The 72089-nt window shown below is 34.9% G+C and overlaps 2 protein-coding genes and 2 non-coding genes across 4 annotated transcripts; all 4 read right to left on the reverse strand.

The window, feature by feature from the left end:
* Positions 1-19457: 19457 nt before the first annotated feature.
* LOC139860761 (small nucleolar RNA R71) lies at positions 19458-19564 on the reverse strand. The gene has a single exon (XR_011763383.1). It is a non-coding gene; the product is annotated as a small nucleolar RNA R71 (small nucleolar RNA).
* An 8345-nt stretch (positions 19565-27909) lies between these two features.
* LOC139860762 (small nucleolar RNA R71) lies at positions 27910-28016 on the reverse strand. Its single transcript, XR_011763384.1, has one exon. It is a non-coding gene; the product is annotated as a small nucleolar RNA R71 (small nucleolar RNA).
* Positions 28017-56525: 28509 nt separating this feature from the next.
* On the reverse strand, positions 56526-57959 carry LOC139859589 (uncharacterized). The gene has a single exon (XM_071848370.1). It carries the CDS (start codon positions 57957-57959, stop codon positions 56526-56528), a length of 1434 nt encoding a protein of 477 aa, XP_071704471.1.
* A 4551-nt stretch (positions 57960-62510) lies between these two features.
* LOC139857616 (uncharacterized) lies at positions 62511-69304 on the reverse strand. Its single transcript, XM_071846432.1, has 22 exons — positions 69162-69304; positions 68593-68724; positions 67842-67921; positions 67643-67729; positions 67502-67552; positions 67066-67183; positions 66843-66899; positions 66692-66756; positions 66526-66609; positions 66387-66437; positions 66233-66295; positions 66093-66145; positions 65678-65747; positions 65530-65592; positions 65051-65140; positions 64908-64946; positions 64581-64808; positions 64410-64495; positions 64265-64313; positions 64102-64182; positions 63913-64006; positions 62511-63117 (listed from the first exon to the last, which is right to left on the reverse strand). Exons 2-22 carry the CDS (start codon positions 68708-68710, stop codon positions 62942-62944), a joined length of 1803 nt encoding a protein of 600 aa, XP_071702533.1. The 5' UTR covers positions 68711-68724; positions 69162-69304; the 3' UTR covers positions 62511-62941.
* Positions 69305-72089: the final 2785 nt, after the last annotated feature.

A 72089-nucleotide genomic window follows, 5' to 3' on the forward strand; every position in this document is an offset into this window, starting at 1 on the left:
ATCGTTTTAGGGTGTTTCTCAATTTATGTCCTTTCCGAGGTAACGATAATTTCGGTATTAACACCTAGTTTTCACCGTTCATAAATATATATAAACATGATTTTAAATTCATTTAGTTGAAAAATTTTCAAAATTTCATAAAATTTGGCAAATAAACCAAGTATAAACCCGAGAGAATTTATAACCCTTCCCCACACTTGAGATCATGCAATGTCCTCATTTGCATGAAATCAGACTCTAATTATAAATTCATGAGGGTGATTAGTGTAGAAAAGTGATTGAAAATACCCAGTTTGTAATTACAAAGCTCGTCGAATGATAGATGGCGCGCCTCATCGTTCATTCCTTCTTGTTTTATCACACATGCTTTTTTTCAAAAACGGCTGCTTTTCTGAACTGTTTACTAATATTTGAAAAAGCGTCTTTTATCCTAATCATGCATTTTTATTAACGAGTTATGCACTAACCCGAACCCCTAATTTAACGTTAAGTGGGGTTAGACTTCCCCATACTTAGCTGACGACATGTGAAGTCGGTAGAATAGGTTCCACGAATTAAAATAGTGAGCCAGTTATTTAAATCTCGGGTGGTATATATTATATCAATGGGTTTAAAGTTTAGACCCACCCGATCGTCACTACCTAATTCTTTTTTAAGTGTAGCTTTTAGTAAATGGATATGTCTCTTTTCTGGTTCTTGGTCAAATGGATCGATATACACCGACATACTTATTTATATAGGGTGGACAATTCCTAATATTTCCTTCCTTTTATTCTCGTGATCAAAGTTTTCACCTCTATTACCCGATTGGGTGAAATCCGAGGTGTCATTATCTATTACAGCTCGTAGTTCATCTTCGGTAGATGACTCGTCTATTGAGAATATTGGGTTGGAAGGTTGTGTAATGATGAAGTTCGGTTTGGCCTCGGGGGTAAAATTTTCAACGTTATCGTTTTCCCAAGAGTACCAATTTGTCACCCTTACTTCTTCTTCATCATCCATTGATGGATTGATGATTTCGTCGGTAGAGGCTAATGTGTCATTATGTTGTGAAATTGGTAAGACTGAATAAAAAATATCATCGGGATAGTTGGTGATTTCGGAGCTCTCGAATTCATCAAAATTCGATGATCTGAGATTTTCTTGCACACTACTCCTCAGATCAACAGCTGTATAATCTGATAGAGTTTCAACTTGCCTATTTACAAACTCTCTCATTTGTTCATTTTGAGCATGAAGTTCTTCGAGTTTGATTTTCATATAATCTAAAGAATTTTCAGACACATACTTTTCCTCGTCCTGTGGTTGTTGAGTTTGGATATATTCTTGGGAATAATCCAAATTAGAATTGTATTCCTCATAATCATTCCATTCAGGTTCTATGGGTTCATAATTTTCCATAGGAACGTAATAATAACATTCCCATGTTGAGTGATAATCTCCACAGATTTCACAACCAGTTATTGTTTCGTCATTCGTGATCTAAGATTGACTGAACGAATTACCATCAAAACCCGTTTGAGAGTATTGATTTAATTGATTTTGGAGTTCAAAAAGAGTTTCCAAGGCCTTGTTTTCAAAATTTTCCATTTTATTGCGATGGCCAAATTTTAGCTACAATGTGGTGCATTTACTAATTATCCTATTAGTTATAAAATAAAATAAAAAAATTATATAATTTATCAAATTAATAGACTTTTCTGCTTTTGTCCACGTTTCGAATAGCCAATAGATGCAGCAGGGAGCCAGAACCCTTTAAATCGGAAGCTCACAACTCAGCCACTAACAAATCCAACTATTACTACGAAGCAGAAAATTTGGATGTCTATCAATTTAACCACTTAAAAAAAAAATTCGTTTGGAATTATTAGAGAAGAAGTAGAGAAAATTTCTAAGTCCTAAAAACTAGCATGTCGAGAAATAAGAAAGAAAAAGAGTGCGCGTCGAAAAATAAAAATAAGAAAGAAAAACGTCGAAACTTAAAAGTCTAAAAATTAAATCTAAAAAGTTGCGCCTAAAGGTATTAAAGCTTAAAGGAATTCTATATCCAAAACGGCAATAACTTAATTAGGCACTAAAATCTAAAAACTGCGTCGCAAAATTCTAAAGCGCCTAAATTTTAATCTAAAGAAAAAGCACTTAAGGGCTTTTACGGCAAAGCCTAAAAATCTAGAAATAAAAATAAACTACGGCAAAAACTAAAACTTAAAACTAGCTACGAACAATAAAAATACAAATATTATGCTAAAAACAAATAAAAATAAACTTAAAGTTGTAAAAAGTACAATTTTTATAAAAATATTATTTTTATCTTTATTATTTTATAAAAGTATTAATTTTTATTTATAATAAAACTAATTAAAATACAAAATACAAATTAATTTAAAAACTAAAACTAAATATTAATAATAATAAATTAAATAGGGTTTATAAATAATAATAATTAATAATATTCCGTAATTAATGTGAAATAGGGTTTTTGGTCAGGCTGGTCAGGGCGGCTCCGCGAGTTGCGGTTCCACGTACCAGCAATTCTCCGCTAGTCGCGGAGTTTGCAAAACGTTTTTTTTATATTATTTTTCTAAAAATATATACAAATATATTTATACAAAAATAAATTAAAAATATAGCGTTTCACCAAGTCCCCGGCAGCAGCGCCAAAAACACTTGATGTTATGCGAGGTGTATATGAAATAGTATTAATTTAAATACGAAATACGACGAAATATTACACAAGTTTTAATTATTTATTTACAAAATGGATATACCTAAATCTTGCTACAACACTATAGGCAGTGTACCTAATCGTAGAGTAGTATAGTTTTTAGTAAGTCCGGTTCGTTCCACAGGGAGACGGTTACACTATATTTTTATATAATTACATTCGTACAAAAATATATAAATATATATATATATAATAATATATAAAAGGGGGGTTTACCGTTTAATGACCGGTTTGTCAATTTTATATTTTAAGCGAAGCGTAAAGTAAATTTAATTAACAAAATAAAATAAATAACAAAAAATATAAATGACGAATAATTAAAGGTGCGATGAAATATAAAATAAAATAATTATGCTTATTTAAACTTCCGTAATCATGATGTTTGATGTGTTGATTTTTAGTTTATTCCCATGGGTTAATTGTTCTTTGTCCTGAATTATTTAATATGCCCGTCTGGTTTTTTTTCCATAACAGTCCATCAGTCATAAATATAAAGTGCGAGTGTCCTCGTCAAATTATCCTTATATCCGAAGTCAAATATTCCAACTAATTGGGGACTTAAACTGTAACAAGGTTTTAATACTTTGTTTAACAATCACACCAGGATATCAACTGCGTGTAATCCAAGGTTTAATACTTTGTTAACGATTACGCCAAGTGTCCTTGTACATAATTTCACCCCTGTTTTAATAATTCTAGTGACTATTAATCCATTCTCGTGTCCGGTTAAATGAACAATTATTCGTACATATAAATTCCCCGCCCATCGTGTCCGATCGAGTGTATATGGTTATTTATAGGGACGTCCAATTGTAAATCTTTATATTAAAATTAACAAACTATCATTTAGTTAAACAAATATAATGCCCATTAATAGCCCATAGTCTAATTTCCACAAGTGTCGTTCTTTTGTCCAAACCCCAATTATGGTACAAAGCCCAATTTTAATATTTTTAGCCCAACATCATGATTACTTCATCTTAAATAAGCATAATAATAACTTAAGTACGAGACATTAATTTAAAAAGGAGAACATAGCTTACATTGATTATTTATCGCGTAGTGTTACACGGACAGAGCTCCAACTTTAAAACCCGTAAAATAACATTTACATTAACCCAAACTAATCTAATATAAAACTAACCTATACTATATATATATTATATATATATTATTATTACATAGGGAGTATTATTATTTTTATTATTTTTTTGTGTATTAAAACTCGGCAGAAAACGTTGATATTTATAGGACATTTCTGAAATTTCAAACTCTGCGAGTTGCGGCACTTTTACCCTTCAAACTCCGCGAGTCGCGGAGTTCGTAAATCCAGCTCACACAAGTTTGGATCCTAGTCTGCCGACGGTTTTAATATATAAATATAATATATATATATATATAATTTATATAATTAATTATATATTATATTATATTTATATACATTGTTAACTTGTAATTTTTAGTCCGTTGCGTCAAGCGTTGAGAGTTGACTCTGGTCCCGGTTCCGGATTTTCGAACATCCTTTCGTATAATTTAATATCTTGTACTTAGTGTTCCGCAACTTGTACTTTTGTCATTTTTAGACGTTTCTTATCAATAAATTGAACCACTTGGATTGTATCTTGTACATTTGAGCTTTTTGGACGTTTGCGTCTTCAAATCGTCGTTTTTACCTTTTGTCTTCGCACTTATTTATTTAAACGAATATTACTTGAAAATAGAACAATTGCAACTGAAAACTTTACATATCGGAAGGATATTGCTACTAAATATATGTTCATTTGGAGCACTATCAATAATATGTATACTTAATATTCATACATGTTAACAGTATACATATAGTAATAGTTATATATACTCAACTACTATGTACAATTATATTTTAAATATCAAGTTTTATGTGTTTGATTTATAATATATAATTATTTACACATAATTGTTCGTGAATCGTCGGAATCGGTCAAAGGTTAAATGCATTCATGGAAATAGTTCAAACATTATGAGACTCAGTTTAATAGACTTTGCTTATCGTGTCAAAATCATATAAGATTAAGTTTAAATTTGGTCGGAAATTCCCGGGTCATCACAGTACCTACCCGTTAAAGAAATTTCGTCCCGAAATTTGAGTGAGGTGGTCATGGCTAACAATAATAATGTTTTCATGACGAATATGAGTTGATAAATTGAGTTTTATCATCATTGAGTAATATGGATATAAATAATTCGATTATTCGAAGAGTACGAATGAAGCTATCACCAAAGAGTGAAATAGAAAAGTAAAGATTCATCTTAACTTTTGACAGAGTCAGGGTTGAATTCCGGAATTCAAGGGATTTAAAGAAAATCTTCGAAATCTATAAGATCGGATTCTTCGATATTTAAGGCAATTAAGATCTCTTTAATTAAATGCGGTCATCTGTCTCGATTGTTACGTCTGATTTTTCCTTTATAATTTAAACTCTTCCGTTCCATTATTCTCGCCATCCATATACTTTCTTTCTTAGTTCATACATCCGAAAAATTATGAAAATGCTTAATCCAATACTGATCCTTGTCCTTATTCTTACTATCGCAATGATCGTTCTTCTTTTCCAACTCCCACCAGAAGAATCGGTTTATTTCTACTATGCTCTAGTGATTATTGTATTTATAATCCTCCCGTGTCTTTATATTGCTATACGCACTGATATTCACGGTTTGTAATTTGTGTTGTTATTGGGCTTTATATCTTCCCTGATATTTCGAAGTCCCTGCTTCTATCTTCTATAATCATTGTCATCCCCAGTTAATATTTCCCCCCTATTTACTGCAATTTATACTCCAATTTCTATTTCGGAGCTTTGTCCCTTCGTTTCTTCTTCTTCTTGCGATTGGGCATTTCTTGTAATGGTCCAGAATTCGCAGATATAAGTTTCAGAATAACATTGTTAATGTCCTAAGAAGAAAACGGTAATAGCACAATTTGACTTGTCAAATTACCAGAATTCAATGGAAAAGATAACTATCAAGAAAATATGTTCTTGATATGTTTATAGATTAGATAGAATGTAAGAGTCGTGTAACATGACACATGATGACGTTATGGTCTGTGAATCATCACGTTTCATTAGAAACTCAGCATGACTTACTGTAATATAATCACGCTGATCAAGTGTCATTATATTATACTAACTCATGCATCAGTTCCCAACATTACTTCAATAACATTCATATTTAAGCTCGAAAGTTTGCAGAATATAGAAACTAACAGTTTCTATATGATGTAACACTGATAGCACGAAGAGATTAATGATTTCAGATAAGAAAAGTTATAAAAATATTTTCAGAAATATGGAGGATATTTATAATGAAAGATACGATAATATCTTTGAATATCTAAGATCAGAGAATGATGGAAACTATTGTCCGCAAGGATTTAGAGTAAGGAGCAAGATATTCACTAAAGACTTCAGCAGGTATTGAATCATTTGGATTCTTTGAAGTCAAACTTATTCTTTGTGATTTGTCCACGGCTTCCTTCATAGTTTCGCATAATTCGCTTTTCGGTACTAAATTTTCTATTGAATGTTTCCAATACTCCATTCTTTATTATCAAACTGTTGGCCGTTTAGACCATCTACGATTTTGCTGTTTCCTCTGCATTTAATGCTACCATATCTGAATCATCGGTTATCAATTCGAGGTGGTTTCAAGGGAATTGTGTTTTTAGATGATTAAACGCTGATGGTACTACGGTGGAACATAAAAGGTTTCCCGGTAACAATAAAAGAACATACATATATATCAAGGTGATAATAAGATTTTTTCGAATGAAAAGTCGAAGTTGACTTGCTGGAGCTGTGACCAAATTTGCTACTTTGAAAGGAATCATCAAGTTATTTTTGGGTAATAATAACACTAAAGGAATTAGCATAGATACGTGTTAAATGTTTACTCAGGTTCCGAGTGTTTTTCAGAGGCATAACTATATGTATCAATCTTTTCTTCCGTAGATGAAGTGCGGTTGGTTCATCCTATCGATTGAGGTGTTTTCAAGAATCATGAAAGGTTTGAATGCAGATTGCAATCGTCAAGATACAAACTAGGTTTAAGATGAACTTAAGTGGCAAATTCGAAGAATTGTTTAGTTTCATATGTTATAATCAATATTTTAATTCATTTTTAATTGTTCAAACTTGGTAGTTGATAAGGCTAAAAAGGAACATATATTTCATAGCAAAATCCCCCAAGAAAGACAAGATTTTAGTTGCAATTGTTCCATTTTCGAGTAATATTCGTTTATTTTAAATAAGTGCGAAGACAAAAGGCGAAAACGAAGATTTGAAAACGCAAAGGTCCAAAAAGCTCAAAAGTACAAGATACAATCAAAAAGGTTCAAATTATTGATGAAGAACGTCTAAAAATGACAAGAGTACGAGTTACAAAATGCAAAGTACACGATATAAAATAGTACGAAAGGACGTTCGAAAATCCGGAACAGGGACATGAGTCAACTCTCAACGCTCGACGCAACGGTGTAAAAATTACGAGTCAACTATGCACAAGAATAAAATATAATATTTAAATAATTTATAATAAGAATAATATTAAATAATAAAAAGTTGTTAATTGAGCATAGTTCAGGGGTCGTAAATGAAAATTCAAATTTTCATTTCGCCTATAAAAGGCTTTGCAATTCATCGATTTAAAGACACTCCTTTTTCAATCCCATTTTCCAATCTTTCTCTTTCGTATATGTAATAAAAATATATATAATTTTAATTTTAATTTTAATTTTAATAATAATTTTAATTATGATTTAATTTAGTTATGGTACAAATGATTTACGGGTTTTAAGTCAAAACTCTGCCCGTGTAATACTACGATATTAATACCCACTGTAAGTTATGTCTTTCCTTTTAAATTTAATGTCTAGTAGCTAAGCCGTTATTATGCTTATTTAATACCGAAGTAATCGTGATGTTGGACTAAATTAAGACGGGACAATTGGACTTTGGACCATAATTAGGATATGGACAAAAGACCGACTCCTGTGGACTTTGGACCATAGACAATTAATAGATGGGGGGTATTGTCTAAATTGAGCGACAACTCATGGGAGCCTGTCGAACCTATCTTCAAATTAATTGATCTAATAATTAATTAAATGGTTATGGATGTCCTATTTAGTGACGTTTATTCGACATCCTTTACAATCGTTTAATTAATTATTTGGGTTGGGTAATTTATTATTCACTATGGCCAAATGGGTAAATTAATATTCATGGACCAATAAAACAGGGGTGGATTACATTCAAGGACACTTGGGGTAATTGTTAACAAAGTATTAAAACCTTGGATTACACGCAGTCGATAACCTGGTGTAATTATCAAACAAAGTATTAAGACCTTGTTACAGTTCGGATCCCTAATTAGTTGGAATATTTGACTTCGGGAATAAGGCTAATTTGCCAAGCAATTTATAATTATGACCGATGAACTATTTTGGACAAAAACCATATAGGTTTCAAATACTTCAGGGCAAAGGACAATTAACCCATTGGACTAAACTAAAATCAAAAAGTCAAACATCATGATTACGGAAGTTTAAATAAGCATAATTATTTTATTGTATTTCTTGCCATACCTTTATTTACTGTCATTTTATTTTCTCGCATTTTTATTTTCTGTCATTTTATTTTCTGTCATTTACTTTATCGCACTTTATTTATTGTTATTTACTTTACTCTCTAAATTAAGTTATTTTTATATTTTATATTAGGTTTTAATTGTGACTTAAGTCTTAAAAATCGACAAACCGGTCATTAAACGGTAAAACCCCCTTTAATAACAATAATAATACTACTTGTATATATATATATATATATATATATATATATATATATATATATATATATATATATATATATATATATATATATATATATATATTTATTTTTGTACAAATATATTTAAAAAAAAAAATATAGCGTTGAACTTCACTAGCTCCCTGTGGAACGAACCGGACTTACTAAAAACTACACTACTCTACGATTAGGTACACTGCCTATAAGTGTTGTAGCAAGGTTTTGGTATATCCCATCCGTAAAATAAATAAAACTTGTAGCATATTTCATCGCTTTTCGTACTAAAAATATATAATATTTCGTACACCCCCGCTACCACATCAAGTTTTTGGCGCCGCTGCCGGGGAGCGCTAAAACGCTATATTTTTAATTTATATTTGTGAAAATATAATTATAAAAAAATTAATTTCGGGGACCGTGTGTCAAATATAGATTTTGTTAAGATTTTAGTAATTTTAGTTCTCTTTAGTTTTTGTAAAATAGATTTTCTTTATGTGATTATATTAAAAACAAAAAACAAAAAAAGGACATGTAGCAATTAGCATCGATTTCTCAATTTCAATTAGTTATCCCTAATGTTGGCCATGGATTGTGGAGTTTGTCCCACATGACATTATCATAAAGCAACTAGCAACTTAAAAAAAAAAAAAAAAAAAGACACGTAGCAATTTCAACATGATTTAAATTGATCCACTAATAAGCCACTATCTTAAAGTAAAAGATTTTTTTTTTTTTTTTTGTCTAATAATTGGGACAGGAACGTATTAAATTATAGAAAGTTGATGTGTGATAGGTATCTAACGCCAAGTTTTTTTTTACGTATAGAAACAGATAAAAAAAGAGTTGATGTGATTGAATTGTGATAGGTACATAAAAGATAAATATGTGATGATAGATTTAATCTAATACCTAACACCGATTGTTTGCTCATTGTTATCCTATGTGGCAATATCATTCACTTTCTATATGTATCTGTAAGTAAACATTGCTCAATTATTATCTAAAAGTGATTTGTCGTTGATAATAATAACCAGTTAGTAGATAGTATTAAAGTTTTATTTATTTAAAAAAAAAAAAAAAAACCTTGTTCTAAGGCAATATATTTCATACGCATGCCAAAAGTACCATGCACATCAAATAGGCTATCACAATTTAGGTGATTTCGAAAAAATAGGCTCATCATTTACTATAAGAAACACTAATATATTGATGTTCATAAATTTATGTGGCCATCAACCTATAAGCATAAATATTTACAATTGCACATCATTTACTTGCAAAAGCACCTAGAACTAATGGCCATCTATAAGAATTAAAATATATTTATACAATAAATAATAATTTTAGTACCTTTTAAGTTACGACGCGCTACTTTCTTATTTTTATTTTTCGACCTTTTATTTATTTATTTATTTTTCGACATTTTTCGGCGCAATCTTTTCCTTTCTTATTTCTCGACGCTCTAGTTTTTAGGACTTAGAATTTTCTCTACTTCTTATCTAATTTCTCAAACGGAAAGAAAAATTATTTAAGCGGTTAAGTTAATAGACGTTGACATTTTTCTGGTTCGTAGTAATAGTTGGATTTGTTAGTGGCAAGTTGTGGGCTTCCGATTTAAAGGGTCCTGGCTTTCTGCTGCATCTTTTGGCTATTCGAAACGTGGGCAAAATCAGAAAAGTCTATTAATTGGACAACTTATATAAGTTTTTCTATTTTTATAACTAATAGGATATTCAGTGAATGCACCGAGCAAAACGTTCACCACCTTTCATACGTTCACCACCTGTAACTCGATCAAGACATCTAGCAAATATTGTCGCCGTTGATTTTTCTTTAGAATCATCATCTAGTCAAACAAGAACTCCAATACAAATTTCCGATAATCCATCTTTTGAACCCGACTTCACAACTAAGAACCCGGAGGATATTCAAGGACAATTCCAAGATCCAGAACCACTAATTATTCCTCCTGAACCACAAACCGTTAAATCAGAATCTTCTAGTGATTCGTATTCAACAAATTTAAATATGGAAAATCTAGAACCTCTAAGTATGGAAGATCGAATGAGAGCTAAACGCACTGGCCAAGGCCATGCAATTATTAAACCAGAAGTTAATGCGCCAGATTATGAAATCAAAGGACAAATTCTACATATGGTGACTAACCAATGCCAATTCAGTGGTGCGCCGAATGAAGATCCTAACGAACATCTTCGAACCTTTAATAGGATCTGTACACTATTCAAGATCCGAGAAGTGGAAGACGAGCAAATCTATCTCATGTTATTTCCCTGGACTTTAAAGGGAGAAGCTAAAGATTGGTTAGAATCGTTACCTGAAGGGGCGATTGACACATGGGATGTTTTAGTTGAAAAATTTCTTAAACAATTCTTTCCGGCATCCAAAGCCGTGAGACTTCAAGGAGAAATTGTTACGTTCACACATAAGCCAAGCGAAACATTATATGAGGCGTGGACAAGATTCGGAAGGATGTTGAGAGGATGTCCTCAACACGGTTTAGATACTTATCAAATAGTACAAATCTTCTACCAAGGTGTCAACGTTGCTACACAAAAAGACATCGACATAACAGCTGGTGGTTCCATTATGAAGAAAACCGCAACTGAAGCTTACAAAATCATTGATAACACAGCATCCCACTCACATGAGTGGCATCAAGAAAAAGATATATATCGTTCATCTAAAGTGGCTAGAGCCGATTCTAGCCATGACTTTGATTCTGTTTCCGCAAAAATAGATGCTTTCGAGAGACGAATGGAAAAGATGAATAAAGATATTCACGCAATACGAATCAGTTGTGCGCAATGTGGTGGACCACACTTATTGAAAGATTGTCACATTGAACCAACCATGGAACAACGAGAGAATGTTTCCTATATGAACCAAAGGCCGGGAAATAATTATCAAAATAATTATCAACCGCCAAAGCTAAACTTCAATCGAAATCAAAACATTCTTTACAATCCAAATGGACCAAACAATAACTCGTACAACCAACAAGGTCCAAATAACCAACCGACTCAAACCAACACTTTCAATCAACAAAGATATGGCTTGTATAAACCACCACAACAAACCGAAGAGAAAAAGCCAAATCTAGAAGAAATAATGGTAAAGCTAGTTGAATCTCAAACCCAATTTATTACATCTCAAACCCAAACAAATGAGAGGTTTGATCAGTCATTAAGAACTCAACAAGCTTCCATTTTGAATCTAGAAAAACACGTAGGTACTCTTGCTAGCATAATGAGTGAGAGGGAACAAGGAAAGCTACCGAGTAATACTGAAGTAAATCCTCGGAATGAGAATGTTAACATGGTGTCAACAAATTCTGAAAAACCAGCTCCAGAAGTTGGGAAGGTTTTAGAAGTGAGTAACAATGAAGAAGTTACACCACCACCACCCGAGTATGTAAAGCCAGTGGTGGCACCATACAAACCACCCATCCCGTTTCCAAGAAAAGGAGTTGAGTATGAGCAAGTGATAGTTAATAAAAATTGTGATACTTCTGAAAAGAAGAAGAAGAAAAAGAATAAGAAAGCACAAGAAACAAAAGCCGTAGAAGTAAACTCGGTGAATACAGTTCCACCAAAACCACCTCCTAGGGTAGGTGATCCGGGTGAATTTATTGTTCCTTGTCTATCTAGTGATTGTGTCATGTATGACGCACTAGCAGATTTAGGTGCGAGTGTAAGTGTTATGCCTCTTTCATTATATAAGAGATTAGGTGTAGGTAAGTTAACTCCAACGGATATGAGTGTTCGACTCTTTGATCAAACCATTAAGCACCCAGTTGGAATTGCTGACAACCTACTCATTCAAGTGGGTAATATAACCTTTCTATTCGAATTCATTGTCATTGACATAGAAGAGGACCCAAACATTCCTCTAATTTTAGGTCGACCATTCTTTGCATCCACCGGGGCGTTATTTGATGTAGGAAATGGAAGAATGACACTTAAAAGTGGTGACAAATCGATCACCTTTATGATTCGAAAGTCTAAATCTCCACCAACCAAAACCGTTGAACCAGTAAAAACAATTGGTAATAACCATGTTGTTTTACCAACTCCAACGGTAGTGCTTAACAATAATAAAACGCCTAATTTTGGGGAAGATGAAGTAACACCTAATGATGACTTGATAACAAAGAACCCCGTTGTTGATACGAAATTAAATGACCCCATTATTAACAGTTCAATGAAGAAACTTTTTAAACGGGCTATCGATGCTAGAAGTAAGGGGAACTTTAAGTTATGTAACCGGTTAGTATCCAATCTGTCGCCTAAAGAAAAGGCGAAGCTAGTTGAATTATGGGATTTCACAGAGGAAGCTAGGCAATGGCTTAAAGAAAAAGTCACAGATATGCAAATTGATTATGGACCAAGAGAAATTGACGATGAAGCTAATCACAATTTCGACACCACAGCTACCTAAGTGTGGGGAGATTCAAATGTTCTAAAAAGAAAATGCTGTCTAGAGTTAGTTGTTCTGTTCTCGTGTAGTTCCGAGAGTGGAATCCGATTGGTCTTTTCCGCTAGCAGACACTAAAGAACTAGTTTTCTCCCTCCATTCTGAATTTTTAGGTTTTATATGAAATTAATATGCTTTTTAAATTTAAGTTTTGTGTGTTTTTAAAAAACAAAATTTACTTTATTTCATTAACGACTGCGTGAAAAAAAAATGATTTCTAAATTCGTCGTGAGTTGAACACTAGGTCATTGAACCGAAATTGCTTTACCCGAGGCCGGGACGACAAATTTTGTTATCATTATTTTTAATTTTATTGATTTAAAGTATGCCAAAAATATTATATGAACGTAGGGAGATATACCCAACTTTAAAAATATGTATATATGTTTGTAGTTTATCTTATGTATAGAACAGGGTAAAACAACGCACTTTCAAAGACGGGCATTAAGTTCAGAAAAGCAACCATTTTTGAAGAAAAACATGTGTGATAAAACAACAAAAGGAATGAACGATGAGGCGCGCCATCTATCATTCGACGAGCTTTGTAATTACAAACTCGGTATTTTTAATCACTTTTCTACGCTAATCACCCTCATGAATTTATAATTATAGTCTGATTTCATGCAAATGAGGGCATTGCATGATCTCAAGTGTGGGGAAGGGTTATAAATTCTCTCGGGTTTACACTTGGTTTATTTGCCAAATTTTGTGAAAATTTGAAAAATTTTCAACTAAATGAACTCAAAATCATGTTTATACATATTTATGAACGGTAAAAACTAGGTGATAATACCGAAATTATCGTTACCTCAAAAAGGACATAAATTGAGAAACAACCCAAAACGCTTGAATTCATTTAAAATGGAATAGAAGAAAATAAAAAGGCAAAGAAAAACATAAATAAAAGCTAAGTGTGGGGAGAATGTACCAAGTTATTCAATTAAAAACTATCTATCACATATTATTGTACAAGATTATTGCAGGTACTTTTGCTTTGGACTAACCTAATCAGTTTTACCCAATTTATTGTAATATATTTGAAAGGAAGATAAATCTACACGATGAATCAATTCCATCATTAAAAGGAAGTAAAGTCTTCCGAAAAAGACACGCGCTTCTTGATTTAGGTCAAGAAGTTGTCGTCCAGACCAGCTGTAGGTTGACGAAAAATCTAGAAAAGTCATCTCTAAAATCAGCAGGAAATCCACGGACCTCAGCATCAAACAGGGTCGCCAAGTGGTCAGATTTATCCTAACCATGAGAAGGATTTATCTCGTACAATGGGGGGGCAACATGCAAATTAGCTTGATAAGACTAATGAATCAGATCCCCAGAAAAGGATAATCTCCTTAAAGATTAAAAATCAGCTTTTAAGCCTGATATTACTCAATCCTTGAGATTGACCTTAAAGATTGAGAATTCAAACTCATGGAATTCGATGATATCTAAACTCGAGCTTGAACGAGAAAATATTTTGATCAAAAATACAAACCGATTTGTTTTCTGAAAACCCATTTTCAATGCGTTCATTACCATTGAACGTAAAATCCTAGGAATTCACCTGGAATTCATTAGGTCACCTGAACCAAATCGGGTGTCAACCGTAAGAACGGTGGTTGCATAGCATGGTCGGAGACAGGACCTTGTGCCAGACCAAAAAATCATAGGATGATCTTTACTATTGCTCCTACCAAGGATAGTACTAGCATCCGACACGTTAAAAGACCATAATCATCTGCATGTCATTAGACATTGCCTTAACAGTTTCTTGTTCATCGCTTTCCTTTACAACCGGACGGTAGTTTACCGAAAGGTAATATACGGGACAAGTAAACTGGACGTGTTGCTTTCTTAATACAAGGTTAGCAAGTGGGTAACACAAAACCATAAGTTTTGAGCTAAAATTTCCAAATCTGAAACCCACAACACCCACAAAAACATTTTGCAAACACCGGTGAAGGGTTATTCCGGAAAACTTATCTAGGGTAAAAGCTAGATTGAATTTTCAAAAGATCAAATGTTTTCATAAAGATCCAGTTTCCTTAAGGATCTAAATTTTTTATAGTCATGTGGGACTGTAAACCGCCTTTCAAATGTGCACTTTGCTTTGGAAACCGAAAGTAAATCGGCTATTTGATTGCAAGTGTCGTTGACCTAAACCCGAGGCAACTGTGGATGACACACCCACCTTTAACCATGGCTCTATCGTTACTATCATTGTTTATACCGCTCTATCAAAATCACTGATGTACAAAGTGTGAAGAATAAAGAAGTGATTCGTGTGATGTATTATATTATTTCAAGACTGTATTGCTTGAGGACAAGCAACGCTCAAGTGTGGGGATATTGATAAGGCTAAAAAGGAACATATATTTCATAGCAAAATCCCCCAAGAAAGACAAGATTTTAGTTGCAATTGTTCCATTTTCGAGTAATATTCGTTTATTTTAAATAAGTGCGAAGACAAAAGGCGAAAACGAAGATTTGAAAACGCAAAGGTCCAAAAAGCTCAAAAGTACAAGATACAATCAAAAAGGTTCAAATTATTGATGAAGAACGTCTAAAAATGACAAGAGTACGAGTTACAAAACGCAAAGTACACGATATAAAATAGTACGAAAGGACGTTCGAAAATCCGGAACAGGGACATGAGTCAACTCTCAACGCTCGACGCAACGGTGTAAAAATTACGAGTCAACTATGCACAAGAATAAAATATAATATTTAAATAATTTATAATAAGAATAATATTAAATAATAAAAAGTTGTTAATTGAGCATAGTTCAGGGGTCGTAAATGAAAATTCAAATTTTCATTTCGCCTATAAAAGGCTTTGCAATTCATCGATTTAAAGACACTCCTTTTTCAATCCCATTTTCCAATCTTTCTCTTTCGTATATGTAATAAAAATATATATAATTTTAATTTTAATTTTAATTTTAATAATAATTTTAATTATGATTTAATTTAGTTATGGTACAAATGATTTACGGGTTTTAAGTCAAAACTCTGCCCGTGTAATACTACGATATTAATACCCACTGTAAGTTATGTCTTTCCTTTTTAATTTAATGTCTAGTAGCTAAGCCGTTATTATGCTTATTTAATACCGAAGTAATCGTGATGTTGGACTAAATTAAGACGGGACAATTGGACTTTGGACCATAATTAGGATATGGACAAAAGACCGACTCCTGTGGACTTTGGACCATAGACAATTAATAGATGGGGGGTATTGTCTAAATTGAGCGACAACTCATGGGAGCCTGTCGAACCTATCTTCAAATTAATTGATCTAATAATTAATTAAATGGTTATGGATGTCCTATTTAGTGACGTTTATTCGACATCCTTTACAATCGTTTAATTAATTATTTGGGTTGGGTAATTTATTATTCACTATGGCCAAATGGGTAAATTAATATTCATGGACCAATAAAACAGGGGTGGATTACATTCAAGGACACTTGGGGTAATTGTTAACAAAGTATTAAAACCTTGGATTACACGCAGTCGATAACCTGGTGTAATTATCAAACAAAGTATTAAGACCTTGTTACAGTTCGGATCCCTAATTAGTTGGAATATTTGACTTCGGGAATAAGGCTAATTTGCCAAGCAATTTATAATTATGACCGATGAACTATTTTGGACAAAAACCATATAGGTTTCAAATACTTCAGGGCAAAGGACAATTAACCCATTGGACTAAACTAAAATCAAAAAGTCAAAAATCATGATTACGGAAGTTTAAATAAGCATAATTATTTTATTGTATTTCTTACCATACCTTTATTTACTGTCATTTTATTTTCTCGCATTTTTATTTTCTGTCATTTTATTTTCTGTCATTTACTTTATCGCACTTTATTTATTGTTATTTACTTTACTCTCTAAATTAAGTTATTTTTATATTTTATATTAGGTTTTAATTGTGACTTAAGTCTTAAAAATCGACAAACCGGTCATTAAACGGTAAAACCCCCTTTAATAACAATAATAATACTACTTGTATATATATATATATATATATATATATATATATATATATATATATATATATTTATTTTTGTACAAATATATTTAAAAAAAAAATATAGCGTTGAACTTCACTAGCTCCCTGTGGAACGAACCGGACTTACTAAAAACTACACTACTCTACGATTAGGTACACTGCCTATAAGTGTTGTAGCAAGGTTTTGGTATATCCCATCCGTAAAATAAATAAAACTTGTAGCATATTTCATCGCTTTTCGTACTAAAAATATATAATATTTCGTACACCCCCGCTACCACATCAAGTTTTTGGCGCCGCTGCCGGGGAGCGCTAAAACGCTATATTTTTAATTTATATTTGTGAAAATATAATTATAAAAAAATTAATTTCGGGGACCGTGTGTCAAATATAGATTTTGTTAAGATTTTAGTAATTTTAGTTCTCTTTAGTTTTTGTAAAATAGATTTTCTTTATGTGATTATATTAAAAACAAAAAACAAAAAAAGGACATGTAGCAATTAGCATCGATTTCTCAATTTCAATTAGTTATCCCTAATGTTGGCCATGGATTGTGGAGTTTGTCCCACATGACATTATCATAAAGCAACTAGCAACTTAAAAAAAAAAAAAAAAGGACACGTAGCAATTTCAACATGATTTAAATTGATCCACTAATAAGCCACTATCTTAAAGTAAAAGATTTTTTTTTTTTTTTTTTTTTTGTCTAATAATTGGGACAGGAACGTATTAAATTATAGAAAGTTGATGTGTGATAGGTATCTAACGCCAAGTTTTTTTTTACGTATAGAAACAGATAAAAAAAGAGTTGATGTGATTGAATTGTGATAGGTACATAAAAGATAAATATGTGATGATAGATTTAATCTAATACCTAACACCGATTGTTTGCTCATTGTTATCCTATGTGGCAATATCATTCACTTTCTATATGTATCTGTAAGTAAACATTGCTCAATTATTATCTAAAAGTGATTTGTCGTTGATAATAATAACCAGTTAGTAGATAGTATTAAAGTTTTATTTATTTAAAAAAAAAAAAAAAAACCTTGTTCTAAGGCAATATATTTCATACGCATGCCAAAAGTACCATGCACATCAAATAGGCTATCACAATTTAGGTGATTTCGAAAAAATAGGCTCATCATTTACTATAAGAAACACTAATATATTGATGTTCATAAATTTATGTGGCCATCAACCTATAAGCATAAATATTTACAATTGCACATCATTTACTTGCAAAAGCACCTAGAACTAATGGCCATCTATAAGAATTAAAATATATTTATACAATAAATAATAATTTTAGTACCTTTTAAGTTACGACGCGCTACTTTCTTATTTTTATTTTTCGACCTTTTATTTATTTATTTATTTTTCGACATTTTTCGGCGCAATCTTTTCCTTTCTTATTTCTCGACGCTCTAGTTTTTAGGACTTAGAATTTTCTCTACTTCTTATCTAATTTCTCAAACGGAAAGAAAAATTATTTAAGCGGTTAAGTTAATAGACGTTGACATTTTTCTGGTTCGTAGTAATAGTTGGATTTGTTAGTGGCAAGTTGTGGGCTTCCGATTTAAAGGGTCCTGGCTTTCTGCTGCATCTTTTGGCTATTCGAAACGTGGGCAAAATCAGAAAAGTCTATTAATTGGACAACTTATATAAGTTTTTCTATTTTTATAACTAATAGGATATTCAGTGAATACACCGAGCAAAACGTTCACCACCTTTCATACGTTCACCACCTGTAACTCGATCAAGACATCTAGCAAATATTGTCGCCGTTGATTTTTCTTTAGAATCATCATCTAGTCAAACAAGAACTCCAATACAAATTTCCGATAATCCATCTTTTGAACCCGACTTCACAACTAAGAACCCGGAGGATATTCAAGGACAATTCCAAGATCCAGAACCACTAATTATTCCTCCTGAACCACAAACCGTTAAATCAGAATCTTCTAGTGATTCGTATTCAACAAATTTAAATATGGAAAATCTAGAACCTCTAAGTATGGAAGATCGAATGAGAGCTAAACGCACTGGCCAAGGCCATGCAATTATTAAACCAGAAGTTAATGCGCCAGATTATGAAATCAAAGGACAAATTCTACATATGGTGACTAACCAATGCCAATTCAGTGGTGCGCCGAATGAAGATCCTAACGAACATCTTCGAACCTTTAATAGGATCTGTACACTATTCAAGATCCGAGAAGTGGAAGACGAGCAAATCTATCTCATGTTATTTCCCTGGACTTTAAAGGGAGAAGCCAAAGATTGGTTAGAATCGTTACCTGAAGGGGCGATTGACACATGGGATGTTTTAGTTGAAAAATTTCTTAAACAATTCTTTCCGGCATCCAAAGCCGTGAGACTTCAAGGAGAAATTGTTACGTTCACACAGAAGCCAAGCGAAACATTATATGAGGCGTGGACAAGATTCGGAAGGATGTTGAGAGGATGTCCTCAACACGGTTTAGATACTTATCAAATAGTACAAATCTTCTACCAAGGTGTCAACGTTGCTACACAAAAAGACATCGACATAACAGCTGGTGGTTCCATTATGAAGAAAACCGCAACTGAAGCTTACAAAATCATTGATAACACAGCATCCCACTCACATGAGTGGCATCAAGAAAAAGATATATATCGTTCATCTAAAGTGGCTAGAGCCGATTCTAGCCATGACTTTGATTCTGTTTCCGCAAAAATAGATGCTTTCGAGAGACGAATGGAAAAGATGAATAAAGATATTCACGCAATACGAATCAGTTGTGCGCAATGTGGTGGACCACACTTATTGAAAGATTGTCACATTGAACCAACCATGGAACAACGAGAGAATGTTTCCTATATGAACCAAAGGCCGGGAAATAATTATCAAAATAATTATCAACCGCCAAAGCTAAACTTCAATCGAAATCAAAACATTCTTTACAATCCAAATGGACCAAACAATAACTCGTACAACCAACAAGGTCCAAATAACCAACCGACTCAAACCAACACTTTCAATCAACAAAGACATGGCTTGTATAAACCACCACAACAAACCGAAGAGAAAAAGCCAAATCTAGAAGAAATAATGGCAAAGCTAGTTGAATCTCAAACCCAATTTATTACATCTCAAACCCAAACAAATGAGAGGTTTGATCAGTCATTAAGAACTCAACAAGCTTCCATTTTGAATCTAGAAAAACACGTAGGTACTCTTGCTAGCATAATGAGTGAGAGGGAACAAGGAAAGCTACCGAGTAATACTGAAGTAAATCCTCGGAATGAGAATGTTAACATGGTGTCAACAAATTCTGAAAAACCAGCTCCAGAAGTTGGGAAGGTTTTAGATGTGAGTAACAATGAAGAAGTTACACCACCACTACCCGAGTATGTAAAGCCAGTGGTGGCACCATACAAACCACCCATCCCGTTTCCAAGAAAAGGAGTTGAGTATGAGCAAGTGATAGTTAATAAAAATTGTGATACTTCTGAAAAGAAGAAGAAGAAAAAGAATAAGAAAGCACAAGAAACAAAAGCCGTAGAAGTAAACCCGGTGAATACAGTTCCACCAAAACCACCTCCTAGGGTAGGTGATCCGGGTGAATTTATTGTTCCTTGTCTATCTAGTGATTGTGTCATGTATGACGCACTAGCAGATTTAGGTGCGAGTGTAAGTGTTATGCCTCTTTCATTATATAAGAGATTAGGTGTAGGTAAGTTAACTCCAACGGATATGAGTGTTCGACTCTTTGATCAAACCATTAAGCACCCAGTTGGAATTGCTGACAACCTACCCATTCAAGTGGGTAATATAACCTTTCTAGTCGAATTCATTGTCATTGACATAGAAGAGGACCCAAACATTCCTCTAATTTTAGGTCGACCATTCTTTGCGTCCACCGGGGCGTTATTTGATGTAGGAAATGGAAGAATGACACTTAAAAGTGGTGACAAATCGATCACCTTTATGATTCGAAAGTCTAAATCTCCACCAACCAAAACCGTTGAACCAGTAAAAACAATTGGTAATAACCATGTTGTTTTACCAACTCCAACGGTAGTGCTTAACAATAATAAAATGCCTAATTTTGGGGAAGATGAAGTAACACCTAATGATGACTTGATAACAAAGAACCCCGTTGTTGATACGAAATTAAATGACCCCATTATTAACAGTTCAATGAAGAAACTTTTTAAACGGGCTATCGATGCTAGAAGTAAGGGGAACTTTAAGTTATGTAACCGGTTAGTATCCAATCTGTCGCCTAAAGAAAAGGCGAAGCTAGTTGAATTATGGGATTTCACAGAAGAAGCTAGGCAATGGCTTAAAGAAAAAGTCACAGATATGCAAATTGATTATGGACCAAGAGAAATTGACGATGAAGCTAATCACAATTTCGACACCACAGCTACCTAAGTGTGGGGAGATTCAAATGTTCTAAAAAGAAAATGCTGTATAGAGTTAGTTGTTCTGTTCTCGTGTAGTTCCGAGAGTGGAATCCGATTGGTCTTTTCCGCTAGCAGACACTAAAGAACTAGTTTTCTCCCTCCATTCTGAATTTTTAGGTTTTATATGAAATTAATATGCTTTTTAAATTTAAGTTTTGTGTGTTTTTAAAAAACAAAATTTACTTTATTTCATTAACGACTGCGTGAAAAAAAAAATGATTTCTAAATTCGTCGTGAGTTGAACACTAGGTCATTGAACCGAAATTGCTTTACCCGAGGCCGGGACGACAAATTTTGTTATCATTATTTTTAATTTTATTGATTTAAAGTATGCCAAAAATATTATATGAACGTAGGGAGATATACCCAACTTTAAAAATATGTATATATGTTTGTAGTTTATCTTATGTATAGAACAGGGTAAAACAACGCACTTTCAAAGACGGGCATTAAGTTCAGAAAAGCAACCATTTTTGAAGAAAAACATGTGTGATAAAACAACAAAAGGAATGAACGATGAGGCGCGCCATCTATCATTCGACGAGCTTTGTAATTACAAACTCGGTATTTTTAATCACTTTTCTACGCTAATCACCCTCATGAATTTATAATTATAGTCTGATTTCATGCAAATGAGGGCATTGCATGATCTCAAGTGTGGGGAAGGGTTATAAATTCTCTCGGGTTTACACTTGGTTTATTTGCCAAATTTTGTGAAAATTTGAAAAATTTTCAACTAAATGAACTCAAAATCATGTTTATACATATTTATGAACGGTAAAAACTAGGTGATAATACCGAAATTATCGTTACCTCAAAAAGGACATAAATTGAGAAACAACCCAAAACGCTTGAATTCATTTAAAATGGAATAGAAGAAAATAAAAAGGCAAAGAAAAACATAAATAAAAGCTAAGTGTGGGGAGAATGTACCAAGTTATTCAATTAAAAACTATCTATCACATATTATTGTACAAGATTATTGCAGGTACTTTTGCTTTGGACTAACCTAATCAGTTTTACCCAATTTATTGTAATATATTTGAAAGGAAGATAAATCTACACGATGAATCAATTCCATCATTAAAAGGAAGTAAAGTCTTCCGAAAAAGACACGCGCTTCTTGATTTAGGTCAAGAAGTTGTCGTCCAGACCAGCTGTAGGTTGACGAAAAATCTAGAAAAGTCATCTCTAAAATCAGCAGGAAATCCACGGACCTCAGCATCAAACAGGGTCGCCAAGTGGTCAGATTTATCCTAACCATGAGAAGGATTTATCTCGTACAATGGGGGGGCAACGTGCAAATTAGCTTGATAAGACTAATGAATCAGATCCCCAGAAAAGGATAATCTCCTTAAAGATTAAAAATCAGCTTTTAAGCCTGATATTACTCAATCCTTGAGATTGACCTTAAAGATTGAGAATTCAAACTCATGGAATTCGATGATATCTAAACTCGAGCTTGAACGAGAAAATATTTTGATCAAAAATACAAACCGATTTGTTTTCTGAAAACCCATTTTCAATGCGTTCATTACCATTGAACGTAAAATCCTAGGAATTCACCTGGAATTCATTAGGTCACCTGAACCAAATCGGGTGTCAACCGTAAGAACGGTGGTTGCATAGCATGGTCGGAGACAGGACCTTGTGCCAGACCAAAAAATCATAGGATGATCTTTACTATTGCTCCTACCAAGGATAGTACTAGCATCCGACACGTTAAAAGACCATAATCATCTGCATGTCATTAGACATTGCCTTAACAGTTTCTTGTTCATCGCTTTCCTTTACAACCGGACGGTAGTTTACCGAAAGGTAATATACGGGACAAGTAAACTGGACGTGTTGCTTTCTTAATACAAGGTTAGCAAGTGGGTAACACAAAACCATAAGTTTTGAGCTAAAATTTCCAAATCTGAAACCCACAACACCCACAAAAACATTTTGCAAACACCGGTGAAGGGTTATTCCGGAAAACTTATCTAGGGTAAAAGCTAGATTGAATTTTCAAAAGATCAAATGTTTTCATAAAGATCCAGTTTCCTTAAGGATCTAAATTTTTTATAGTCATGTGGGACTGTAAACCGCCTTTCAAATGTGCACTTTGCTTTGGAAACCGAAAGTAAATCGGCTATTTGATTGCAAGTGTCGTTGACCTAAACCCGAGGCAACTGTGGATGACACACCCACCTTTAACCATGGCTCTATCGTTACTATCATTGTTTATACCGCTCTATCAAAATCACTGATGTACAAAGTGTGAAGAATAAAGAAGTGATTCGTGTGATGTATTATATTATTTCAAGACTGTATTGCTTGAGGACAAGCAACGCTCAAGTGTGGGGATATTGATAAGGCTAAAAAGGAACATATATTTCATAGCAAAATCCCCCAAGAAAGACAAGATTTTAGTTGCAATTGTTCCATTTTCGAGTAATATTCGTTTATTTTAAATAAGTGCGAAGACAAAAGGCGAAAACGAAGATTTGAAAACGCAAAGGTCCAAAAAGCTCAAAAGTACAAGATACAATCAAAAAGGTTCAAATTATTGATGAAGAACGTCTAAAAATGACAAGAGTACGAGTTACAAAACGCAAAGTACACGATATAAAATAGTACGAAAGGACGTTCGAAAATCCGGAACAGGGACATGAGTCAACTCTCAACGCTCGACGCAACGGTGTAAAAATTACGAGTCAACTATGCACAAGAATAAAATATAATATTTAAATAATTTATAATAAGAATAATATTAAATAATAAAAAGTTGTTAATTGAGCATAGTTCAGGGGTCGTAAATGAAAATTCAAATTTTCATTTCGCCTATAAAAGGCTTTGCAATTCATCGATTTAAAGACACTCCTTTTTCAATCCCATTTTCCAATCTTTCTCTTTCGTATATGTAATAAAAATATATATAATTTTAATTTTAATTTTAATTTTAATAATAATTTTAATTATGATTTAATTTAGTTATGGTACAAATGATTTACGGGTTTTAAGTCAAAACTCTGCCCGTGTAATACTACGATATTAATACCCACTGTAAGTTATGTCTTTCCTTTTTAATTTAATGTCTAGTAGCTAAGCCGTTATTATGCTTATTTAATACCGAAGTAATCGTGATGTTGGACTAAATTAAGACGGGACAATTGGACTTTGGACCATAATTAGGATATGGACAAAAGACCGACTCCTGTGGACTTTGGACCATAGACAATTAATAGATGGGGGGTATTGTCTAAATTGAGCGACAACTCATGGGAGCCTGTCGAACCTATCTTCAAATTAATTGATCTAATAATTAATTAAATGGTTATGGATGTCCTATTTAGTGACGTTTATTCGACATCCTTTACAATCGTTTAATTAATTATTTGGGTTGGGTAATTTATTATTCACTATGGCCAAATGGGTAAATTAATATTCATGGACCAATAAAACAGGGGTGGATTACATTCAAGGACACTTGGGGTAATTGTTAACAAAGTATTAAAACCTTGGATTACATGCAGTCGATAACCTGGTGTAATTATCAAACAAAGTATTAAGACCTTGTTACAGTTCGGATCCCTAATTAGTTGGAATATTTGACTTCGGGAATAAGGCTAATTTGCCAAGCAATTTATAATTATGACCGATGAACTATTTTGGACAAAAACCATATAGGTTTCAAATACTTCAGGGCAAAGGACAATTAACCCATTGGACTAAACTAAAATCAAAAAGTCAAAAATCATGATTACGGAAGTTTAAATAAGCATAATTATTTTATTGTATTTCTTACCATACCTTTATTTACTGTCATTTTATTTTCTCGCATTTTTATTTTCTGTCATTTTATTTTCTGTCATTTACTTTATCGCACTTTATTTATTGTTATTTACTTTACTCTCTAAATTAAGTTATTTTTATATTTTATATTAGGTTTTAATTGTGACTTAAGTCTTAAAAATCGACAAACCGGTCATTAAACGGTAAAACCCCCTTTAATAACAATAATAATACTACTTGTATATATATATATATATATATATATATATTTTTATTTTTGTACAAATATATTTAAAAAAAAAATATAGCGTTGAACTTCACTAGCTCCCTGTGGAACGAACCGGACTTACTAAAAACTACACTACTCTACAATTAGGTACACTGCCTATAAGTGTTGTAGCAAGGTTTTGGTATATTCCATCCGTAAAATAAATAAAACTTGTAGCATATTTCATCGCTTTTCGTACTAAAAATATATAATATTTCGTACACCCCCGCTACCACATCAAGTTTTTGGCGCCGCTGCCGGGGAGCGCTAAAACGCTATATTTTTAATTTATATTTGTGAAAATATAATTATAAAAAAATTAATTTCGGGGACCGTGTGTCAAATATAGATTTTGTTAAGATTTTAGTAATTTTAGTTCTCTTTAGTTTTTGTAAAATAGATTTTCTTTATGTGATTATATTAAAAACAAAAAACAAAAAAAGGACATGTAGCAATTAGCATCGATTTCTCAATTTCAATTAGTTATCCCTAATGTTGGCCATGGATTGTGGAGTTTGTCCCACATGACATTATCATAAAGCAACTAGCAACTTAAAAAAAAAAAAAAAAAGGACACGTAGCAATTTCAACATGATTTAAATTGATCCACTAATAAGCCACTATCTTAAAGTAAAAGATTTTTTTTTTTTTTTTTTGTCTAATAATTGGGACAGGAACGTATTAAATTATAGAAAGTTGATGTGTGATAGGTATCTAACGCCAAGTTTTTTTTTACGTATAGAAACAGATAAAAAAAGAGTTGATGTGATTGAATTGTGATAGGTACATAAAAGATAAATATGTGATGATAGATTTAATCTAATACCTAACACCGATTGTTTGCTCATTGTTATCCTATGTGGCAATATCATTCACTTTCTATATGTATCTGTAAGTAAACATTGCTCAATTATTATCTAAAAGTGATTTGTCGTTGATAATAATAACCAGTTAGTAGATAGTATTAAAGTTTTATTTATTTAAAAAAAAAAAAAAAAACCTTGTTCTAAGGCAATATATTTCATACGCATGCCAAAAGTACCATGCACATCAAATAGGCTATCACAATTTAGGTGATTTCGAAAAAATAGGCTCATCATTTACTATAAGAAACACTAATATATTGATGTTCATAAATTTATGTGGCCATCAACCTATAAGCATAAATATTTACAATTGCACATCATTTACTTGCAAAAGCACTTAGAACTAATGGCCATCTATAAGAATTAAAATATATTTATACAATAAATAATAATTTTAGTACCTTTTAAGTTACGACACGCTACTTTCTTATTTTTATTTTTCGACCTTTTATTTATTTATTTATTTTTCGACATTTTTCGGCGCAATCTTTTCCTTTCTTATTTCTCGACGCTCTAGTTTTTAGGACTTAGAATTTTCTCTACTTCTTATCTAATTTCTCAAACGGAAAGAAAAATTATTTAAGCGGTTAAGTTAATAGACGTTGACATTTTTCTGGTTCGTAGTAATAGTTGGATTTGTTAGTGGCAAGTTGTGGGCTTCCGATTTAAAGGGTCCTGGCTTTCTGCTGCATCTTTTGGCTATTCGAAACGTGAGCAAAATCAGAAAAGTCTATTAATTGGACAACTTATATAAGTTTTTCTATTTTTATAACTAATAGGATATTCAGTGAATGCACCGAGCAAAACGTTCACCACCTTTCATACGTTCACCACCTGTAACTCGATCAAGACATCTAGCAAATATTGTCGCCGTTGATTTTTCTTTAGAATCATCATCTAGTCAAACAAGAACTCCAATACAAATTTCCGATAATCCATCTTTTGAACCCGACTTCACAACTAAGAACCCGGAGGATATTCAAGGACAATTCCAAGATCCAGAACCACTAATTATTCCTCCTGAACCACAAACCGTTAAATCAGAATCTTCTAGTGATTCGTATTCAACAAATTTAAATATGGAAAATCTAGAACCTCTAAGTATGGAAGATCGAATGAGAGCTAAACGCACTGGCCAAGGCCAGGCAATTATTAAACCAGAAGTTAATGCGCCAGATTATGAAATCAAAGGACAAATTCTACATATGGTGACTAACCAATGCCAATTCAGTGGTGCGCCGAATGAAGATCCTAACGAACATCTTCGAACCTTTAATAGGATCTGTACACTATTCAAGATCCGAGAAGTGGAAGACGAGCAAATCTATCTCATGTTATTTCCCTGGACTTTAAAGGGAGAAGCCAAAGATTGGTTAGAATCGTTACCTGAAAGGGCGATTGACACATGGGATGTTTTAGTTGAAAAATTTCTTAAACAATTCTTTCCGGCATCCAAAGCTGTGAGACTTCAAGGAGAAATTGTTACGTTCACACAGAAGCCAAGCGAAACATTATATGAGGCGTGGACAAGATTCGGAAGGATGTTGAGAGGATGTCCTCAACACGGTTTAGATACTTATCAAATAGTACAAATCTTCTACCAAGGTGTCAACGTTGCTACACAAAAAGACATCGACATAACAGCTGGTGGTTCCATTATGAAGAAAACCGCAACTGAAGCTTACAAAATCATTGATAACACAGCATCCCACTCACATGAGTGGCATCAAGAAAAAGATATATATCGTTCATCTAAAGTGGCTAGAGCCGATTCTAGCCATGACTTTGATTCTGTTTCCGCAAAAATAGATGCTTTCGAGAGACGAATGGAAAAGATGAATAAAGATATTCACGCAATACGAATCAGTTGTGCGCAATGTGGTGGACCACACTTATTGAAAGATTGTCACATTGAACCAACCATGGAACAACGAGAGAATGTTTCCTATATGAACCAAAGGCCGGGAAATAATTATCAAAATAATTATCAACCGCCAAAGCTAAACTTCAATCGAAATCAAAACATTCTTTACAATCCAAATGGACCAAACAATAACTCGTACAACCAACAAGGTCCAAATAACCAACCGACTCAAACCAACACTTTCAATCAACAAAGATATGGCTTGTATAAACCACCACAACAAACCGAAGAGAAAAAGCCAAATCTAGAAGAAATAATGGTAAAGCTAGTTGAATCTCAAACCCAATTTATTACATCTCAAACCCAAACAAATGAGAGGTTTGATCAGTCATTAAGAACTCAACAAGCTTCCATTTTGAATCTAGAAAAACACGTAGGTACTCTTGCTAGCATAATGAGTGAGAGGGAACAAGGAAAGCTACCGAGTAATACTGAAGTAAATCCTCGGAATGAGAATGTTAACATGGTGTCAACAAATTCTGAAAAACCAGCTCCAGAAGTTGGGAAGGTTTTAGATGTGAGTAACAATGAAGAAGTTACACCACCACCACCCGAGTATGTAAAGCCAGTGGTGGCACCATACAAACCACCCATCCCGTTTCCAAGAAAAGGAGTTGAGTATGAGCAAGTGATAGTTAATAAAAATTGTGATACTTCTGAAAAGAAGAAGAAGAAAAAGAATAAGAAAGCACAAGAAACAAAAGCCGTAGAAGTAAACCCGGTGAATACAGTTCCACCAAAACCACCTCCTAGGGTAGGTGATCCGGGTGAATTTATTGTTCCTTGTCTATCTAGTGATTGTGTCATGTATGACGCACTAGCAGATTTAGGTGCGAGTGTAAGTGTTATGCCTCTTTCATTATATAAGAGATTAGGTGTAGGTAAGTTAACTCCAACGGATATGAGTGTTCGACTCTTTGATCAAACCATTAAGCACCCAGTTGGAATTGCTGACAACCTACCCATTCAAGTGGGTAATATAATCTTTCTAGTCGAATTCATTGTCATTGACATAGAAGAGGACCCAAACATTCCTCTAATTTTAGGTCGACCATTCTTTGCGTCCACCGGGGCGTTATTTGATGTAGGAAATGGAAGAATGACACTTAAAAGTGGTGACAAATCGATCACCTTTATGATTCGAAAGTCTAAATCTCCACCAACCAAAACCGTTGAACCAGTAAAAACAATTGGTAATAACCATGTTGTTTTACCAACTCCAACGGTAGTGCTTAACAATAATAAAACGCCTAATTTTGGGGAAGATGAAGTAACACCTAATGATGACTTGATAACAAAGAACCCCGTTGTTGATACGAAATTAAATGACCCCATTATTAACAGTTCAATGAAGAAACTTTTTAAACGGGCTATCGATGCTAGAAGTAAGGGGAACTTTAAGTTATGTAACCGGTTAGTATCCAATCTGTCGCCTAAAGAAAAGGCGAAGCTAGTTGAATTATGGGATTTCACAGAAGAAGCTAGGCAATGGCTTAAAGAAAAAGTCACAGATATGCAAATTGATTATGGACCAAGAGAAATTGACGATGAAGCTAATCACAATTTCGACACCACAGCTACCTAAGTGTGGGGAGATTCAAATGTTCTAAAAAGAAAATGCTGTCTAGAGTTAGTTGTTCTGTTCTCGTGTAGTTCCGAGAGTGGAATCCGATTGGTCTTTTCCGCTAGCAGACACTAAAGAACTAGTTTTCTCCCTCCATTCTGAATTTTTAGGTTTTATATGAAATTAATATGCTTTTTAAATTTAAGTTTTGTGTGTTTTTAAAAAACAAAATTTACTTTATTTCATTAACGACTGTGTGAAAAAAAAATGATTTCTAAATTCGTCGTGAGTCGAACACTAGGTCATTGAACCGAAATTGCTTTACCCGAGGCCGGGACGACAAATTTTGTTATCATTATTTTTAATTTTATTGATTTAAAGTATGCCAAAAATATTATATGAACGTAGGGAGATATACCCAACTTTAAAAATATGTATATATGTTTGTAGTTTATCTTATGTATAGAACAGGGTAAAACAACGCACTTTCAAAGACGGGCATTAAGTTCAGAAAAGCAACCATTTTTGAAGAAAAACATGTGTGATAAAACAACAAAAGGAATGAACGATGAGGCGCGCCATCTATCATTCGACGAGCTTTGTAATTACAAACTCGGTATTTTTAATCACTTTTCTACGCTAATCACCCTCATGAATTTATAATTATAGTCTGATTTCATGCAAATGAGGGCATTGCATGATCTCAAGTGTGGGGAAGGGTTATAAATTCTCTCGGGTTTACACTTGGTTTATTTGCCAAATTTTGTGAAAATTTGAAAAATTTTCAACTAAATGAACTCAAAATCATGTTTATACATATTTATGAACGGTAAAAACTAGGTGATAATACCGAAATTATCGTTACCTCAAAAAGGACATAAATTGAGAAACAACCCAAAACGCTTGAATTCATTTAAAATGGAATAGAAGAAAATAAAAAGGCAAAGAAAAACATAAATAAAAGCTAAGTGTGGGGAGAATGTACCAAGTTATTCAATTAAAAACTATCTATCACATATTATTGTACAAGATTATTGCAGGTACTTTTGCTTTGGACTAACCTAATCAGTTTTACCCAATTTATTGTAATATATTTGAAAGGAAGATAAATCTACACGATGAATCAATTCCATCATTAAAAGGAAGTAAAGTCTTCCGAAAAAGACACGCGCTTCTTGATTTAGGTCAAGAAGTTGTCGTCCAGACCAGCTGTAGGTTGACGAAAAATCTAGAAAAGTCATCTCTAAAATCAGCAGGAAATCCACGGACCTCAGCATCAAACAGGGTCGCCAAGTGGTCAGATTTATCCTAACCATGAGAAGGATTTATCTCGTACAATGGGGGGGCAACGTGCAAATTAGCTTGATAAGACTAATGAATCAGATCCCCAGAAAAGGATAATCTCCTTAAAGATTAAAAATCAGCTTTTAAGCCTGATATTACTCAATCCTTGAGATTGACCTTAAAGATTGAGAATTCAAACTCATGGAATTCGATGATATCTAAACTCGAGCTTGAACGAGAAAATATTTTGATCAAAAATACAAACCGATTTGTTTTCTGAAAACCCATTTTCAATGCGTTCATTACCATTGAACGTAAAATCCTAGGAATTCACCTGGAATTCATTAGGTCACCTGAACCAAATCGGGTGTCAACCGTAAGAACGGTGGTTGCATAGCATGGTCGGAGACAGGACCTTGTGCCAGACCAAAAAATCATAGGATGATCTTTACTATTGCTCCTACCAAGGATAGTACTAGCATCCGACACCTTAAAAGACCATAATCATCTGCATGTCATTAGACATTGCCTTAACAGTTTCTTGTTCATCGCTTTCCTTTACAACCGGACGGTAGTTTACCGAAAGGTAATATACGGGACAAGTAAACTGGACGTGTTGCTTTCTTAATACAAGGTTAGCAAGTGGGTAACACAAAACCATAAGTTTTGAGCTAAAATTTCCAAATCTGAAACCCACAACACCCACAAAAACATTTTGCAAACACCGGTGAAGGGTTATTCCGGAAAACTTATCTAGGGTAAAAGCTAGATTGAATTTTCAAAAGATCAAATGTTTTCATAAAGATCCAGTTTCCTTAAGGATCTAAATTTTTTATAGTCATGTGGGACTGTAAACCGCCTTTCAAATGTGCACTTTGCTTTGGAAACCGAAAGTAAATCGGCTATTTGATTGCAAGTGTCGTTGACCTAAACCTGAGGCAACTGTGGATGACACACCCACCTTTAACCATGGCTCTATCGTTACTATCATTGTTTATACCGCTCTATCAAAATCACTGATGTACAAAGTGTGAAGAATAAAGAAGTGATTCGTGTGATGTATTATATTATTTCAAGACTGTATTGCTTGAGGACAAGCAACGCTCAAGTGTGGGGATATTGATAAGGCTAAAAAGGAACATATATTTCATAGCAAAATCCCCCAAGAAAGACAAGATTTTAGTTGCAATTGTTCCATTTTCGAGTAATATTCGTTTATTTTAAATAAGTGCGAAGACAAAAGGCGAAAACGAAGATTTGAAAACGCAAAGGTCCAAAAAGCTCAAAAGTACAAGATACAATCAAAAAGGTTCAAATTATTGATGAAGAACGTCTAAAAATGACAAGAGTACGAGTTACAAAACGCAAAGTACACGATATAAAATAGTACGAAAGGACGTTCGAAAATCCGGAACAGGGACATGAGTCAACTCTCAACGCTCGACGCAACGGTGTAAAAATTACGAGTCAACTATGCACAAGAATAAAATATAATATTTAAATAATTTATAATAAGAATAATATTAAATAATAAAAAGTTGTTAATTGAGCATAGTTCAGGGGTCGTAAATGAAAATTCAAATTTTCATTTCGCCTATAAAAGGCTTTGCAATTCATCGATTTAAAGACACTCCTTTTTCAATCCCATTTTCCAATCTTTCTCTTTCGTATATGTAATAAAAATATATATAATTTTAATTTTAATTTTAATTTTAATAATAATTTTAATTATGATTTAATTTAGTTATGGTACAAATGATTTACGGGTTTTAAGTCAAAACTCTGCCCGTGTAATACTACGATATTAATACCCACTGTAAGTTATGTCTTTCCTTTTTAATTTAATGTCTAGTAGCTAAGCCGTTATTATGCTTATTTAATACCGAAGTAATCGTGATGTTGGACTAAATTAAGACGGGACAATTGGACTTTGGACCATAATTAGGATATGGACAAAAGACCGACTCCTGTGGACTTTGGACCATAGACAATTAATAGATGGGGGGTATTGTCTAAATTGAGCGACAACTCATGGGAGCCTGTCGAACCTATCTTCAAATTAATTGATCTAATAATTAATTAAATGGTTATGGATGTCCTATTTAGTGACGTTTATTCGACATCCTTTACAATCGTTTAATTAATTATTTGGGTTGGGTAATTTATTATTCACTATGGCCAAATGGGTAAATTAATATTCATGGACCAATAAAATAGGGGTGGATTACATTCAAGGACACTTGGGGTAATTGTTAACAAAGTATTAAAACCTTGGATTACACGCAGTCGATAACCTGGTGTAATTATCAAACAAAGTATTAAGACCTTGTTACAGTTCGGATCCCTAATTAGTTGGAATATTTGACTTCGGGAATAAGGCTAATTTGCCAAGCAATTTATAATTATGACCGATGAACTATTTTGGACAAAAACCATATAGGTTTCAAATACTTCAGGGCAAAGGACAATTAACTCATTGGACTAAACTAAAATCAAAAAGTCAAAAATCATGATTACGGAAGTTTAAATAAGCATAATTATTTTATTGTATTTCTTACCATACCTTTATTTACTGTCATTTTATTTTCTCGCATTTTTATTTTCTGTCATTTTATTTTCTGTCATTTACTTTATCTCACTTTATTTATTGTTATTTACTTTACTCTCTAAATTAAGTTATTTTTATATTTTATATTAGGTTTTAATTGTGACTTAAGTCTTAAAAATCGACAAACCGGTCATTAAACGGTAAAACCCCCTTTAATAACAATAATAATACTACTTGTATATATATATATATATATATATATATATATATATATATATATATATACATATATATATATATATATATATATATATATATATATATATATATATATATATATATATATATATATATATATATTTTTGTACAAATATATTTAAAAAAAAAAATATAGCGTTGAACTTCACTAGCTCCCTGTGGAACGAACCGGACTTACTAAAAACTACACTACTCTACGATTAGGTACACTGCCTATAAGTGTTGTAGCAAGGTTTTGGTATATCCCATCCGTAAAATAAATAAAACTTGTAGCATATTTCATCGCTTTTCGTACTAAAAATATATAATATTTCGTACACCCCCGCTACCACATCAGTAGTCCACAGTTAGCAGTCCAATAATTCATATATAGTTTAATATATAATATTCGTATTAATTAATACGTGCCGTGACCCGTATACGTCTCAGACTCGATCACAACTCAAACTATATATATTATTGTAGAATCAACCTCAACCCTGTATAGAGAACTCGATCATTACTGCATATAGAGTGTCTATGGATATTCCAAATAATATATATAGATGCGTCGATATGATATGTCAAAACCTTGTATACGTGTCCCGATATTTAAAATGCGTAAAATAAATAACAGAAATTAAATGACGATAAATAAAGTGTGTAAAGTAAATAACAGAAATTAAATGACGATAAATAAAATTGCGATAATTAAATTGCGATAAATAAAATGTAATAAGGAATTAACAATTAGCTAGGAACAGTTAGCTAGGATTTTGTTAGCGTGATTTCTTAACAGAATTTCTTATAGTTAATTTGTTTATTTCTAACAAATTTTTATTTTGTCCAATGTTTTTCTTCATTATGCCACTTGTTAGGTTCTGATAAGTCAAAATCCAAATATGAAATTGAATGACAATAGTTATTCTGTGATGAACGGATTCGTATATTTATGGATGTAGGTAGAATAGTAAATGAATGTTGAATTAGCTTCGAAGAATGTACAGTGTAACTTATTAATGTAAAATCTGAATATTCCTCGGGTTTACCTACCAGTTAAAATATTGTCACCATTAACAGTTTGTACAAAAGAATTTTTAATTACAATCTTTATGAAAATATACTTACATATATATTTTCTTCAGATGTAATATAGATTTAATGAGTTAATATTAAACTCATCTGATTTCTGGTTAGGGTTAGAATAGATAATCTCTAAGACTTTAGAGATTACATAATCGCTGCAGAAGGTTTCTTTAATGTAGTTATGAATCAATACTTCATCGTTTGTTGTTATTGGTATTCCTTGATATCTACAGAGCGTATGACATGGGTGCTCGTGGGATAGATTGTAAAGTTGAGGTTCGCGACACGATTGTGGTTGGAGGAGGTAATGGTACTGTTGGCATTGATGATGATGGTACTGGTTATGCTGCTGGTGCTGCTGCTGGTATTTGTAACCTTTGCACCATATTCTCCAAAGCCACTACCCTAGCGCGAAGCTCGTTGACTTCTTCTATTACACCGGGGTGATTGTCGGTTCGGACGAGCGGATAAATAAAATCTAGAATTTGATGTAGTATATAATCATGACGAGATACTCTGGAAATGATAGAGAAAATGGTGTTTCGGACAGGTTCGCCGGTAAGTGCTTCAGGTTCTTCGTCAAGAGGTAAATTCGGCTGGTGGAAAGGATCGCCTTCTTCTCGTCTCCATTGATTAAGTCGACTACGAACCCATCAGATGAATTGGGGATGGCTGATTGATTGATTCATTCTAGTGACACCGCTTTCAGAGCTTAGGTGAATATCCATGTCGGAATAGTTGTCGGAATAACTATCGGAATAACTATCGAAATCTGAGGGACTTGAACTGGTTGAGGGATTCATCTCGTATGATCAGATGAAGGATTTTCGATAAGATATAGATTATAGTATGTAGATTAGTACCCTGCAATACATAATTCACATATGCATATATAATACTAAAATTCCATAAGTTACGGAGGAATCTAGGAAAGCTGTCAGGCAAAGTCTACAGTAATAGATACGCTAAGATATGAATTATCAGATACGCTAAGATATGAATTTATCTATACACTGTCTATGCAATAGAGGCAGTAAGACGTGTCTAGACTTTAAGATGATAAGTAAATGATTCCCTAAGAATGATAAGCAGGTAATTTTTGACACAAAAAGATAAGCAAAATTTTTGACATGCAGACACGGTCGAAGTCGAGACTTACTAATGCATCCTAACGACTATCAGTTAGAAACACTATTACAAGACCTGGTTCGCTAAGACCAACGCTCTGATACCAACTGTAGTGACCCGTCCTAATCCATCAGGACGAAGCCCATATCGATTATAAATGTTTCACAACAGTTGATTACATCGCGAGGTACTTGACCTCTATATGATACATTTTACAAACATTGCATTCGTTTTTGAAAAGACAATCTTTCATTACATTGAAAATTAGCGGCAGGCATACCATTTCATAATATATCTAACTATAATTGACTTAATAATAATCTTGATGAACTCAACGACTCGAATGCAACGTATTTTGAAATATGTCATGAATGACTCCAAGTAATATCTTTAAAATGAGCAATTTCACAGCGGAAGATTTCTTTCATACCTGAGAATAAACATGCTTTAAAGTGTCAACCAAAAGGTTGGTGAGTTCATTAGTTTAACATAAATAATCATTTTCATTATTTTAATAGACCACAAGATTTTTATTTCTCATAAATATACGTCCCATGCATAGAGACAAAAATAATCATTCATATGAATTGAACACCTGGTAACTGACATTCACAATATGCATATAAGAATATCCCCATCATTCCGGGATCCTCCTTCGGACATGATATAAATTTTGAAGTACTAAAGCATCCGGTACTTTGGATGGGGCTTGTTGGGCCCGATAGATCTATCTTTAGGATTCACGTCAATTAGGGTGTCTGTTCCCTAATTCTTAGATTACCAGACTAAAAAGGGGCATATTCGATTTCGATCATTCAACCATATAATGTAATTTCAATTACTTGTGTCTATTTCGTAAAACAGTTATAAAAATAGCGCATGTATTCTCAGTCCCAAAAATATATATTGCGAAAGCATTTAAAAAGGGAGTAATGAAACTCACCTAATGTATTTTGTAGTAAAAATACATATGACTATATTGAACAACTGAACAATGCAGGGTTGACCTCGGATTCACGAACCTATATCATTTGTATATTCATTAATATATAAATAATAGTATTCGAATAAATATTTTTATTATATTTTAATTTATATATTATGTATAGTTGATTTGTGTATATATTCAATTTGATTTATTATTTGTATAGTTATATTAATATGTCCATATTTATATACGTAGTTATTTAGTGTTACATTTAAAATCGATAGTCTGTCATTTGAAAGTATTTATATAAACAATCTTAATAAATTTGATATATATATAGTTATATGAATTTTTATTATAATTATAGTATTTGTAAAAAGTATATTTATGTAATAAATATTTATCTTATTTGAAAAGATAGTTTTTTTTTATAAAAATAATGGTTTACTAATAATAATAATAACTTTTTTAATAATAATGATATTAACTGTAGTTTTTAAATGAAACGAAAAGTTTGATAATAATAGTAACGAAAATAATACTTTTGATAAAATTATACATAATACTTAATGTTCATAATAATAATAACAACAATCTTTTTATTATTATTGTTAGTATTTATAATAATACTACATAATGATATTACTAGTAAGGATAATAATGTTAGTAATAACAATATTAAATAATAAAAATCCTAATTGTAATTGTAACTATAATATTTATATTAATAATTACAATAATAATAATTCTTAATGTGATTAATAATAATAATACTTCTAACACTTTAGAAGTAACAACAATTATCATATTAATAATAACAACAACAACTAATAATAATAATAATAATAATAATAATAATAATAATAATAATAATAATAATAATAATAATAATAATAATAATAATAATAATAATAATAATAATAATAATAATAATAATAATAAAAGAGTATACCCTTAGAATCTTTTTCTAAAAAGAATTGTCCAAGAGGGGGCTCGAACCCGTGACCTCTCGCTAACAAAACCACAACTCTAACCACTCGACCACCACTGTCTTTCTGTTATAATAATGAAACCGATTTTATTTATCCAGTTCTACTTTCTGTTCTATCTTCTTCACCCATTCCAAATCGAATAAATCCACTTAATTCATAATCAACAATCCACGATTTTTGGTTTTGCACTTCTAAACTAAACAGACCCATTGTATTGTGTATCCACTTAACAGGATAAATCAAACAGAATGAAAAAGAAAAAAAAATAAAAACCGTCGCTGTTACTCTTTTACTATCTCATAATCACTTTTCGAAATTCAGATCGTTTTAGATGATATTTATAACATGAAATAGACTCCAATTCCTTCTTAGAAACTTTCGGGATCGTTAATTACAACATACCTATCATAGAAATCTCCAATTCAATCATTGAAAACACGTTTGACTTTTTATTCACAAACTTTGACTCAAAAATTCACTTTAAATAGGAAGAATTTGGAAATAATATTTTGCCGATAGTTTTCATAAATGATTCTAAACAAAACAGCATTTATACTTTTTGAAATTATTTTCGAATTCGCGTTTTGACAAAAATTAGTGAAGAACAGGGCAGAAGCCTGTATTCTTTAATTTTTTTATTTAATTCAATCGGTTTGAAGGCTGTGATTTGTAACTGTAATTGTTTATTGATAATGTAGGTTGACTAGAATCGTTTTCAATTGAATTCGATCACCTATATAGTAATATTGAAGTCGACGGTCCTTTAATCAGTAAGAGAATTAAATAAAAAAAATAAAAGAGATTGAGACACACAACTGTGAATGGTACGACCTTGGTATCAAATTTCAACCATTAACAGACCAAAACAAAAATACTAACAGTTGAAAGTGAATTGTAATTGGATTTGGAATCTGTTTGTACGAATTCCATTATTTTCTAATTATCTTAATATTAATTAATAAATAAAAAATATATTAGATGTTGATTGCTAACAACTTGGTTATTTCTTGTGATGAATCTGATTTATAAGATGGGAACAAATTTTAGATAAAGCTGAAGTGATGCTCCTCAATTTCGCGTAATTACTTCTCTACTTTTATAGTTTATTTATAATTAATATTTAATAAATACCACATTTTTAATAATTATATTATTATTGAAAATTATATTAGTAACTAATAATAATAGTACTAATATCAATAATAATAATAATAATAATAATAATAATAATAATAATAATAATAATAATAATAATAATAATAAGTAATAATGATGTTAATAATGTTAATAATACTCTTAGAATAATAAAAATAATAAAAAAATTCAAATACTAATAGTAATAATAATAATAAATTAATAATATTAGTAATCTTTAAATGGATATTTTTATTAAAATTTTTCTACTAATCATGATGATATTAATAATGATAAAAATAATATTGATAATATTAATACTAATGTGATAATACAAATGTATCCACTTTTGTATTTATATATTATATATAATAATACTCATAATACTGATATTATTAATATTTATTTTAATGATAATAATAAACTGATAATAACAACATTAACATATTAACCATATTTTATCTTGTAATTACATATACTAATATTATATTTTATTAATTATGTAATATTTAATAACTTTGTAATATATAATATGTATACTTAATATTCATACATGTTAACAGTATACATATAGTAATAGTTATATATACTCAACTACTATGTACAATTATATTTTAAATATCAAGTTTTATGTGTTTGATTTATAATATATAATTATTTACACATAATTGTTCGTGAATCGTCGGAATCGGTCAAAGGTTAAATGCATTCATGGAAATAGTTCAAACATTATGAGACTCAGTTTAATAGACTTTGCTTATCGTGTCGAAATCATATAAGATTATGTTTAAATTTGGTCGGAAATTCTCGGGTCATCACAGGTGGATCGGGTGAATATCCACTGGATCGGGCATCCATTGCCATTCCTAGTTGCAAGTAAGAAAATATATGATCAAGCATAGAATAATCGGGTCGGGTTCGGTCCATGCTTGACATCAATGAAGGTGGATTTAAGGGTCAATTGAGTTTAACTCTCCGGTCCGGAGTACCGTGAATAAACCCTTGCGCGATGAGGATCTCAGCAGGGGTGGTTAAACATAGACCCACCATTGGCGGGTAGTCCGATTAACGATTGTAACATCCCGCCTTTTTCCATTTACTTTTCCGTTATACTAATATAAAGTCCGTTATATGTTTATAACATCTCCCGTTGATACGCGTTTTAAATTATCTCGTTTAGGTAATTCCCGCACCCGAACGAAAGTTGAGGGACTAAACTTGACAAGGGATCAAACCCTTGACTAGGTCAAAGGGTCAAACCCCTTTCACCCATTCATTACCATCTCCCTATCTCTCTCTCTTTCTCTCTAGCAAGAACACACCCAATTTCCTTTCTCATTCATTCATCATCTAAATCCGGATTAGGGAGCTAGCAACCAAATAAATTACATATTCGTGATCCTCTCTTCATCCTCTTCATTTTGGTACCAACTTCATCTCATTTGGGTAACTTTCTAAAATCACTAGATTTTGTGTTCTTGATGTTTTTAACTTATAAAAGTGTTAATTAGTGTCTATGGCTCAAGTCTAACATGAATATATGATTTATATGCTCGATCTCGTTGTTTTAGTGTAACTAGCATGAACTTGAATTTTGGTGTGTTGTTCTTGAATTTTGGATGATCATATGTTGTTAGATGTTGAAAGTTGATGTTTTAATTGTGTTACTAGCATCACTAGCTTCAATTTGATGTGTAGGTTGCCTTAGAAAACTTCATGAACTTGATTATTGATTTGTGGTGGAATTGAGTTAGGGTTTGAAGAACTTGAAGTGATTATTTGATGCATTGATTGCCATGAATTGTTGTTAGTAAGTTGTTAGTTGTATTGTATGCTCCATTACCTACAAAAATGGCATGTCATATGTATGCATTGAATGCCCAAATCATTAAATGTGCATTGGTGAGTTGGAAGCATTAATGTGGGCATTGAATGATCACTTGGTTGGAAAACTTGGTTGTTACAAATGGGGTTTTTGATTGTTAAATTGTGTTTAGTTGCATTCTATGTCAAAAGAGCTTTCCAACGATATAAGGTGCGAGTCCTAAGTGTTTGTGGTTTGCGTTTTATGCTTATTTGAAGTTTGGATCAAGTTGGACAAATGAAACAGACCAGGCACCAGCACCCGCCTATTGTCGCGGCGCGACAGAAGGGTGCCGCGGCGCGGCATAAGCCGTGCCCAGCTTCTGTCTCCGGTGTCCATTTTATGGAAAATGTTTGGCATACTACGGACCTCCGATTCACATGAAACTTGTTCTAACATGTTCATATATGATTAAAAACCTCAGAAAAATAGTTCGGAACCCGACCCGAACGTGTTGACTTTCGTTGACTTTGACCGACCAAAGTTTGACTTTTAATCAAACTTAACCAAATATTTGTGCAATCGTTCTAACATGTTTTTATACTTGTACCTTGCATGAAACATGACAATTTGATTCACATGCTATTATGATCGAGTCTTAACGAGCCATAGGACTAATTGAACATCTTTGACCTATCGTGTTTACCGTTATTGATACAACCTATATGTTTAGGTCAAGACTAGCTTTGTCTTTGCACGCGTCTACTTGTTGAAGTACTTTATTAACTCTTGCACTCAAGGTGAGATCATAGTCCCACTTTTACTCTTTTTGAACTTATATTGGGATGAGAAAACATAAACGATTCTTTTGAACTAAGTGAACACAAGAACGGGAAAACAAACATTCTACATACGAGTTTAGAACAAAATCCTCAATTCGATTATCATTAGTTACACTTGCCGGGTGTAAGCGAGAACTTATGTTATATGGCCATATGGGTTGACAACCCTCATCTTTGACGGTTCGCTACCGTCTACGGATGAAATATATTTTCGAGAATCAGTGTTTGTTCTAGCACTAAGTGATGGGGTATACAATGGAAGGAATGTTAAGCTTTGATAATTGGGTGCTCGTGAAACAAACTTTTGGAATGTATTACTATTATTTCATTGATGCAAATCTTGTGGTTCACTTGTACTTACTTACTTAAACCTATGATTTCACCAACGTTTTCGTTGACAGATTTCTATGTTTTTCTCAGGTCCTCGAACGATACATGATACATGCTTCCGCTCATTATTTTGATACTTGCATTGGATGTCGAGTATATATGCATACATGGAGCGTCTTTTGAATACTTTTAAATTGTGTCGCACAAGTTTCATTTGTACTTAAAACTTCGTATCGTAACTTGTGGTGGAACTATTCTTGTAAACTTGAACAACCTTTACATTTGAAATGAATGCGACATATCTTTTGGTCAAACGTTGTTTTAAAGACTTATGACCACGTAAAGGGACCTAAGTAGACGGCGCCGTCAATGATGATTTGGTCGGGTCGCTACAGATGGTATCAGAGCGTTGGTTGTAGGGATTTAGAGTTCATTGGTGTCAACCCCGAGTCATAGGGTACATTAGTGAGTCTAGACTACAACCGGCATATAGACTTGGAGTAGGAATTACTTGACTACTTGTGCATTTATACTCGATCTCTTCTATTCACATCTAACTCTTATTTTACCTTAATCTCACGTGGTTGATTTGATTGACACGCCACCTTGACTATATGAAATGATGTCGAATGCACATATGAATCAGGGTAATATAATTTCCGGGATTATATTACGGTGACTCATATGAACATTTCGACATTATGACATAAAGAATTTAAGGCGAGTCAAGGGAAAAAAAAAAAAAAAAAAAAATTTCCTCTTTATCTTGATTTCCACATCACGATTAGTATTATTGATAATACTAAACAACGGTATTCTTGTGTCATGAAGGAACAATGGCTCACCAAGGTCAACACAATACCCCTCCCGAAACTCTCGAACAAGCTCTTCAACGAATGATAGCCACCGCTGTGGGAGAGGCAGTGGCCGGTCACTTCTCCAACAACAACAACAATCATGGGGTCGGTAATTCAAACGGGGGGTGCTCCTACAAAAACTTCATGAAGTACAATCCTCCCACTTTCAATGGAACCGAAGGACCGGTTGCTCTCACCCGATGGTTCGAACAAACAGAAGCCGTTTTTAGCATAAGCGGTTGTCGGGACCAAGATAAGGTCAAGTTTTCCACCCCCACTCTCACCGGTATTGCTCTCTCATGGTGGAACACGTATGTACAATCGGTGGGTATCGATGAAGCCCTTACACTCTCTTGGACCGAATTAAGAGAAAGAATGACCACCGAATACTTCCCGCGCGAAGAGACTCGAAGGCTCGAACAGGGGCCAAGAAATTTAAAAATAGCCCGAGATGACCTCGAAGCTTATAATCAACGGTTTGCCGAACTAACCTCAATTTGTCCAAACCTCCGGGCTCCCGGGCCCCAAGGAGTTGAGTTTTACATGGATGGCCTCCCTAAGAGCATTCCACACGGGGTAATGCCATTAAGACCCGCCGACCTACAAGAGGCTGTGATGATAGCCCGCCGATTTATAAAAACGGTGGATGAAATTGAAGCGCTGGCACCAACGGCCGAGGCCCAACCAGTTAACAACAAAAGAAAACAGGAAGCCTCTCCATCAAGCAACCACAACCACAACGACTCCACCAAGAAGCCTTTCACCCCCGGCGGCAGGAAAAATTATGCTGGAACACGACCTTTTTGCAACACGTGCCACAAACATCATTATGGAAAATGTGGCGGACCATTTTGCATCAAGTGCCAAAGAAGTGGCCATGTGGCCCATAGTTGTAAGGGTGCCGCCCCCGTCGCTAAAAAGGTGCCCAGTGCACGCAGAAGGGGTGCTTGTTTTGAATGTGGACAACTGGGTCATTTTAAGAATGCATGTCCCAAGAAGAACGCCCACCCTAATGTACGCGAATGAGCTTTCAACCTTAACACATAGGATTCCCGGAACGACAATTAGTTACGGGTACGTTTCTTCTCAATGACTCTTATGTTTCATGTTTATCCGATTCGGGTATCGATAAATGTTTTGTATCCAAGGCTTTGGAGCCTACTCTTTGCACTCCACCCCTCCCCCTAGATATTACTTACGCCATTCAAGTGACCAACGGAAAACCATTGCGTATCGATAAATTTTATCGGAGGGAGTACGTTAAACTTATTGGGTAGGTAATTTGAACTTCTATTTGACATCTATAGAACTAGGGAGCCCAAAACCTATACGTTAGGAAGGGAATGTTTTCCCCACATATATGTGATTTTAGTGAACTAAATGATTTCCGTTTAAGAACCGATATCCTCTTCCCCGTATCAACAACCTCTTGAACCGTTACACGGATCTCGCGTATATTCTAAAATCGACCTTCATTCTGGTTATCATCAATTGAGGGTTAAGGGAGAAGATGTCTCCTAAACCGCTTTCCGAACTCGCTACGATAGTTATAAATTTCTTTTAGTGCCGTTCAGTTTATCTAAGGCTCCGCCCGTATTCATAGACCTCCGGAACCGCGTATGCAAACTTATCTAGACAAATCCGTTACCGTACTTATAATTGATGTTTTAAGCTATTCAAGCGGAAAGGAAAAACGGACAACGTCTCCGTCTTACGCTCGAACTCTTGAGAAAAGAGCAACTCTATGCCGAATTCTCCAAGTGAGAATTTTGGTTAAACGAAGTCCAAATTCTAAACCATGTTGTTAGTGGTCAAGGTAAAAAAAAAAAAAAAAAAAAAAAAAAAAAAAAAAAAAAAAAAAAAATTTAATTAATTAATTTTGGAGAAACCCTCACGACTCCGACTTGTATTCGTAAAATTTTGGATCTCGCGATTATTACCAAAGATTAATTTCCAATTTTTCCCGTATCGCTCGTCCTTTAACCTCGTTAACGTACTAAGGGAAAGAATTAAACATTTTTCGTGTCCGGACTTTGAACGTGATTTTTTTTCACACCAACCTTACTAGATAAATTCGTGTGGCACAAAATGGAACTCAAATATAGAAATACATCTACGTGAACGCCTGAAAGGCAACCCCTCTCGACTCGAAATCAAGGAAGCTGAAATTCGTTATTTTACACGGAGAATTTGAATACTTATTTATGGATCCGATCAATCTTCTCGTTATCGCGTACCACGATACATAGCTCTGCTATTTCACTATTACCGTCTGATATTACTGAGACCAAAGATAACACACAATCCAAGGATACCCCTTTTCTTCTTTGACTTAACGTCCTTGTGCTTCTGTTATACGGCCAACTACTACTCAACCCCGAGAATACTGATAACAACCATACCCGGGACACATTTTCGATTATTGTCGAACCATAGTTATACTTCCGAATGAATGGCAAATTCTTTCAACATCAGTCGTTTTCGCATAGTTTTATCGACGAACTACAAACTGTTTGGTATGCTCACATCGAGGCGGAAACTTCTCTCGCATTACACTCGTACTTCCGTTTAAGGAAATCCTTATTCTAAATTCTCAATGGAGAGCGACTCTTCACGTCATACAAGTATTCGCCGCGAGGGTGGATAGTCCTAACAATCGTTTTCAAAACCCGATAAGAACTTGCCCCGACGAACGTTTTTGGAAACCGATAAATCTTCCGCGACGCGAATTTTCTTGAGAAACTTGTCCTAGATAACGTTTTCAATTCCTAATAAACTTGTTCAATATGCCTTAGGGAAATGTACCCCGTTTCGGATCGAGATCCTCGTTTCACTTCTAGATTTTGGAGTACCTTACAAAAAGCCTCGGGACCGCGTTTAGACATGAGTACCGCGTACCATCCACAACCCGACGGACCGAACAAACATACGATTTAAGTCTTGAAAACCATAATACGAATTTGTATTACCAACTTCAAATTTACTTGAGAAAAGTATTTGCTTTTAGCCGAATTCTAGCACTACAATAATTTTCATTCGAGTATTAACGCCACACCTTTCGAGAACTCATATAGCCACAATTGTCATTTTCTAAATTGTTGAACCGAAGTAGTTGACATGCAAACCACCGGACCCGGACTCATTCATGAGATAACCGTTATGATCGTTCAAATCCAAGAAAGGCTCAAGGCGGACCGTAGTCGCCAAAAGAGCTATGCCGATGTTAGACGTGGACCTCTCGAATTCCAAGTGGGTAACCGCGTAACGTTAAAAGTCGCACCTTAGGAAGGTGCAATCCGTTTCGGGAAACGTAGGAAGCTAAATCCGCGATACACAAAACCTTTTAAAATCCTGGGGCGTTTCGGACCCGTTACTAGCCGTTTAGATTTTCCGGCTCATTTCGAGTCTCCGTTTATCCTACGTTCAATGTATCAACTTAAAGACGTGTTTTGCGAAACGAGAACTTGTTATCTCCTTTGATGAACTCACCATCGACGATAACCCTCACTTCCTAGGAGGACCGGTTGAAACCATGAATCGTGAAGCCAAACCTTAAAACAACATACGACCCCGACCTTCAAGTTCGTTGAAATGCTCAAGGACGTACCTTCACTTATTCGTAGGATTTACAACGCAAGATCTCGAGGAAGAAACAACGACTACTACGCCTACTTAAATTTCGGGACGAAATTTCTTTTAAGGAGTAGGTAATGTAACATCCCGCCTTTTTCCATTTACTTTTCCGTTATACTTATATAAAGTCCGTTATATGTTTATAACATCTCCCGTTGATACGCGTTTTAAATTATCTCGTTTAGGTAATTCCCGCACCCGAACGAAAGTTGAGGGACTAAACTTGACAAGGGATCAAACCCTTGACTAGGTCAAAGGGTCAAACCCCTTTCACCCATTCATTACCATCTCCCTATCTCTCTCTCTTTCTCTCTAGCAAGAACACACCCAATTTCCTTTCTCATTCATTCATCATCTAAATCCGGATTAGGGAGCTAGCAACCAAATAAATTACATATTCGTGATCCTCTCTTCATCCTCTTCATTTTGGTACCAACTTCATCTCATTTGGGTAACTTTCTAAAATCACTAGATTTTGTGTTCTTGATGTTTTTAACTTATAAAAGTGTTAATTAGTGTCTATGGCTCAAGTCTAACATGAATATATGATTTATATGCTCGATCTCGTTGTTTTAGTGTAACTAGCATGAACTTGAATTTTGGTGTGTTGTTCTTGAATTTTGGATGATCATATGTTGTTAGATGTTGAAAGTTGATGTTTTAATTGTGTTACTAGCATCACTAGCTTCAATTTGATGTGTAGGTTGCCTTAGAAAACTTCATGAACTTGATTATTGATTTGTGGTGGAATTGAGTTAGGGTTTGAAGAACTTGAAGTGATTATTTGATGCATTGATTGCCATGAATTGTTGTTAGTAAGTTGTTAGTTGTATTGTATGCTCCATTACCTACAAAAATGGCATGTCATATGTATGCATTGAATGCCCAAATCATTAAATGTGCATTGGTGAGTTGGAAGCATTAATGTGGGCATTGAATGATCACTTGGTTGGAAAACTCGGTTGTTACAAATGGGGTTTTTGATTGTTAAATTGTGTTTAGTTGCATTCTATGTCAAAAGAGCTTTCCAACGATATAAGGTGCGAGTCCTAAGTGTTTGTGGTTTGCGTTTTATGCTTATTTGAAGTTTGGATCAAGTTGGACAAATGAAACAGACCAGGCACCAGCACCCGCCTATTGTCGCGGCGCGACAGAAGGGTGCCGCGGCGCGGCATAAGCCGTGCCCAGCTTCTGTCTCCGGTGTCCATTTTATGGAAAATGTTTGGCATACTACGGACCTCCGATTCACATGAAACTTGTTCTAACATGTTCATATATGATTAAAAACCTCAGAAAAATAGTTCGGAACCCGACCCGAACGTGTTGACTTTCGTTGACTTTGACCGACCAAAGTTTGACTTTTAATCAAACTTAACCAAATATTTGTGCAATCGTTCTAACATGTTTTTATACTTGTACCTTGCATGAAACATGACAATTTGATTCACATGCTATTATGATCGAGTCTTAACGAGCCATAGGACTAATTGAACATCTTTGACCTATCGTGTTTACCGTTATTGATACAACCTATATGTTTAGGTCAAGACTAGCTTTGTCTTTGCACGCGTCTACTTGTTGAAGTACTTTATTAACTCTTGCACTCAAGGTGAGATCATAGTCCCACTTTTACTCTTTTTGAACTTATATTGGGATGAGAAAACATAAACGATTCTTTTGAACTAAGTGAACACAAGAACGGGAAAACAAACATTCTACATACGAGTTTAGAACAAAATCCTCAATTCGATTATCATTAGTTACACTTGCCGGGTGTAAGCGAGAACTTATGTTATATGGCCATATGGGTTGACAACCCTCATCTTTGACGGTTCGCTACCGTCTACGGATGAAATATATTTTCGAGAATCAGTGTTTGTTCTAGCACTAAGTGATGGGGTATACAATAGAAGGAATGTTAAGCTTTGATAATTGGGTGCTCGTGAAACAAACTTTTGGAATGTATTACTATTATTTCATTGATGCAAATCTTGTGGTTCACTTGTACTTACTTACTTAAACCTATGATTTCACCAACGTTTTCGTTGACAGATTTCTATGTTTTTCTCAGGTCCTCGAACGATACATGATACATGCTTCCGCTCATTATTTTGATACTTGCATTGGATGTCGAGTATATATGCATACATGGAGCGTCTTTTGAATACTTTTAAATTGTGTCGCACAAGTTTTATTTGTACTTAAAACTTCGTATCGTAACTTGTGGTGGAACTATTCTTGTAAACTTGAACAACCTTTACATTTGAAATGAATGCGACATATCTTTTGGTCAAACGTTGTTTTAAAGACTTATGACCACGTAAAGGGACCTAAGTAGACGGCGCCGTCAATGATGATTTGGTCGGGTCGCTACAACGATGGCCCGCGCTGGGAATAGGGTTTATGTTCACAGAACGTTACCTGTATATAGAGAGTTTCTAGTGAAATGTTGTGAGTCCGGTAGCGCGGGTAAGGAAGGCGCTATGTAGATAGAGCTATCGGTCCGTACAAAGATACTAAAAATAGTATGTTTGTAACTTCCCAAAAAACCGATACCTGCCTTGTGATTCGAGCCTGTTATTTATAGCTACAGTGATGTTTGCTTATTGGAGCCACGTTTTCCACGTTGCTTTCTTGTATGTACTACCTGGTCGTTCAATAGAGGGGACAAGGGAACAGTACTATTACCTTTTTTGCTAGCTGTCGGCCCTTGTACAGAGATCGTGGTAAGTACATGACACGTCATCTTTACGCAGCGCGCTATCCCCAAACTGGCACACCCTAGCGCACATTTACTTGCGCCTGAAGTTCTATAGCGTAGAGGATATGCACATGGTGCAAATGTGATGCGCAACACGAGCCAATCGGTTATGCGTATTATTAAGTCCCCCCAGTTCGATATTATGCGCAAGTATTGCACATGTTGTCGAACTAAACTGCTATTAATTCCATAATAGGTGTGACGTGACAGCCGTCACATCACCTGTCCCGTCGCACTAAATTATCTCTCCTCTGCTCGTGCTTTGACACGTGTACGGTCAAGATTCATTATGGACATCTCTTCCCCTTCTATAAATAGAACTTTCTTCATTCATTTTTCACTTTTCTTACTTTTTTCTTTCTGACATGGCTTATTGCGCTGATTTTTCCAATGTTGGCTCTATTCCTTCATCCATCTCTGCCGAATATGTAGCGCATATCTCAAAGCACTATCCTCCGATGAGATCCATGTCGCCCGTCATTCCTGGTCATTTAGACCGGGCCAACCGTTCTCCTAGCGGAAAGTTGGCAGTATATAGTGTAGTTTTTGAGCGGGGGAATATGCGCATTCTGCCCACGAATTTCATCTTGCGCGTGCTTTCTCATTTCAATATTGGTGTGGGTCAGCTAGACCCTGACAGCGCATGCCACCTTATTGTTTTCCAGATGTGGTGTAGGGCGCATGATTTTATTCCTACGGGGAACTTGTTCAAGAATATATTTTCTTTTGAACGGCTTGATACGGGTTGGTTCCCTTTCCTCGATAATGTCCGCTTTACTGGTGAACCACTGGAGGAGAGTCCACTGGATTGGAAAGAACGCTACTTCTTCGTGGATGACACCTTCATTCCCCTAGAGTTCTCGAATGTGGGTTCCTGGCAATACGGTTTTGACGGGAGCTTAAATACGGCGCCACCTTTAAGTTCAAGCGAAAGGTCAATGTTGGATAAATGTGTAGGTCGCGCACTTCCCTTACGTGCGTATAGCAACAACGTGCTGTATGCTGGGGGGATATCCAAGCATTGGACAGACCCCAACTACTATCCTCACTTCAGCCGCCACTTGCAAGGTACGTAAAGCTTTTTACTTTCTACTCTTCTACTCCTTCCTTAACGTTTCTATCCTTTGTTGGCAGCAATTCCCTTCTCCGATACGTTGAATTCTCTTCTTCCGCTTCTGTGGTGGTGGATCGCATGCCTTTGGGGAAAGGTTTCTCGGCTAAGCGCCCCGTCACTGCAGCTTCTGCTTCTGGCTCCTCGCGCAGGAAGAAGAAGAAGAAGGTTGTGGCGCAATATACTGATTTGCCCAAGCGATGTCCCCGTGGGAAACTTGTTCCGTCACGCAGTGAAGCGCCTGCTCCGAAGAAGCGCAAAAGATCGACCGCTTCTTCTTCAATAAAGCGCGCTCGTACTGGTATGTTCCGCGTTTCCTTTGTTACTTACTTTGCTTGCACGTCAATGTTACTTATTATTATTATTCCTACACAGATGACGGGCGCGGTTGTAACGCGAAAGGGGGCGTGAACAGACCTCACCCATCCCCCATTCAGATTGATAGCGACTCCTCCGTTGAAAGGCAGCGCCCTTGTAGTGACCCAAACTTTTTCATGTTTATATATATTAAATGAAATTGTTATTTACATGATTAAGTGTTTCCAACATTTTAAGCAATCAAACTTGTTAAGACGTGATTAATTGAAATAGGTTTCATATAGACAATTGACCACCCAAGTTGACCGGTGATTCACGAACGTTAAAAATTGTAAAAACTATATGATGACATATATATGATATTATATATATAGTTAACATGATATTATGTTAAGTAAGTATCTCATTAGGTATTTTAACAATGAGTTATATACATAAAATTGTGTTTATTGAATTAAGAAACTCGAAACGATATATATAACGATTATCGTTATAACAACGTCTTACTAATTACATATGAATCATATTAAGATATTGTTACACTATGTTTAATCATGATAAATGATAAGTAAACATGTCATTATGTATATTAACAATGAACTACATATGTAAAAACAAGACTACTAACTTAAGGATTTCGAAACGAGACATATATGTAACGATTATCGTTGTAACGACATTTAAATGTATATATATCATATTAAGATATATTAATATATCATAATATCATGATAATGTAATAATTTAACATCTCTTTAGATATAATAAACAATGGGTTAACAACATTTAACAAGATCGTTAACCTAAAGATTTCAAATTAACATTTACATGTAACGACTAACGATGACTTAACGACTCAGTTAAAATGTATATACAGGTAGTGTTTTAATATGCATTCATACACTTTTTAAAGACTTCAAGACACTTATCAAAATACTTCTACTTAACAAAAATGCTTACAATTACATCCTCGTTCAGTTTCATCAACAATTCTACTCGTATGCACCCGTATTCGTACTCGTACAATACACAGCTTTTAGATGTATGTACTATTGGTATATACACTCCAATGATTAGCTCTTAGTAGCCCATATGAGTCACCTAACATATGTGGGAACCATCATTTGGCAACTAGCATGAAATATCTCATAAAATTACAAAAATATTAGTAATCATTCATGACTTATTTACATGTAAACAAAATTACACATCCTTTATATCTAATCCATATACCAACGACCAAAAACATCTACAAACACTTTCATTCTTCAATTTTTTTCATCTAATTTATCTCTCTCAAGTTCTATCTTCAAGTTCTAAGTGTTCTTCATAAATTCTATAAGTTCTAGTTTCATAAAATCAAGAATACTTCCAAGTTTGCTAGCTTACTTCCAATCTTGTAAAGTGATCATCCAACCTCAAGAAATCTTTCTTATTTACAGTAATATATCTTTCTAATACAAGGTAATACTCATATTCAAACTTTGTTTCAATTTCTATAACTATAACAATCTTATTTCGAGTGGAAATCTTACTTGAATTTGTTTTCGTGTCATGAATCTACTTCAAGAACTTTCAAGCCATCCAAGGATCCTTTGAAGCTAGATCTATTTTTCTAATTTCTAGTAGGTTTATCCACAAAACCTGAGGTAGTAATGATGTTCATAACATCATTCGATTCATATATATAAAACTACCTTATTCGAAGGTTTAAACTTGAAATCACTAGAACATAGTTTAGTTAATTCTAAACTTGTTCGCAAACAAAAGTTAATCCTTCTAACTTGACTTTTAAAATCAACTAGACACATGTTCTATATCTATATGATATGCTAACTTAATGATTTAAAATCTGAAAACATGAAAAATACCGTAAAACCGTATATACGCCATCGTAGTAACACCGCGGGCTGTTTTGGGTTAGTTAATTAAAAACTATGATAAATTTTGATTTAAAAGTTGTTCTTCTGGGAAAATGATTTTTATTATGAACATGAAACTATATCCAAAAATCATGGTTAAACTCAAAGTGGAAGTATGTTTTCCAAAATGGTCATCTAGACGTCGTTCTTTCGACTGAAATGACTACCTTTACAAAAATGACTTGTAACCTGTATTATTGACTATAAACTTATACTTTTTCTGTTTAAATTCATAAAATTAAGTTCAATATGAAACCATAGCAACTTGAAACACTCAAAACGGATTTCAAACGAAGAAGTTATGGGTAAAACAAGATTGGACATTTTTGCTTGTTGTAGCTACGTGAAAATTGGTAACAAATTTATATTAATCATATCCTAGCTAACTTATATTGTATTATACATGTATTCTAATAAATTTTGTAATCTTGGGATACCATAGACACGTATGCAAATGTTTTGACATATCATATCGACCCATGTATATATATTATTTGGAACAACCATAGACACTCTATATGCAGTAATGTTTGAGTTAGCTATACAGGGTTGAGGTTGATTCCAAAAATATATATACTTTGAGTTGTGATCTAGCATGAGACATGTATACACTGGGTCATGGATTGATTCAAGATAATATATATCGATTTATTTCTGTACATCTAATTGTGGACAACTAGTTGTAGGTTACTAACGAGGACAGCTGACTTAATAAACTTAAAACATTAAAATGTATTAAAGATATTGTAAATATATTTTGAACATACTTTGATATATATGTACATATTTGTTATAGGTTCGTGAATCGACCAGTGGCCAAGTCTTACTTCCCGACGAAGTAAACATCTGTGAAAGTGAGTTATAGTCCCACTTTTAAAATCTAATATTTTGGGATGAGAATACATGCAGTTTTATAAATGATTTACAAAATAGACACAAGTACATGAAACTACTTTGTATGGTTGAACGATCGAAGCCGAATATGCCCCTTTTTACTTGGTAACCTAAGAATTAGTAAACCAGTCTACTAATTGACGCGAATCCTAAAGATAGATCTATTGGGCTCAACAAACCCCATCCGTTGTAACGGATGCTTTAGTACTTCGAGTTTTTATATCATGTCCGATGGATGTCCCGGAATGATGGGGATATTCTTATATGCATCTTGTTAATGTCGGTTACCAGGTGTTCACCGTATGAATGATTTTTTTCTCTATGTATGGGATGTATTGAAATATGAAATCTTGTGGTCTATTATTATGATTTGATAATATATAGGTTAAACCTATAACTCACCAACATTTTTGTTGACGTTTTAAGTATGTTTATTCTCAAGTGATTATTAAGAGCTTCCACTGTTGCATACTAAAATAAGGACAAGATTTGGAGTCCATGCTTGTATGATATTATGTAAAAACTGCATTCAAGAAACTTATTTTTGATGTAATATATTCTTATTATAAACCATTATGTAATGGTCATGTGTAAACGGTATATTTTAGATTATCATTATTTGATAATCTACGTAATGCTTTTTAAACCTTTATAGATAAAATAAAGGTTATGGTTGTTTTAAAAATGAATGCAGTCTTTGAAAAACGTCTCATATAGAGGTCAAAACCTCGCGACGAAATCAATTAATATGGAACGTTTATAATCAATATGAATGGGACATTTCAGCCCTAACTCGACGGGGTCTTCTAAGGGTAAGAACGTCCAAAGTCCCGGGCCGAGCAATGAGTCTTCAGGCGATGAATTCTTCATAATGAGGGACACCATAATGCGCCTTTGCGGCAAGCTTGACAATGCGCAGCATGCCAATAAAAAGATACAGGCACAACTAGACAGTGCTAACCGCCAGAATAGTGACCATGTGTGAAACTATTCGCGCGCTTAGGGCCCAGTGCGACGAATCGGAGCAGCGAGCGAGGTCGGCTGTTCATGAGTTGGAGGTGTTAAAGGTGGGTCTTCCTTGCATAGTGGATCACGCTTTCCGTAAATGACCGTTATGAGAGTGCCTTGAAAGCTATATAGGATGTAGAGCACCTTCACTTTTGGGATATCGTGAAGGAGCACATTCAGGTGCCCACCGTCCTTCCTAAAGCTATCCGGGATTACCTTATTCCTGGAGCGCGAAAAGCCGCTAGAGAGGCTTGCAGAGCTTTGCGCCACATCCCTATTCCCCGGCAAGAGGAGTTGTTATGCAGTTCGCGAGTGGTAGCGCGAGAGTTAGTAGATTCCAAATTGTAGTTTTACTTTGTAATGTCATAATGCGTTACGATGCGTGTAACATTTTGTACTATGTGTATTTTTCGGAATAAATAAAAAATGTATTATCGTGATGTAAACTTGTGATACACCTACTCCTCGTATTCTTGATTCATTATTGATAATCATCGTTATTTTGTACTCTTGGCGTGCCGCCACTAAACCTTTATGTGTGTTGATGTGCACTCAACACACACTCGGATCACGCGCTCGTAGTCGCGTCGAAGAGCCTTCCAAACGTTAGTTTAGGATTGTGGTCAAGCGCGACCAACACTTTTTTGTTTATAGTCATGACTTGCAGATCCCTAGATCTGCTCGGGTGGAACTAGGTCAACCCAATGACCGTCGCTCTTCGGTAAATAGTCTAGTCTGTCGCCAAACAGACTTCTGCCGCGCGGGAGCTAGGGAAAGTCATCCCTTAAGTAGGCAGGAACGCGCTAGTATTCTACTGTGCGCGTGCAGTTCAAATCATAGAGCTATTCAGCTCCGAGAGGTACATGAAATCATAACCGAATATGACTTAATGCTTTAATAATCAAAAGATCGAGTTTACAATAATGCAGCACCCGATCGACCTACAAAGGCGCGTTGTTTAGTAATTACATGTAAATCTAGACAAAGTAGGTGAGTGATCAATTCTCCTATTTTCTATATTACATGTAGCATTTTTTAAGCGCGGTAGCATATCAGGTCCGTTTGATTGGATTTCCCTTAAGCTCTGTCAGTTTGTAAGTTTCAGTGTTACTGATCCCAATGACCTTGTAAGGTCCTTCCCAGTTTTGCCCTAACTTCCCAGTGTTTTGGGCCCTGCTTGCTTGGTTGTCGCGCCACACAAGATCTCCCACCTTGTAAGTTCTTGCCCTTACACACTTGTCGTAATATTTTGCAATGCGCTATTTTTTGGCGGCTTCTCGGATTGCTGCCATTTCCCTGCGTTCCTCCGCATAATTCAGATTAGTGCGCAACCTTTCGTCGTTTTCACCCTCGCTGTATGACAAGACTCTTTCTGTTGGAATGGTTATTTCCGTCGGGATTACTGCCTCTGAGCCGTATACCAAATTGAACGGTGTCTCTCATGTGCTGTTCTTGTGCGTTGTTTTGTGTGCTCATAGGACTTTTGGTAACTCATCCACCCATCCGCTGCGCTTCATTCCCAACCTTGCTTTGATGGCGTGCACAATATCTCTATTCGTAACCTCACATTGACCATTAGCCTGAGGGTGCGCGACGGAGGTGAAGCGTTGTTTGATATTCAAATCCTGACACCAGCTGCGGAAGGGGTTGCCTTCAAATTGTGTGCTGTTGTTGCTGACAATTTCGTTAGGTATACCGAATCTGCATACGATGCTTTCCCAGAAAAATCTCTGATCTTTTTACTGGTGATGGTGCGCTGTGGTTTCGCTTCCACCTATTTGGTGAAGAAGTCAATAGCAACCACTAGGTATTCAGCGTTCCCCGCGCCCTTTGGGAAAGGTCTCACTATGTCAATAGCCCATTTGCAGAATGGCCACGACGACGTGATAGGTATCATCGGGTGTTGCGGCGCTCTGCTAATGGGCGCGTGCAACTGACACTCGTGGCAAACTCTTATCCTTTCAGCTGTGTCGGCGTACATTCTGGGCCAATAATATCCTAATCGCTTAATCCTCTCGATGACTGTCCTCCACTCAGAATGCAACCCGCAAGATCCCTTGTGAATCTCGTCAATAATCATAGCGGCTTCTTTGGGTCCCACGCAGCGTAGGGATGCGCCTAGATAAGACTTTTGATGTAGAGTTTCCCCTCGTAGTTCGTAATTCGGCGCTTTCACCCTGATCTTCATTGCTTCCTTCTCTCCTTTGGGCAAAGACCCAGTTCGCAGGAATTCTATGATGTATGTCATCCAAGTCGCTTCTTCTTCTTCAACGGACGCAATCGTTGTCTCTGGCTCTATGGATTTCTTGAAGACTTGCTCCACTAGTATCTTCTTTTCTAGATGGTTGAAGGTGAAGGCCGCCAGCTTACTGAGTACATCTGCCTGCTTGTTCTGACTCCTAAGGATTTGACTGATCCTGAAGTCAACGAATGTATCAGCTAGAGAGTGGACCAGAGCCAGGTATGATTGCATATATTTGTCGTTGGCGTCAAATGTGCCGTTTATCTGATTGGTGACTAACTGTGAATCCACATAGGCTTGCAGCTTCTTTACTCCTAACTCTAGGGCTATACGCATCCCTGCTAATGGTGTTTCGTACTCTGCCTCGTTGTTTGTTACCTTAAAATTGAACCGTAGCGCGTATGTATGCTCTTCCTGACGCGAACCCGTGAAGATTAAACCTGCACCAGCGCCTTCAGAGCTTGCTGCGCCGTCGGTATAGAGCTCCCATAGTTCAGGAGGAGGCACGGGGAGTTGCTCAGGGTCGCAGATTGCCAGTATATCAGCGGCTGTTTCGACCAGATAATCAGCCATCACCTGCCCTTTGATAGCGCTTCTAGCGCAGTACGCAATTTCATGCTCGCCCAGCTCTATTGTCCATTTGGTCAGTCTGCCCGATATCTCTGGCTTGTAAAGCAGTTGTCGAATATGTTGGTCAGTGAGTACCGTAATTGGATGTGCTTGGAAGTACATGCGTAGCCGGCGCGCAGTGACAACGAGCGCGTACACGAGTTTTTCTATTGGGAGATAGTTTAACTCGCTCCCCGATAGCGCTTTGCTGACGAAGTATATTGGCATTTGAGCGTCTCCTCGTTCCGCAATAAGGACGGAACTAACAGCTTCCTTGGACACCGCAAGGTAAAGTATCAGGGTCTCACCCGCGACAGGGGCTGTTAACGTGGGGAGATCTTTGAGTAGCACTTTCATCTATTGGAATGCCTTTTCCGCTTCATCAGTCCATTTGAAATCCGAATTTTTAGCCCAATCCTTTAGAGTATGGAAGAACTGAAGCGATCTTTCAGGGCCTTATAGGAATCGCGTTAATGCGGCTAATTTTCCATTGAGGCTCTGAACTTGCTTTTTTGTTTTAGGGGAGGGCATCTTTTCAATTGCTTCTATCTTCTTCGGGTTAGCCTTGATTCCACGCGGAGTCACGATGTGCCCTAAAAAGTTCCCTTCTTCTTCCCCAAAGCTACACTTGGTAGGCTTGAGCTTCATATTGATGCTCCTGAGTGTGTTAAATGTTTCGAGGATATCTGCTAACAACTATTCCTCGGTATTGATTTTGATGACGAGGTCGTCAACATACGCCTCAAGGTTGCGCCCGATTTGCTTAGCGAATGCTGTATCTATGGTGCGCTGATAGGTAGCACCTGCGTTTTTCAGTCCGAAGGGCATTTTGGTGTAACAGTATATTCTCCGATCTGTGTGAAACGCGGTCTTCTTTTCGTCTTCCTCAGCCATTTGTATTTGGTGATATCCCTTGTAGGCGTCTAGGAAGCACTTAAACTTAAAGCCTTCCAGTGACTCGACTTTCCAGTCTATTTCTGGAAACGGATAATTGTCCTTGGGGCAGGCTTTGTTGATGTCTTTGAAATCGATGCAAAGTCGCCACGTTCCATCGGACTTGGCTACCAATACGGGGTTAGCCACCCATGTCTGGTAGTTCACTTTGCGCGATATATTAGCTTTCACCAACTTGTCAACTTCTCTGCGCAACCATTCGCTCCTCTCAGGCGCCATCGGCTGCTTTTTCTGTTTGATAGGGGTCAAATTGGTGCTAGCGCAGTGGTAATGCTGCGCTATCTCATGAGGCACTCCAGTCATGTCGGCATCGCGCCAACAGAACACGTCGGAGTTGGAAATGAGGATGTTCCTCAGCTTTTATTTAGTTTCGTGCTTCAGGCTTCCTCCTATTTTTACCTTCTGTTCCGGATACTCGGGGTTGACTATGACCCACCATTCGTTCGCGCCCTTCTCCTCCAGAGTGGCGCTACCTTTATTGGTAATAGACGCGCATAAAGCATCCAACGGTGTCGATTCGAGAGTGGCGACTCCTCGTTCCGTTGGAAATCAGACCATCCCGTGGACTGTGGATGGTATAGCGCCGAATTTTTGAATGGAAGTTCTTCCCAATATAGCATTATACCTGGAGTATGAGCGCACTACACAAAATTCAACACTCTCAGTGCGCCTTTTGAATTTATCCTTGATGTCTCTTAGCTCCAACCTCAAGTTTAGGATTCCGATGGGCCACGCTGATTCTCCTGAAAACCCAGACAAGGCTGTGGTCGGAGGCCTGATGGTTTTCCTCATCGGCGTGGGCAACTATCGGAAGCAATGCTCGTACATGATGTCAACACTACTGCCATTGTCCATGTGAAGGCGCTTAACGCCATGACCTGATTCGGGTAAGTATCCATGTATTACAATGGGCGCGAAGGAGGTGTTGAACATCCAAATGGCGGGGAACGATATCTCCGCTGCCTCCGAGCTTCCGCCAGTGTCGGCCTTCAGCTTAGTTCCTAGCTGATGTCGGCAGTTAATCATTGAATGCACTTATCTTTCCGCAACAGATGTCTGTTAAGAAAAAATAAATGAGTAGTGAACATATAGAGAAAAGATCAAATAAAAACCTTTTAACTTGAATGTCCCACGGATGGCGCCAAATGATCAAGTATAGAATAATCGGGTCGGGTTCGGTCCATGCTTGACATCAATGAAGGGGGATTTAAGGGTCAATTGAGTTTAACTCTCCGGTCCGGAGTACCGTGAATAACCCCTTGCGAGGTGAGGATCTCAGCAGGGTGGTTAAACATAGACCCACCATCGGCGGGTAGTTCGGTCAGCGATGGCTCGCTCTGGGAATAGGGTTTATGTTCACAGAACGTTACCTGTATATCGAGAGTTTCTAGTGAAATGCTGTGAGTCCGGTAGCGCGGGTAAGGAAGGCGCTATGTAGATAGCACTATCGGTCCGTACGTAGATACTAAAAATAGTATGTGTGTAACTTCCCAAAAACCCGATGCCTTGCCTTGTGATTCGAGCCTGTTATTTATAGCTACAGTGATGTTTGCTTATTGGAGCCACGTGTTCCACATTGCTTTCTTGTCCGTACTACCTGGTCGTTCAATAGAGGGGACCAGGGAACAGTACTATTACCTTTTTTACTAGCTGTCGGCCCTTGTACAGAGATCGTGGTAAGTACATGACACGTCATCTTTACGCAGCGCGCTATCCTCAAACTGGCGCACCCTAGCGTACATTTACTTGCGCCTGAAGTGCTATAGCGCAGAGAATATGCACATGGTGCAAGTGTGATGCACAACACGAGCCAATCGGGTATGCGTATCATTAATATATAATATAAGAGTAAATTACACCAATGGTCCCTGTGGTTTGTTGTAAATTACGCCGCCCGTCCTTATCTCTTAAAAATTACATGGTTCGTCCCTGTGGTTTATTGTAAATTACGTCGTTCGTCCCTATCTTTTAAAAATTACATGGTTCGTCCCTGTGGTTTTAAATATCAACGACGTTGGTCCCTGTGGATTATTATTATTATTATTATTATTATTATTATTATTATTATTATTATTATTATTATTATTGTTATTATTTATTATTATTATTGTTGTTCTTGTTGTTGATGAGTGGCAACATACCGTCCTCGTTGGTAGACTTAGGGTGCGTTTGTTTGCCTCTTAATGGAATGGTTCAACACTGAATGTTGAACCATTCAGCATTCATTGCGTTTGAATCTGACCTCTGAATGACATATAGTGCTGAATGGTTCAGAATTCAGCTCTGAACCATTCAGAGATGAAACACTCTCTTAACCATTAAGAGCCTAAATATCTATAATATTCTCCTCAAATCATATCCTGATCACCTAACTAACAAATATATTGATTTTTTTTATTCATGTCACACGTTAATAAGGTAGTTTTAGTCAGTTCATATCGTTCATTATAAATGATTATCAAACAGCTTATTTTCATTCAGAGCAAACCTTATTCAGAGGCTCTGGACCATTCAGATTATGAATCATTCAGAACTAAATCATTCAGTTTTATCAAACGCACACTTACCCAATTTAACTGTAAGCTTGTAATTATTACCCAATTTGTCCCTCTAACCACTTTATTACGTTATACATTACCACTTATATATAAATATATATTTGAGCTGAATTAAAGATGCAGTTTACATATTAGAACCAGTTAGTTAGCTACAAGTTAGTACTCGTAGCATGATTGTTTGTTTTACAGTCGTATAGAGTCGATCATAAACTATCTCGATAAAAAAGAAAAAGTTAACATTCTGTATCAGATAGTCTAACGTGGTACAAATATAGATCAACATTCTGATCTTAATCTTTTTTGACATTTAAAAAGTCAACTTCATCGTTGTTTGATAAAGAAAACTGAAGTAAGATGGAAGAACATTAAATCTGTTCTAATAAAAGCTAAGCAACAAACGAACTTCGGATAAACTTTTCTAGGCGTGCACTGATTTCTGACTGCCGTTTGGTTCTCATGCTCGTAAAATTTGTTAAACATTCAAAATAATTTCCATTTATTTAACTGAAATAACACATGATTAAAAGAAATTCTAGATGTATGTAACTACATATAATCTGAATAAAAAAGTGATTAAAGCTTAATAATAATAATAATAATAATAATAATAATAATAATAATAATAATAATAATAATAATAATAATAATAATAATAATAATAATAATCCACATGGACCAACGTCGTTGATATTTAAAACCACAGGGACGAACCATGTAATTTTTAAAAGATAGGGACGAACGACATAATTTATAATAAACCACAGGGACCAGCGCCGTTGATATTTAAAACCACAGGGACGAACCATGTAATTTTCAAGAGATAGGGACGATCGACGTAATTTTCAATAAACCACAGGGACCATTAGTGTAATTTACTCATAATATAACTATGTTCAAAAATATGAAAATTAAGATGTCAACAAATGATATGCATGATATTTTGTTTATTATATATGTCTGCTAAATGGTTTACAAGAATTAGCAATGGTCTAATAGCTCATGGCGTGTTTACAAACTGCTTATCAATCGTGTCCAAAGAGGTATATGGAATGCAACTTGATGGATAAGGTATCATCATACGTTATCAGGATCTTACCAACTTGATTATCCAACCATTAATGAAAATCAAAATATTAAAATGTGTTGTGCATTGAACGGGCTCCGCCACTAGTGAACGTGATAAAATGTGACTTTTACTTAACTTTGTTTCCACAATCTTAAGCGTGGAAGAAATTCATGTCTTTTATACACCTCAAACTTTTTAAATATTTAGAAGTTTCTCAACGCTCGAGATTATGCTCATTGTTAAAATAAAAATCACACTTTCATCAAGAATATTACTCATTTTGCATAGAGTATTACACTCATTTTTTCATAGTTATAATATAATAGGTGATTTGATTTTATACACACGTATCAACTACATTACAAATACTTGGCATACATAAAACACTGCGTATACCAGCACTCGTAAATCAAGTGGCACGTAAATACGCAATATACTTGTGACGAAAACATAGAATATTCATGCGTAACTTAGAAATGTTATTAAGGGCGCTTACAACGTCTTTAAGAAAAAAAGAAAAAAAAAACAAATACTTGCATCTACCTTGTTAAGTACCGATTGCAACCAACCTTGTGCACCAAACAGGTTTCGAACCTTAAATATCTTTTTCTAATCGAAAGGCTGTTCCTTTTCTAAAAAAAGACCGGACCCAGCTTCATCCCGACACGAGCCTAGCAGTGCTATACAAACCCCAACTTAAAAAACAAAACAAAACAAAACCAAACGCACCCCCGAACGTAAACGCCAACTCGGGTAGGGTTTCAAGCATGTAACCCGTTACCATTCCCGTTGGTATAACTGACATTGACCGTTGACTTCCCGTTACCGTAACGATGTGGTGATCCTAGAGACACACCGTTAGCGCATCCATTTGCCTTTGTGGCAATGGGTTTATTTAGTAGCGTATCCAACTGGCCACTAGCTGCTGCTATAAGCCCTGTCATCATCATAAGTCATAACATACAAAAGACCAATATCAACCTCTGTTTTGTTCAATAGGTGTATGTCAATTTATTTGGTTATTGTTTGTTTGGAGTATTTGGTCAATGTTTTTGATTGTGCAATAGGTTCTAGTCAATAAAATGTAAACAGTTCGTATGATCTCTCAATCAGACGTTGTCGGGTCTAAGTCAGCTGTATCTCAACTAGATCTTCAGATCAATTTTAATTTAATTTTGTTTATTTGAAAAAAAAAAAAAAAAAAACCTCTTTTATGTATTTGGACTATCATTTCATTATAATTTAAGGTCAGTGGCGGAACTTGTTTGGAGATCATAACATGGAGGGAAAAATAAAAACTTGGGGGTGAATAGCATAAAAAAAATTTACCCCTAAAAATTCTAAAATATTACACTACAATTTTTTTTCGCAGGTGGGCCCCCTACCCCCTTTGGGTTACACTAAGTACCACCCCTGTTTAAGGTACCATTCTGACCGATTTATATATGTATAACTCCAGTTGGGTGATGTTTTATTACTGGTAGAAGGGCAAAGTTGACTTTATCTAAATATGCATGCTTATAAATTACTTTATTTGAAAAATCAAATTAATATTATAAAAAAACAAAATAAAGATGCAGCATAGTCGACACATTGACATTTTATAAAAACATTAACAGGTACTAAAAAGTTACAGTACTTGTTTTGACCCTGAATTGTTACCCAAACAGCCTGCACGCCCATTTTGTCACCTCTATTTTCATGATATAATCAAGCTACAAGATTAGTATACCTAAGAAAAGTGCAGAAGGTTTCCCTGGTCTAGATTTGAACTCCGGATGAAACTGAACGCCAACAAAATACGAGTGACTAGCAAGTTCAATAATCTGCAAATTAAAACAAAGTATTAAAATCATACCATCACAAAATCTTGAATATAAAATAAAACATTCTCTTATATGAAAACTAAATAAATACAAACCTGCATACGCTGACCACTTTCATCTTTGCCTGTAAAACTCAGACCAGCTTTTTCTAGTTTTGATACCATCTCAGGATTCACCTAATTTGAATTTTGAGTAATTTAAAAACCGTTAAATGATGAAACCTTCATTATATTGAGAACTTAAAGTATACCGACATACCTCGTATCGATGTCGATGTCTCTCATCTATAAAACTCTGATTACCATACCTAAACCAAATACGTATCAATTATCCAGTACTACTAAATTTTTTAACTTTGACTTTGACCGACTTTGACCTGAATAGTTTGAATTCATGTGCTTACAGCTGTGAAGCTTTAGAACCCGAGACTTGAAAATACGTCCTCCTAGATCCAAGTCGCATAGTACCACCCATATGAGTTTTCGACCCCTGTTATCATTTCATAAAACCCGTATGAGTGAACAAAAATGTGTAACAAATAACTGAAGTGTACTATTATATGTTTAACACAAACCTCGGGCATAAATATAACACAAGGATTTTTAGTATTTGGATCAAATTCAGTGCTATTTGCATTTTCGAGACCAAGAATAGATCTTGCGTACTCGATCACAGCAGTTTGCATCCCGAGACAAATACCAAGGTACGGTATATTGTTCTCACGTGCGTATTTTGCTGCAATGATTTTCCCTTCAACGCCTCGGTCACCGAAACCACCCGGAACAAGAACACCATCCGCAGACTACAAAAATAATAATTTTATTTAAAAAAAAAAAGATTATGTTGGAGAAAACATTCAAAAGATGTTGGCTTTTTACAAAAAAAACTATTTCATACAAACCTTTAATGAATCCCAAGCAGCTTTGTTAACGTCAGGATTCTGAAAGAAAAAACACCCACCATGATTAGATTAATTAATTAATTTTTTTTAATTTTTTTATAAAAAAATATAATTAAGAGAAGAGAGATGGAGTAGATAGTAACTTCTAACGCGGTTGCGTTTTCGAGATCGCTAGCAGACACCCAATTGATTACTAGTTTCCTACCACATGCAACAGAAGCATGCAACAGAGCCTGAATAAAAAAAAATATAAATTAATAATGAAACTCAATAAATAAAGCATGTTTCATAACATATGTAAACTGTTGGTTAACGAGTCGAAATGGGTTTGGGTAAAAAAGGGTAAATTGTGTTAAGTGCAGATCCAAGCTGAAAGGGCTGGCCCATCAACACTTTTTGTCACTTTATTTTAATTTTTCAAGAGAAGAAGATAATGTACTCTAATCAAAAGATAATATTTTGTAATAATAAAGGGTCTATTTTTAATAATAACAAATTGAGAGGTTTTTTCACATTTGAAAACACTTTAGGTGACTTTCAACCCGTTTTGACCAGTCAACTCATTTGAGTGCACTGCTTTTATGTAACTATACAAAAGTGTGTGTGAATGAGGTATTATTACCTTTAGTACAGATAGGTAAGAATCTGAAAGACCCGTATACTTCCCAACCATAGCAATTCTGACCTGCATGCATAAGAAAACCAAGAAACATTAGCAGAGAAAATAAAACGGATTTATTTTGAGATTTTATGTCTAAACTGAAAATTACCGGCTCATTTAGCATGTCACACAGTTGAGCCCTAGCTGTCCATTCTCTTAACACGGCTTTGCACGAGATACTGTACAACAAGACGATTTCAATTATGATATAGAGCAATAAAGCAATTTAAAGGTGGCTAAACACTAAGGTGGTGACAGGTCAAAATGGGTCGGATTGCATTAAGCAGCCCCACGCAAACACTTTGAATATAAACATAATGGATTAAATAGTGTTAAAAACCTGTATAATATATAAAATTTGTTGAAAAGATTAGAACGATTAAAATTATGTGACTTTTGATCAGCTCCTCTAACCATTTGACCCATTTCATTTTTAGAAATTTTCAATATTTGACCCGTTACCATATAAACGACTGAAATAGCCACCTCTAAAACCAAGTAATGTTAGTAGATTTAGAACAAACCATGGAAGGTCGAGTCCCAACACGTTTGCAATTGCTTCATGAGCCTTTTGGTCCTAAAGAAGACAAAAGAAAACTACATAAAAGACTCGACCACAAATAAACATGATTTAGAACTTAAAATATGTACTAATTTTACATACACGTAAGAGTAGAGGTATGCGCCAAATGTTGGAGACGTCGTATAAAGTGATAATGTTATCTTCCTGAAAGTAAAGATAATTGTCGATTAAAAACAAACGATAAATAAAAATGTCTGAAGACATAACACGTTTATATTGTATTTAAATATGTCACCGGAACATGGCAAAATCTTGAGAGTTTCTCCTTCACATTCACATCCAATTCCTTCATATAAACAAGTAAAACGTAATAAAGATTTAGTTGTTTGTAACAAAAACTAAAAAAACTCAATCCAACAAAAACTGACTAATACCGTTGTGCTACGACAAGCTAATATGTTTGGCGTTAATCCCAAGCTTCTTAATCCCCGAACACTGTGTTGAGTTGGTTTTGTTTTCTGAACAAACAAAGAAAAGATAATTATTATTGTATCAAGAAACTTTATTAGGTTAAAAAAACTGATATTTATGTAAACTCACTTGTTCACCAACAACGTTCAGAACGGGCACAAGGCTCACATGAATTAAGCAAAAGTTTCCGGCACCTAAAAGAAACATGTTACATAAATTTGGCTTATAGCATTATTTTTCCTTCACAGTATTAAACTTTGAACATTAGCAGATTATTTACCAACACGATATGAGAATTGGCCAAGAGCCTCGATAAACGGCATAGATTCAATGTCTCCTGCAAGACCATAACTCTTAAGACCAAAATCTAGAAAGAAAAAAAAAAGAATGACACTATATATATATATATATATATATATATATATATATATATATATATATATATATATATATATATACACACACACATATATACACATACATACATATTGGCGAAAAGTTACCTATGGTACCGCCCAATTCAATGACACAAACATCAGGTGGACCTTCTTTTCCATCTACTGGTATAGCTGCTACGCGTTCGATCCAATCTTGAATGGCATCTGTAATGTGAGGGACAACCTAAAAACATAGATATAACATACGTGTTATTACACGGTATATTAGAGGTTAATGTGTCAAAATAGGCGGGGCAGGTAACGTGTCAAAATGGACAAGTTTGATCGACACATTTTTTCATAACTTTCGAAATTTGAATATGAGTAACTGAAATGTCATATGATTTCTAGAAGAATAAAGTACACTAGTGCATTTTTGACCCGTTCCCTTTTAAAACAATTTTCTTGTAGTACCAATTCAAACCATTATAGATATACCATAGCCCAAATTAACCTATTCTAGTATGCATTGTATTTCTGTTTAACGTTTTTTTTTTTTTACCTGAACAGTTTTTCCAAGATAGTCTCCCCTTCTCTCCTTGTCAATTACCGACTGCAGGCACAATTTATAAAAACATAAGTCCATAAATTTAAAAAATTATCATTAAAATGCATAAAAGATGCTCAGATTTGACCAACTTACCTGGTATATTTTTCCGGTGGTGATATTATTATCACGTGTCAACGTAACATCAAGAAACCGCTCATAGTTACCAAGGTCCAAATCCACCTTAAAACATAACATAACTTTTAATAATCCTGTAACTACTTAAAATCAAATCTATACAACACATTTTGTAAATTAAAATATTCGAATATTTAAAGCCATTTACTTAAGTTACCTCTCCCCCATCATCCAATACAAAAACTTCTCCATGCTCAAAAGGAGACATTGTTCCTGCATCTTTATTTAAATAAGGATCTGCATGAAAACAAAATGATCGTAAGAATAAGAAAATGAATTAATACAGTATGATATGTGGCATATAGTAATTGGAGATTAAATTATAAAACTTTCTTCGTCGCATTGTATGTTACTTAAAACTGTTGTAATTTGATACAACTTCATCGGAGCATTAACGAAAAGAACAAGAACAAAAAATACCAGCCCAGATTTGACAGAAAGATTTGATAAATTAATTAATCATCAAAGCTACAAATAATAATCCAGTCAATATAATTCAACCAAAAAAAACAAAATTTTATTTTTGAAAAAGCGAATAGAGGCGGATACATACAAGACTAAAGATCACAATAACACAACCCAAAAGGACTATTCTTCATAAAAATTAACTACTAAACAAATAAAAAGAAAAATATAGGATGACTAGACACCAAAAACAAAATCACTACATTAATCTAAGTTATCCATTTATCCATTGGGGATAAAACAATGATGTATTTATATTATCCTCCCCATAGAGAATACATCAATTGCACAGTACTTTGGTTTTTGACTAATCTTGAAACAATAGTTATCCATTATCACATACATCTGCAATGTATTTAAACTATAATCTATGCTTATTTTAGGTGCATTTTTCATGGTATGTAGGAATTGGTAACCAACATAATAATGTAATTAATACAAACCAATTTTAATTGATGTAACACGAAGACCGCAGGCCTGCAGAAGAAGACCAATGCTACTAGCAGTCACTCCTTTACCAAGTCCACTAACAACACCTCCAGTTACAAGAACATACTTCATTGCTTTATAAACACCTGCTAATTACACCATTATTTTCAGGAAAATAAATAAATTAGAGAACCCAATAAAAAAAGTGAATAAAAACATATAACAATAAACAACAAAAACAAAAAAGATCATTAATTTGATAGCAATACATAATAAATTCCTCTGTTTTCCCCTTTCTTAGTATACCATTTGTTTCTACAAAGATGAAACCTTTATCAAAGAAAAGAACAGGCTAATACACTTAAACCACTCACAATACAACAACAATAAAACCCATTAGCCAGTTTATTGAAAAAAGGCCAATACTTTGTTTTAAAAACCCAATATTTAACAATTTCCCCTGTTTTTCACATGCTCATTACATCAATTTTTATCACCCATACGCAATAAAGATTAGATATTTACAATACCCACAAAGAACAACCAAAAACCCAAAAAGGGTTTTACAAAAACATACCATTACCTGTTAATTGGTTTGAAGATAAATTAAAATATAAGACGTTTGCAATACAAAGGGACACCAAGAATGTGAATGTAAAAAGGATTGAAGGGAATGAAAGAAATGAGATTTGTGTAATTTGTTGAAGAAGAATATGAATGAAAGAGGTGGTGTGGCGGCTATATATTATGCATTGTGCAGTTATATAGAAGAAAGCATTTATAGGAAGAAAAAAAAAAGGTAATAAAAACAAGAAGTATTCCAAAAGGGAGCTAAAACCCCTATTTTTCTTTCTTTGTTTCTCTTGGGTTCTGCGTGCGGTTGCATCCTGGTTCCACCTTTTTTTCCCTGGTCCAACACACCCGTGACCCTGACCCTCTCACACGTTTCATATCACATGGCTCAAACCCTTCCACTGGGCATACCTGTCAGCTTGAGCATCTTTTTGGGGTTTTATTGTGATTAAGTTACCTCACGTGCTTGACATGTGACGTCATTTAACGGTTTCTTTAATGATTGTTAATTGTAAGGACGGCCAATGCAAGATTTGCAAAAACTTTAGAGACTGTTAATCTATTATCTATTATACAAGTATAAAATGCTACAAATTAGATGAACTTATCCGCATAATTACGACTTTTTTTATTCATTTTACAACTCTCTAAAAAAAAAATATTTACTTTTGCATGTCTATTGAATATTTTTTTTGTTCAGAACTGTTGTATTTTGATTATAATTGAAAAATATAAAATTTTTGAAATCTTCTTTCTTCTATTATATATATATATGTGTGTGTGTGGTAAATGTGGAATAATAATGATTTATTTCATATTAAATTTTTTTTTTTTTTTAAAGCAAGAAAGTATAATATTAATGCTCACGAGAATTAGTTACATCGTCACGATTTACATCAAAACTTTGGTTGCAAAGTGAGCAACCATTAGAAAGCTATGATCTATCTAGAAAGGTAAACATGAGGGTTACTTAGTCAAGTAAGCCACTCGAATTTTTTTCCCCTCGACCGAAGAGAAATCCATTCAAATGACTTAACTTGGATTTCGTTTAAAGTAACCGAAGCGCTCCATGAAGACCCGTGAAAGGCACAATTGTTGCGATTCTTCCAAATGTAGTAGACACACACCCATTCTATAGCTTGTCACGTTTTTTTTTTTTTTTTTACCAAATAGAGACATATTAACTCCGGCATTACCTCTAAGAATCTCGTTGAAACTAATATTCGAAAAGGATCCCAACCCCCACCATCGAAACACCCTATTCCAAATGTCTTGAGCATACGAGCAAAATAGAACGGTATGATCCGTAGTCTCGATGTCTTCGTCACAAATGGGGCATCTCACACTATGTAGATCTATACCTCTTTTATCCAACTCAATTCTAACCGGTAATTTTTTCTTCAAAAGGCGCCACACGAACACTTCTATTTTTTTCGGCACTAGATTATTGCGTAAGGTGCTTGAGATGATATTTCCCACATTTAGGATCTTTTCATCACACAATCCCGATAGTTTTTTGACTGTAAAAGGCTTGCCACCGTCCAAGTTCCGTACCCATTTGTCTTCGCTGTCGTTGAGGACGAAACCATTCAGCATCTCGATTAAAGTTGTAAGTTCATTAGCCCCACGGCCCATGGGCTGTCTGGCCTAATCCCCCACGAGTTTGTAACCTGTACCACTTGGGACGAATCGGTTGCTAACAGTGACCTGTTTCTCATTTTCTAGTCAATATAGGCGTTTGAACAATTCCTCAAGTCTTCTATCTCCAATCCAAACCTCGCTCCAAAATGACGTCTTCTCCCCGTTTCCAATTTTTTTTCGTGAATGAGTCTTTGAAGTTGAGGCCGAGATCTTCAAGAGTGTTACTTGCACAAATAATATTTCGCCAAGTACCAAGAGAGGGGCGATAACGTAAGTCACCACCCGACTCAAGGCCACCCGACGAACCATAAATACTACGAATAACACGAGCCCAAAGTGAATTGGTTCTGGTTTTAAACCTCCACCACCATTTTGCAAGGAGAGCCAAATTTTTTGCGTATAGTGAACCAATATTTAGGCCCCCATTTTTATAAGAGGCTAAAATATTATCCCACTTAACCCAAGAGATTTTAGTACCCGAGTCCAACCCACCCCAAAAAAAACATTCTCCTCACACTCTCAAGTAGATTTAACACACATTTAGGGGCACGAAATAGCGAGAAAAAATACAACGAAAGACTCGAAAGAACCGATTTAATAAGAATCAATCTTCCTCCAAATGACATCGAACGCATTTTCCAACTCGCGAGACGTTTCTTAAACTTCTCAATAACTGGGTTCCAATCTTTCAACTTATTCATTTTGCACCCAATCGGAAAACCAAGATATGTGAAAGGGAAGGCACCCACTTGGCATCCAAGTTGGTTAGCAATCACAAGAGAGTCCGAATTACTAAGCCCAACACCATAAAGATAACTTTTATGAAAGTTAACCTTTAAACCCGAAGCAAGCTCAAAACATTTGAGAAGGTGTTGGAGGTTACAGATATTTTCCCCACAACAATCACCTAAAAAGATAGTGTCATCCGCATACTGTAGATGAGAGATAGCGATTTTATCCGCCCCCACCTCGATGCCCTTGAACATTCCCCGTTCCACCGCACTTTTCGTGAGGATATTAAGACCTTCCGCCGCCAATATAAAAAGGAAGGGCGAGAGAGGGTCGCCTTGTCTAACCCCCCCCCCCCCCCCTTCAAGAAAAAATTTATCAGTTGGCGAACCGTTCACAAGTATGGAAATAGAGGCCGTAGCGAGACATGAATGTATCCATTTAGCGCCAAACCCCATACACTTCATGACTTCCAACAAAAAGTCCCAGTTGATGCAATCAAAAGCCTTTTCGGAGTCGCCTTAAAAAAGGAAGCCTTTTTTCTTACATGTGCGAAGATAGTCAATTG

This window comes from Rutidosis leptorrhynchoides, chromosome 7 (genome assembly GCF_046630445.1).
Source record: "Rutidosis leptorrhynchoides isolate AG116_Rl617_1_P2 chromosome 7, CSIRO_AGI_Rlap_v1, whole genome shotgun sequence".
Taxonomy (NCBI): domain Eukaryota; kingdom Viridiplantae; phylum Streptophyta; class Magnoliopsida; order Asterales; family Asteraceae; genus Rutidosis; species Rutidosis leptorrhynchoides.

What these genes read in the sequence shown, in the direction of transcription:
- LOC139859589 (XM_071848370.1), bottom strand. Translation starts at nt 57,959, where the DNA reads ATGAAAGTGCTACTCAAAGATCTCCCCACGTTAACAGCCCCTGTCGCG.
- LOC139857616 (XM_071846432.1), bottom strand. Translation starts at nt 68,710, where the DNA reads ATGAAGTATGTTCTTGTAACTGGAGGTGTTGTTAGTGGACTTGGTAAA. An exon ending in AAAACGCAACCGCGTTAGAA is followed by an intron (nt 64,947 to 65,050) that starts GTTACTATCTAC and finishes TTTTTCTTTCAG; the next exon opens with AATCCTGACGTTAACAAAGC. An exon ending in CTGCTTGGGATTCATTAAAG is followed by an intron (nt 64,809 to 64,907) that starts GTTTGTATGAAA and finishes TTATTTTTGTAG; the next exon opens with TCTGCGGATGGTGTTCTTGT.